The sequence below is a fragment of the Boleophthalmus pectinirostris genome, unplaced genomic scaffold (genome assembly GCF_026225935.1).
Source record: "Boleophthalmus pectinirostris isolate CB_2022bp ecotype Guang Dong unplaced genomic scaffold, ASM2622593v1 HiC_scaffold_13, whole genome shotgun sequence".
In the NCBI taxonomy this organism is placed as follows: Eukaryota; Metazoa; Chordata; class Actinopteri; order Gobiiformes; family Gobiidae; genus Boleophthalmus; species Boleophthalmus pectinirostris.
In genome coordinates this window covers 25206081-25259655 of record NW_026571036.1, presented here as the reverse complement: position 1 = coordinate 25259655, position 53575 = coordinate 25206081, and the positions used below count along the sequence as shown (strand labels likewise).

General features: G+C 41.3%; 2 protein-coding genes across 2 annotated transcripts; one reads left to right on the top strand and one right to left on the bottom strand.

Moving 5' to 3' along the window:
* Positions 1 to 7577: 7577 nt before the first annotated feature.
* Positions 7578 to 25732, top strand: nrbp1 (nuclear receptor binding protein 1). The gene is made up of 18 exons (XM_020939937.2): positions 7578 to 8034; positions 9070 to 9363; positions 10152 to 10274; positions 10920 to 11021; positions 11498 to 11587; positions 12946 to 12986; positions 13095 to 13189; positions 13268 to 13351; positions 17809 to 17867; positions 18076 to 18174; positions 18424 to 18556; positions 19054 to 19144; positions 19243 to 19293; positions 19407 to 19542; positions 23707 to 23760; positions 23828 to 23891; positions 24164 to 24219; positions 24295 to 25732. Exons 2-18 carry the CDS (start codon positions 9097 to 9099, stop codon positions 24388 to 24390), a joined length of 1641 nt encoding a protein of 546 aa, XP_020795596.1. The 5' UTR covers positions 7578 to 8034; positions 9070 to 9096; the 3' UTR covers positions 24391 to 25732.
* A 5860-nt stretch (positions 25733 to 31592) lies between these two features.
* On the bottom strand, positions 31593 to 48783 carry si:dkey-12h9.6 (macoilin-1). The gene is made up of 11 exons (XM_020939970.2): positions 48704 to 48783; positions 45868 to 46009; positions 45596 to 45722; positions 45168 to 45291; positions 43780 to 43944; positions 42808 to 43236; positions 40243 to 40401; positions 38820 to 38984; positions 37644 to 37770; positions 33525 to 33699; positions 31593 to 31819 (listed from the first exon to the last, which is right to left on the bottom strand). The coding sequence occupies exons 1-11, from the start codon at positions 48778 to 48780 to the stop codon at positions 31620 to 31622; spliced, it is 1890 nt and encodes a 629-aa protein (XP_020795629.1). The 5' UTR covers positions 48781 to 48783; the 3' UTR covers positions 31593 to 31619.
* Between the last annotated feature and the right edge of the window lie 4792 nt (positions 48784 to 53575).

The following is a 53575-nucleotide window of genomic DNA, read 5'->3' as shown; positions in this document are numbered from 1 at the left end:
CACAACACTTTGGATCGAGGATTGGCTTCTCCAGGAGGCTGGGCGGTAGCAGAGCGATTGCATCGCTGTATCCCTGAAGCGGTGTCGGAAAGTGATAACTCTGTTTTGATGAAGTTCTCAATTAATCCTATCATATCGTTCCCTTCTGCTCCCTCTTGTATGCCGTGGATTCTTATGTTGTTACGACGGGAGCGCGCTTCTAAATCTACAAGCCCCGTTTGGAGCTGCTCCTGTAGTTCAAGTGTGTAGGATAACGCGTCTCTCATGTCCGCGCTGAATTCCTCCATCTCTGAGACTCGTTGTTCCGCTTCTCCCATTCTGTCGTTCATTTGGTTTACGTTCGTTTCCACGGCACTAAGTCGAGAGTTCATCTCTCCTCTGAAGTCAGAGAGGTCTTTTTTAAGTTGTCCAGTTTTATCGTTGACCTCCTGGACATCCGACCGTACTTTCTGTATTTCAGCGATTATACTGACTCTGATAGCTTCCATGCTATCGTCGCTGGCTAGCTTGTTGGTGACTTGTTGGCTATGTTCCGTTAGCTTGCTGCTATCGCCTGCGTCGCCGTCACTTTCATTCGGTGATAAGGACTCTTCTTCCATATAAACTTGTGCGTTTCCTCTTGTCTTTCTTTTACTTCCCCCTGGCATACTTGTTAAACGTCTTTCTAATAGCTAAATAATCGAAGAAGCATTGGGGAAAGTTAGACCCGCTGGGAGGTGTTAAATTAAGCTGCTGCTAGTCTCTCCGCCATACCGGAAGTATGTCAATAACTCTTAATACTTTGTGTCCTTAAGTCTCTGTGTTTTCAGCAAGTACTTTAAAACAAGGTTTAACTTGCGTGGGCGGAAAGACTGGTTTAGCCAAGTGTGGATGGCTTCCACCATCCCTTACCCTGCTCAGCGGGATGGCACGAGTTGTGGGGTATTTGTGATGGAGGTGAGGCATTTTCTAATATTGTTTTCTGTACTATTTGGCTGCCCACTTCTTAAATACATTAAGTGCCCATTAACTTTATGTTGTTAGCTGTCGTCAAACTCTCACATGCCACCCACAAATCCCAGAGGAGTTCAAGATCAATCTTTCTCGAAGAGCCATCGCACAACTCAAGGAGCAGATGGCGGAGGAGATACTTGAGCAGTAATGTGAAGGTAATGTGAAGATTTAACTTATGAAAAACACTACCATGGAATAAGAGGTACATGTTATGTTGCTTTCATTTTGTTTTTTAGTTTCCAAGGAGGACTTCTGTTCCTTTTGTGGACAGAGGACATTACTGCAGCCTCAGGCAGAAGAAATTCTTTGGGTAAGTACTACACAGAATACTTTCATATCAAGTTATGTGAACAGCATTTCTGTGAAAATCTCATGTCATTCATGTACAGATCCAGTGTGAAATGTGTGAGAGATGGTTTCACACAGCCTGTTTGTTCATGGACACAGAGGACATTTCTCGCATCTCTGTATGGATGTGTGAACTCTGCATATGAAGAAAAGGACAAATATGCTGTTGCTGTCCTTACTGCTGCAGGAGGGGAAACACTGATGCCTGGGAGGACAACATGGCTTTTCTTTAGGAGGATCCGTCACCTACCTGTGTCTAGGCCTGCCATGATTACAATATTGACTTATCGTACAATATATAAAAGCTAGAATAATATATTTTGGATTTCAGTATTATCGTGAGTACTTTTTCTTTTGGCTAGTGAGCAGAGTTCTTTTTTCCATTTTTTAATATAATCTGATAAAATTTTAGCTGCTGAGAGTAGAATAAATAACTATGCTATGGATAATTATACTTCCATTCTGACTTTTATTTGATAATTCTTTGTAGTGGCATAAAGTAGTTTCAATAATATAATTTATTACAATAATTCTCTGTGTCCATAATAGAGTTGTGATTTATTTGTTAGTAATGTTCCACAAGTTGGATTTGTGGTAAGGAGGAGAAGCCAAATTATTTACAATATATTTTTGACTCTGATTGAATAAATACAAGTGTGGTGGAACACTCCAGAAATAAGAAATAACGTGTACGGAGATTAGCAAGTGGTGGACTCTCCACCAGAAAAGTTGCTTAGTGCATCTTTAAATCTATACTTAGGTTTCCATTGCATTTACTGGAATGATAAGGTGCTGTAATGGGATGAACCAACCTCAATTTCAGAGTAACTGCCTTCATTTAGATGTTTACTTTTACTGTTTACTGTTTAGATGTTTTGACTGTTTTGAGATGTAGCTGAAAGCACTTGAAATATATCCATTGAAAATCTTTGCAAAAAGTTATAAATGGAATATAAAACATAATATTGTATGCAAATGATTGTATTATCCCAACAGTTAGCGTTTTATTTCAGATTTTATTTTGAAAAGTTACACAGGCAAGAAAACACTACTTGGTACTTACCCTGAAAGGTTATACCAGATTTTTATCTCTTGAACTCTTGAAAAAAATGAAGGTAGAAATTTACACTTATTGACAAAAAATGTTAAACTTGACAACTACTTGATAAAATGTCACAGCCAAAAAATAAAATAAATAATAATAGTAATTACTGACTTGGTTCTGTGTGTTATTTATTGGCAATTGAGTCAATTTTCTGTTATTTTTTGTTCCCTGTTCTGTTTGTATGGGTAAAATTTAAAAGTATTAAAATTATGAAAATTACAAATCTTTTGTTGGTTTTCCTTGCATTTGTTGTTATCACATATTTCTTCTTTGTTATGTAACATGAGTGAAAGACTATATATCAGGTACAATACCAATGCAACACCAAAAAACGTACTCTGACTGACTCAAGGTGTGGTTGTTACTGTCATCTACAGGTTGATAATTGCCATAGCACCAAAAAAGATTTGGAAAATGTGCTTTGGTTGATATTTGGTGAATTTTTTCATGTATTGTGTCCCTCTTCACAGTAATGTGACCTGAGGGCCAACTGTGACCTGCAGTAAATAAAAACATTTGAGAACTACTACGCCCCAGAGATTTGGAAAAAGTTTTGGTGATTTTTTTTTGTTCAAGTAATTACTGTCTACCCCGGCTCCACTAATGTCAAAGTGACTCCCTCCAACAATATGCTGCCTATTTGTTGACAGTCCCCAACATCGACGGTAGCCACAGTGTTAGCAGAGTCCCTCTACACAGCGTTGTCGTGACCATTAAAACACAGTTCACGTTCTATTCTCTTTTTGCGTCCAGCGAATGGGACAGAGTCTGTTGGGTGGTCCACCTCCTGGATCGGGCTCTGTTTCCTGCGCCTTTTTCACATTTACTTCTACCTGCCAACAGAGAGCTCCAAGAACACAATTAACAGGAACAATGGTCTCAGGATCAGACTGCTCAGAAGGGTCAAACTGGCGAGAGAGTGCATCGGGTTTTATATTCTTGGAACCAGGGCGGTACGTAATGGAAAACTTGAACCTCCCAAAAAACAAAGCCCACCTGGCTTGGCGTGAGTTCAGCCTCTTAGCAGACTGGATGTAGGCCAAATTCTTGTGATCAGTCCATACAATAAAAGGCTGCTCTGCTCCTTCCAGCCAATGTCTCCACTCTTCAAGTGCGAGTTTGATCGCCAAGAGTTTCCTGTTGCCGACATCATAGTTGCGTTCAGCAGGAGCTAGCCGCCTGGAAAAGAAAGCACAAGGGTGGAGTCGAAAATCTGAGTCAGAGCACTGGGAGAGAACAGCTCCGACTCCCACATCTGAGGCATCAACCTCAACAATAAACTGCTTTGATGGGTCAGGTTGAATCAGGACCGGCGCTGTAGTGAATAGCCTCTTAAGCTTACTGAAAGCATAGTCTGCCTCCGGAGTCCATTGGAATGGGTGTTTCGTGGAAGTTAGACAGGTGAGAGGAAGTGCAACCTTGCTGTAATCTCGAATGAATCTCCTGTAAAAGTTGGCAAAGCCAAGAAACCGTTGTAGTTGTTTGCGATTACAGGGAGGGGACCACTCTGAGACTGCTTTGATCTTCATAGGGTTAGCCTTAACTTGTCCATTTTCAATTACAAAACCCAGAAAAGAGACAGAACTGGCATGGAACTCACATTTCTCACTCTTCACAAATTGTTTATTTTCTAGAAGCCTTTGTAGGACTTGGCGGACATGTTGGCGATGTTCCAATGGGTCTCTGGAAAATATTAGAATATCGTCCAGGTAGACAAAAACAAAGCGGTTAAGGAAGTCCCGAAGGACATCATTTACCAGAGCTTGAAACACAGCTGGAGCGTTTGTGAGTCCAAATGGCATGACGCAGTATTCAAAATGCCCCAGAGGTGTGTTGAAGGCTGTCTTCCATTCGTCTCCTCTGATGCGGACAGGGTGGTATATGCATTGCGCAAATCCAGCTTAGTGAAAATGGTGGCACCCTGCAAAGGCTCAAAGGCAAAGGAGATAAGGGGCAAAGGATACTTGTTTTTTACAGTAATATTGTTCAAACCTCTGTAGTCAATGCATGGTCGTAAAGTCTGGTCCTTCTTGGCGACAAAGAAGAAACCAGCCCCCACAGGGGATGAAGACGGACAGATGATACCTGCAGCTAGAGAGTCTCTGATGTACCTCTCTTTCAGGTCGGGATAGGTTGTACAGGCGAGCAGGTGGAAGATGAGCTCCGGGAAGAAGGTCTATGGCACAGTCATAGGGCCAGTGTGGTGGTAAGGATAGTGCTTTCTCCTTACTGAAGACCTCCCCTAAGTCATGGTATTCTGGTGGAACTGAGGTTAAATCTGGAGTAGACATAGGTAGTTTGAATTTAGTCTCTTCTGACGGAGGGAGAGCTGACTGCAAACAAGACTGGTGACAAAATGAGCTCCAGCTGACAATCTTATTGAGAGACCAGTCTATTACAGGATTATGAATCTTTAGCCAAGAGTAGCCCAAAACTAACAGAGTCAGAGGAGCAGAGAAAACAAAGAAACGTATCTCGTCGTGATGGTTGCCAAACAGAATTAAGTGGAGAGGAACAGTGTGGTGAGTAATTTTAGCAAGAACAGTACCATTCAAAGCACTGACCTGGATAGGGTAGCGGGTAACAGGAATCTGGGTTGGTCAGTGGGGATTTTAGAAACCTCGCCCATCAGTACCCCCCATTACTGATGAGCGGGCCCTTTTGGACGGACAGGACAGTGAATGAGAAAATGGCCACCTTGACCGCAGTACAAGCACTCGCCAGCTCGGATTCTCTGTGACCGCTCCTGGACCGACAACTTGGCCCGGCCAATTTGCATAGGAACCTCTGGGGATAGAGGAGCGGGGGGCAGAGCAGGAAAATTACCAGTCTGAATTAGGGCTGGAGGTGAGGAGCGAGGCACGGAGGATGTAGTGCGAGGAATTCTCTCGTTTCCGTTCGCACAGCCTGTTGTCGATACGAATAGAGAGAGAGATTAATTCCTCCAGAGAGACGGGATCATCACGGACTGATAGTTCATCCTTTAAAGTGTCACTTAACCCTCGCCAAAATACTCCCTTTAAGGCAGTTTCATTCCACCCTGATTCCTCAGCCAAGATCCGGAATTGAATGGAGTAGTCTGCCACACTCTTGTTTCCCTGGTGGAGATCTAGAAGCCCCTTGGCAGAATTCACCACACAATCTGGGTGTGCAAAAACTCTTTTAAAGTCCGCAAAAAAATCTGAATAATTGATACTCTCAATGCCCCTGCCACCCAACATAGCCTCGGCCCAGTCAAGGGCTCTTCCACGTAACAACCCCGTAATAAAGGCTACCTTGGAATGGTCAATCGAAAATGTCAAAGGCTGGCAGGTGAAAACAGTCATACACTGCAAGAGAAAGCCCTTACTTTTACCCAGGTCCCCATTGTATGGCTCTGGATGAGGAACTGGAGTTTCACGGGGAGGGTGTACAGCGGAGGCACCGGCAGAGGCACCGGCAGGGGCACCGGCAGGGGCAGGATTACTGGGTTGAGAGATATGCTGGGCAGAGAGTTGATTAGAAAGGTGCTCCACCAACCTGGTCAAATTTGAGACTTGGAGTCCGATATTTAGATTTGATTCTCTCAGATCCTGTAGTGATTTGTGGTGCTGGCCATGTAAATTTCCTTGGGTGGCAACAATCTTTTCCAACTCGTTGGGTTCTGCTGGGTCCATTGTTTTGGCCAGATCGTTCTGTTAAAGAATCACTGGTCGGACCCAAATATGCAGTAACAAAAGTATTTATTAACAAAAATAGTCGTGGACAGGGGGATAGATTCCAGTGGAGGTAGGACGGGTCCAGGTTGGCTGAAGTGCAATGGTGAAGAGGCTGACCAGAGGCTTGCGGAACAGGTGGTAACGGGATGAGGCTGGCTCCAAAACGGTTGAACTGGGGAACGGACAAAAGGTAAGAGTCAAAAACCTTCAAAATGCTCAAAAACACAAAAAGCCTGAGTAGTTCACCACTTGGTTGATGGAACGATCTGGCACTGGAGAGCAGGTCAGCAGGTCTTTTATTGCAGGAGATGATTACTTGACGAGGATCAGGAGTGGAGCTCAGCAGGTGAGTGATTGGGGTCCGCCCAGGAAAAAACAAATAAGGTAAGGAGAGAAGGAGCAGGGAAGGGAAAGGTAGGAGGGGCAGGATGAAACCCTCACACCTAGGTCAAGTATTTAGGCAAAATGCTTATTTGGGTCTTAATGTGGAAAAGTTAAACCCTGAATTTCAAGCGAACTTCAAACGTTAAGCCAACTTCATTATGCTCTAGGCCACAGGTGTCAAACATGCGGCCCGGGGGCCAGATCCGGCCCTCCAAGACCTTTAATCTGACCCTCGGCTGATTTTCTACTAAAATATTTAAATTCTATTTTCTATTAAAATATTGGTAATTTTCTGTGATGCTTAGCATATCTCCAGCGTCTCTGTACTTGGCCCCTCCCACCAGAGAAGCACAAATGAAGACTTGCCTCTTTCCAAACGCTCTTAAAGGACGATCGTTTTGACTGTTGACCGTGACACCCTCATCAGCAAAATGTCCAACATGAGAAAAGTGGAGCCGAGTGCAGAATTTTACAACAAAAATGGACTTATTCCTACTTGCAAACAAGTTCATTTTAAAACATTGTGCTGAAATTACATTTTTCTTAAAGTTTCAGGTTGTTCATAATGTTATAATATTTTGTAAAAGAAAGAGTTAAAAAAGATTTCAGTAATAGATTTGTGTTTCTCTGCACAAATATTTGAACTTATTTTTATTTTTGGGGTTTATATGACATGAGTTTTCTGATCCGGCTCCTTTGGGATCAAAGTAGGTTGGATACGGCCCCTGGACCAAAATTAGTTTGACATTCCAGCTCTAGGCGCTGAAGAGTATTTTCCGGCCATAAACGGTTTAAACCTCTTATTACTCCGGCAAAGAAGCTGATAGAACCACGTTTCAAAATTTATAATATACAGGTCCATAAGTTCTACTTGCACAGCAAAAATGGCATTGATATCTCTTGTAGTTTTTCCACAATGTCACTTTTGAAGGCTAGGCACAATATGTTGAAATGCGTCATAAACTGCGGGTTTTTACCATTTTAACAATGGTAGAGGGCAGCATTGCTCACTGTAGCGTGTAGCCTGCCGGAAACTACTAGAAGAAGAAGACGTCGCGCTAGGGGCGGATCTGAAACGTCGCCATGATTGGGTCTGGTTAGCTCCTGCTCCAGGCTGTGCATCGTTTGCCCTCGAAGTGTGCGTTTATTCACCATAAACCTCACTCTGCGTTTATTCTGCCCACATTTTATCAAGTGTTGAACACGCAAGCTGAACCTCCAGCCCCGGATCGTCCGCTGTCTGTGCTCGTAGTCCCGAGAGCCGCAAGGGGCGGTGGGCTCTTCCAGCTGGGGCCAGTTAGCTGAATACTAGCCTATTAGCTTACGTTTCCGGGGACATATCTTTGAAATAAGAGCGAAACGAGTTCGTGGAGGACACTGTGGGTGCTGGACTGCTAATTTGTGTGTGAGTTTGTGCGGAGGACTTCGAGCCCGTGTGTGGTTCTGCTTCAGCTCTAAATAGGCGCTGAAACGAGCTGGCATCGCCCAAAGTCTTCACGTCTACACGTACGTAGCCGCTACAGACAATGAATTTCACGTGTTTGATTATTTATGTTCTATATTTTATTTGTAAATACACGCTTTTCCTTTCTGAATAATGGCCGTTTATCGCTCAATCTCAGTCTGAGTTACGAGCGTTATTCCATTGTTAAAATAAGGATACGTTTTTACACACACCCTCCAACATGCTTAATGTTACATTAAGTCTGTGTCTTTTAAAGGTTCAGTACGCGACCTTGCTGCTCGTCAGTGTCATAGCTTTACCTGAAATGTATCAAAATATGGCATTGAAATTAAGTAAATATCACTGACATTTAGTCTTAAATGACCCAGTTTGATGCCTGTATTAACCATTAACCATAATGTGTGTAGTGGTGCACAGCGTTGGGTATCTAAAGTATATATTTAGCTACATCATGATAAGCATGTGACTAATGAAACTGAAAGTATTCAGCGTAATATGGATCGTTCCAAGCTAGCTACAGGTTGGAGCCCCCTGCTATAGAGCAGTCCAAACAAACCAATGACATCTCCATTGAAAGAGAAACAAGGTGGGGCTGATGTCCATAATTTTCACTTTAAAATGGCAGATTAAACTCCTGATTGAAACATGGTTCATTAAATAACTGCAAGCCTTGATGAGCTTCATTTGATTGGAGCCAAAAACTGTTATGCGAAGTCACACTCCCTTAGTCCACTTCAGTCTATGGGATATGAAATAAAACATGCATTGCTGTTTGAAAAGAAAAAGCTGAATTGGTGATAAATTTGCACATGTGTCTGTGAATGTGATTACAATTATATTTGTAATTTTCAACAAGTAGGGTAAAATGTACAAAGTGCACACTGTAAACACCTCCAGGAACTTTCACATTTGAGAGAAGAGTAAAATCTGAAATGCATGTGATTCATTTCAGAACATGTTTATAGAAGTCTGCAGAGTTTTCTTTTTAAAAAAATGCATCATCTACATAATTGCAGCTTTTGTGATTTGATCATGGCGCCACTTCCAACATTCAAATCTCTGTTGTGTTGTTGCAGGCTGTGGTTGGGTGAGAGGAAAGCACCATGTCTGAAGGCGAGTCTAAAGTCACTCAGGACCCAGTGCAGGAGGTGAAGGACCCCACCCCAGCAGCAGCAGCAGGTGGAGCAGCAGGGGGAGCAGGGGCCTCCGTCTCTCCCCCTGTGTCTGTGGTGGCTCAGGCCCCTCCCTCCACCTCCTCCACCACAGCCTCCGCTGCTGCTGCCACAGAGGATGAGGAGGAGGAGAGCGAGGACGAGTCGGAGATCCTGGAGGAGAGCCCGTGTGGACGCTGGCAGAAGCGCAGAGAGGAGGTGTGTATAAGTCTGCTTTAAACCACATGTGAGCAGGGAAATGGTGGGAAACAATATCAGCTAAAAAATCTATATTAGACTATGCCTATTAAACATTAACAACCCTTACCAGAAACATGACTGCAAAGTGAACAAAAACAATGTTATGACCTCATAAATGTCTTTAAATGACATTTGAGTTTATTTTGCCAGAGTATTGCCTTGTTTCTTTATCTCTTCCTACCCCTTGGTTTTAAGTGTGCATCTGAATTTGCGTTGTTTTAAGGGGTGTACAGCCCTAAAATCAGTGTGGTGTTTTGTTTAAAAGTGAACTTTTCTGGTGGAGGGTCTGTTACCTACTTGCCTCCACAGAGATGTTATTGCTTTTCCTGGAATGTTCCATGGTATGACATTCAACATATCCATCTAGAATTTATTCAGTACGTTTCTGTTGCCCTAAAATACATGAATTCCTTCTGTGAATAGGGGCGAGACTCCACTGAGCATAGTGCTATAACCTACTTGTCTTGCTTGTGATAAGTTTAATGTATACTGTGGAACATTCTAGTCAAAATAATATTTCCATGGAGACAAGCAGGTGGTGGACCCTCCGCTAAAAATGTTACGCAGTGCACACATACAGCTCTATGTTCAAGAACATACACATCATCAACATACCGCTTAAGTACTGTGTAATAGATACTAAGAAAACATACATTGTGATCAAATCAAAATTGTGATTTGGATCTAAGAGAAATCATTTCACTCACCCCTCGTCTACAGTATTTCAACTTTAGTGCTTCTTTTAGGTGAATCAGCGAAACGTCCCTGGAATAGATAATGCCTACCTGGCCATGGACACAGAGGAGGGGGTGGAGGTGGTGTGGAATGAAGTCATGTTTTCAGAAAGAAAAAACTTCAAGCTACAAGAGGTGAGTGGACCATGTGACTCTCATCTTTAAACACCCTGAACAATCTTTTCAAATATATATTAGTACAGTACAATTAGCTCTTGAGGTCAACATTAGTCCACAGCGTATTGTTTGGTTCAAATTATAAAGTGTTTGATTGTCTGATAATCTGTAAGTGCACATTGGCATGCTAGTTGTCATCATTCCAGTGAGGACAAAACGTGTTAATGTGAATAACTAGGATGCTCAGAATGTATAAGGTAAGTGAGGAATGACTTTGGACCAAACCGTTTTAAAATACACTAGTTTCCTTTTTCACGCCTTTAACACCATAAAAATGTACAATGCCTTTAACACAAGTGTTAGTAAGTTCTGATATGTTTTGAGTTTGAAAACACAACTTATTTGCATTGACTTCCTTACCTTCTATTAATCGTAGTATATCTCAAAACAGTTTTTTTAATATAAAAGTACAGCAGAGGAAAAAAAAAGGGGAGGCTGTTGTTCATATTATCTCTTTGTTTGTTTCTTCATGTAAAGCATCTGAGTCTTTTGAAAAGCACTATACAAGCGTTGTATTATGATTATTATAATTATATTATAGCCTACATCTTGCTTTTTGACATTCTCTTTTGGCTTCATTGTGTTTATGTATTGTTTATGCAGGAAAAGGTGAAAGCTGTCTTTGACAACTTGATCCAGTTGGAGCATTTGAACATTGTCAAGTTTCATAAGTACTGGGCGGACGTCAAGGAGAACCGAGCCAGGGTACAACACAAGCCCCACCACACTGCAAGACTACACAGTTACATGCACAGAATCATATTTGCCCCTAAACCTGATAGACCACTGTTGTACCCACTGTTGTCTACAACAGCTCAAAGAACTCAATAGGTATGAACAGGGAGCTACAAGGCATTCAGGTGCGCCTAGTCATTTAGAAACTTTACAGCTGTAATTAATGTAAACGGCTACTGTACATATAAACACACTGTTGGCTGAAATAGATAAGTGACAACACCAGGTATCAGAGTATGTTTTGGCTTCTCCACATGTGTTATTGGGATCCTAAAGATTCAGTTCATGACACCTCAGTGGTAGTTCCTAGGTTTACATATGTTTTGGTAAATCAGTTTAAATTGGACTAGGTCAGTTACCTGGGTTTCCTGGCATGCATGTCAACGTAGTGATTGTCCTCTTCTTTTCAAATATGTCACCTAATGCTGTCCTGTTTTGTCTACTAGGTCATTTTTATCACAGAGTACATGTCGTCTGGAAGCCTCAAGCAGTTCTTAAAAAAGACAAAGAAAAACCACAAAACAATGAATGAAAAGGTAAATGGCTGCAATATAATGAGGTATTGTTTGTGAGCTTCACCCCTGCCAGGACTTGAGTAGCCTCACACTCCCTTAAAATAGTAAGTAATAGTAGGTAGTGGGCCGTAGCTATGAATAGATTTTTAAAGAGGGGGTATTATGCAAAATCAGCTTTTTGGAGATTTCCACCGTGTTATCATGTTCCCTTACCAAAAACATTCTTGAAGAGGTTTTGGATGTCATCCATGCATGTTGACCCATGCTCCTGCACAGCAGTTTTCCATAAATATACAAGAGCAGGATAGAAAACGATATTTAATTTATGTTTAATTCATGAGACCTATGCTAATGGTGTTGTGATAGTGCTCTGAAGGGGGAGAGCATGGAGTGCAAAGGGAGGTGATCTAAATGTGTGTTAGCAATTAATACATTGTAGAAGGGTAATGCGTCCTCCACTAAGTAACTTTTCAGGTGGAGAGTGCGCAATGAGCTTAGAGATGGATATGTTATTGTTTTGCCAGGATTTTTTTTTAAGCTTATTTATCACCATGGAGACAGGCAGTGATGCCACAATCAGGACATTTTACTGATCAGATCTGTGGTGAGGCAACTCCGCTCACGTTAAGAATGCATGTTTTTTAGGCCTTAAAAACACTGGTTATTGAATAAATGCAAGATGAATACATTAAATGCAAAGCAACAACATCTGCATGGAGGCAAGTAGCGACTGGTCCTCAATCAAAAGGATGCATAGCGCATCTTTAATTCAAATCGACATCCAGACACTTCTGATGGCCAGTGATCAGCTTCGCTCTTTTTAATGGGGAGGTCTATAGCCAATTTACTGTCGATTTACATAGCCTTTAGAAGAATAAAACAGGCTGAAAATGTTGAAATCAATACAGATTTTTTTTTTTTTTTTCAAAAATAGTATCAGGCAAACGTTTGCCTGATGAAGGCCTAGTGCTGAAACGTTGCAAGGTTTGTCCTAATAAATCTCACAATTTGCAAATAAGATGGTGTGCAGGATTTTTCTGTTTTTGGGCTGCTCCTTCTCCTCCAACACCCCTGCCTCAAGTAATTAATGTGCAACGTTCTCACTCTTTTATACTGTTTTTTGAAAAATATAATTCTATCAGAAATGGATATATTATCAATATGAGGAAAAATCTTTTTCTTTTTTGCCATATCCCCCTGGTTTACTAGGTAGTAATATAAGCTCTATTGAGGTCGAAATGGGCTGTGTCATTGCTGAAAAGAATAAAGTTTGTAAACTGTTAAAATAAAAGTATGGAGGGTAGTGTACACTTCTGTTGTTAAAATGATGGGGTAAACCTTGTGTATGAACTTTATCTAACTATTTAGTTTTCCACTAGGCCTGGAAACGCTGGTGCATCCAGATCCTGTCTGCGCTCAGGTCAGACTCATCTCACTATTACTGTTTTAGAGACGCAGTTCTCAATGCTACATATGGACATTTTTCTGCTATGTTTGACATCTGAATCCATTCTATCTGACTGTCCAGTTACCTTCACTCATGTGAGCCTCCCATCATACACGGCAACCTGACATGTGACACTATTTTCATCCAGCACAACGGACTCATCAAGATCGGCTCTGGTAGGATCCACACACATGTATAACATCTGCTGTCAAGAAACATGAAATGCTAATACTCCATATTTACACTTGTCCCAGTTGCCCCAGACACCATAAATAACCATGTGAAGACGTGCAGAGAGGAGCAGAAGAGCCTTCATTTCTTTGCTCCAGAGTATGGAGGTAAGTGCATGCTTTACACCAAAGAAGATGAACCACTGTACACAGATACAGTACAGTATCTGCAAAGTGTTAATAGAACATTTCAAATGTTAACATTTCTTTCTCTTTACTAAAGAAAAACTTTGATACTGATTTTGATGCCAAACTGCTATGGTACTTGTGCTGATATACTGTAGACCAAGCCCGTTCTAAAGCTATTCTGGAAAAGTTTGTCAAAGTTTTCTGAGTGTTTCAAGAGTAAGAGTTCAAGAGAGTTCTTACAAAGGATATATAAAAGAATCATGGATCTATCAAGGGACTTGACCTCATTTGGATTCATTCTGTCATATTTGAATTTAGATGAAACATGACCTGTGTGTCCTTAAATTAAACAAAGGGATGTCAACACATGCGATTAATCAAAACAAACATCATCCACAAATTTATAGACTTAAATTATAGGCAGTTGAGCTTTAAAATAATTATGTTTCATGGAATAATTAGATAACATCATAAAAATGTGATTAATCAGATTATTTTTTATCCTTCCAGAGCACCAATTAAACATGACTAAACTGTAACTGTAACTTTTCTCTGTCTATCTTCACGTTTCCCTAGCCTTTATAACTACAAAGAGCTCACACCCTCCCCTATAATTGTGGTAAATGTGCTGGGTCTGGTGCTAGGACTTGTGCAACTTGGTTTAAAGGGTTAATTATCTATGCTCGTTCCCATGAGTGTCTAGTTAAAGATAGACCAATGTATGGGGCAGATAGTTGCACTTTTTAGCACATCAGCAATCGGCATGAATTTTCTTGCAGAGACTGATGTTTGATTTTGGCTCTATTTTAGGGTTATTTTAGGAATTTTTAGATACCATTACGCTGTAGGGCTGGTCCAGCAATGTTTCTGTAAAATGCACCATAGCCATTCTACAGGACTCTCCTGTCTTTTCACAGCTGAAAGTGTTACCTCATTATGTCCACAGTGCTGTGGTTTAGTACACATCCTTCTGATCAGACCTGATGGTATGCATGTTGGACGTCATAGCTCTTTGAATGCTGCTTCTGAGTAAAGGCCTGTTCAGACTGGGGAGTAAAGGCATTCAGTTTATATGTAAAGTGTATGTGGCATCCTGCATTTTTGGTGCGTGTCTTGAGGCGGCAGCGCGGCACGAGTCTGGTGTTGACATGGCGTGTCTTGAGCATTCAGGCATCAACAGTAGTCTGTGTCAGAAGTTGAAAATGCTGAACTTTTGGCATTGGACGCGCTGCATCAACCAATCAGGGACGACTATCCAGTGACATAGCGATGTTATTATCCGGAATAATGAGAAATATAGCCTCAAGCTCTAAACCAGGACTAGGAGTGGACCGCTGTCATAATGTTCCTCCCTCTACTAATGCTGAGACATACTGCACTCGTGTACTAGCATACTCCAAACAAAGCATCCACAGGCTCTCTTCCTGATTTCTGGAGACTTCAACCATGCATGTCTTGCACCTGTTCTGCCTACATACACCCAATGTGTCACCTGCCCCACAAGAGACAATAAAACATTGGATTTATTTTTTGCCAATGCTAAGGAGGAGTTCATCCTCACTGCCTCCCCTGAGTAGAGCTGACCACAACATAGTCTATCTGCAGCCTGTGTATCAGCCTATTGTGCACAGGCAGCCTGTGGTGGCCCGTGTGGTGAAGAAGTGGACTGCTGAGAGTGAGGAGGCTCTGAGGTGCTTTTTTGACACCACAGTGTGGACAGAGCTCTGTGACCCACATGGAGAGGACATCAATGCAACGACAGAATGCATAACGGACTACATCAACTTTTGTTTGGAAAACATCGTCCCCTTCCAAACGGTGCGGTGTTTTTCAAACAACAAGCCGTGGATTAACCCTGACTTAAAAGCTGTGCTGAAGGAGAAGAAGAGAGCTTTAAGTCAGGGACCAAGGAGGAGCTGAACGCTGCACAGAAGGAACTGAGGAGGAAAATCAGGACGAGCCAAGCCAGCCAAAAGAGAAGGATGGAGCAACAGCTACAGCAGAACAACATCCAGGGGGTGTGGAGAAGTGTCAAGACTGTCTCAGGCTTCAAAGCACCTACTGCCCAGAGGGAGGGGGACCTGCAGTGGGTGAATGACCTCAGTTCTCACTTCCTGAGATTTGATCAATCACCCACTCCTCCCCCCACCCAGCTGCCAGCTCTCACCTCCCCAGCTGGACAATGGGGAAATCCTGCACCTCTTCACACCTCTGCCTCTGCTCTTCAGCCCGTCACTACACATGGACTCACCCATCCCCCCAGCCTGCCACTGTTTTCTACAGCCCAGGTGAGACTGGAGCTCAAGAAAATTAGACCCAGGAAGGAAGCAGGACCAGACAGCATCAGCTCCAGGCTCATTAAGTCCTGTGCAGATGAACTGTGCGGAGTTATGGAGCATGTCTTTAACATGAGCCTTAAGATGAGGGTGGTACCACAACTCTGGAAGACCTCCTGTGCGGTACCATTGCCTAAGACACCGCACGCTAAAGACCTCAGCAGCTTCAGGACGGTGGCTCTAACATCCCATCTGATGAAGACACTGGTGAGCCTGGTCCTTGGCCACCTTCGCTCCACTTTGAGCTCAGTGATGGATCCGCTGCAGTTTGCATACCAGCCTGGCATTGGAGTGGAGGACGCAGTCATCTACCTGCTGCACCACTCACTGTCTCACCTGGAGAACCCCGGCAGCACTGTGAGGATACTCTTCTTTGACTTCTCCAGTGCGTTCAACACCATCCAGCCACTGCTCCTGAGGGACAGACACAGTCCACACTGCTGGTGTGGACTGTGACCTGGCAGACTGGATCCTGAACTACCTCACAAACCGGCCCCAGTGTGTGAGAGTCAAGAACTGCGTGTCTGACCTCCTGACCGGCAGTGTGAGGGCGCCCCAGGGCACTGTCCTCGCGCCCTTTCTTTTCACCCTCTACACTGCAGACCTCAGACACAACACAGACAGCTGCGTCCTGCAGAAGTTCTCTGAGGACTCTGCCATCATTGGATTTATTAAGGATGATGATGATGTGGAGTACAGAGGACTAACACTGGAATTTGTGGACTGGTGTCAGCAGAACCACCTCATCATCAATGCAGGGAAGACCAAGGAGATGGTGGTGGACTTCGAGACGCCAGTAGAGACGCCACTCTACTGCCCCCTCTGTGAACATCCAGGGAAGGGACATTGATAGAGTGGACTCATACAAGTACCTGGGTGTTCATCTGAACAACAAACTGGACTGGACTCACAACACAGATGCACTGTACAGGAAGGGCCAGAGCAGGCTCTACCTCCTGAGGAGACTCTGGTCTTTTGAAGTGAGGGGGCCACTCCTGAAGACCTTCTATGACTCTGTGGTGGCATCAGCCATCCTGTACGGTGTGGTCTGCTGGAGCAGCAGCATCACAGAGAGGGAGAGGAAGAAGCTGGACAAGGTCATCAAGAAGTCCAGCTCTGTCCTGGGCTGTCCTCTGGTCTCAGTACAGGAGGTGGGCGACAGGAGTGTCCTGGCTAAGGTCATCTCTATGCTGGGCCATGAGTCTCACCCCCTGCAGGACGCTCTGTCTGCTCTAGAGAGCAGCTTCAGTGACAAACTGATTCACCCTCGCTGTGTGAAGGAGAGGTTTCGCAGGTCTTTATTTCCTGCTGCTGTCAGACTGTACAACGAACACTGTTAACACTGAACATGTGTCATTCAACTATATGTGCAATACTGAAGACCATGTAGAACATCTGATACAATTCACTTAAGTCACTCTACTGATAATTATCCTGTCTAATGCTGCTGTACATAAACATAGTCATATTACTGTAAATAACATTATAATATACTGAAGTCACTTTACTGAGATTTATTCTGTTCATATGCTGCACTGTTACTTTTATTCTACATAATAGTTTTTTGGTATTTTATATTTTTGCTCCACCGAAACAGTATGTTACATTAGAGTCTATTTTTAAGATAATAGATAATGTCTTAAAAATAATTGGTTTTATTGCATGTTACCATTTTCCTGCTGTTCTTGAATTGTGCTTTGCAACACTGGAATTTCCCCACTGTGGGACTAATAAAGGCATATCTTATCTTATTAGTGGAGTATAAATATATACACGCCGCAGCTGCTGAGCCGATCACTTCCGCTGATGATTTCATGTAATAAATACACTAGTCACTCTCTCAGCCTTGTCTGCCATTGTACTGGGAAATGGCACTTGTTTCCAGGGCAACGGACACCCTTGGATGCGTGTTAAGTATTTTTCTCCCTTTCATCCACGGCATCCAAGACGCACATTGTGGACGTCTAAAATCAAATGCAAAGGTGTCCAGGGTGATTTTTTTTATTTTTTTTTATTTTTTTTATGCCGTGGTCTGAACGAACCTTAAAATTTGCTGCATCATTGCTATAATCTAAGTTTTTAACTTGTGCTTCTTTTCAGCTGTTGCCAATGTGACCACAGCTGTGGACATCTACTCCTTTGGGATGTGTGCCTTAGAGGTGAGCTGCACTTTCACATTAGAATAGATTTACACCCCCCCCTTTATGCCTGCTTACAGGTTTGGAGGATTTTACATGCAGATGCAGATCTTTAGGTAAAGCGGTGGTGTAACTAAATTGAATATATTGTACTGTGACTCCTTAATGTTCATAGGGCACAGCATGAGTTATGGGTTCATATCATTGTTAACTTAAGTGTGTCTTTCAGATGGCCGTGTTGGAGATCCAAAGTAATGGCGACTCGTCCTATGTTTCTCAAGAAGCCATAAACAGTGCCATTCAGAGTCTGGAGGATCCTCTGCAGCGAGTCAGTAACATGTCTACACTGTACAACCATGCACCTACACACCACGCACTAAACCCTCTCCACTTTGTAGGAGCTTTTCTGATCAGTTTCATTGTATATTTTTTATTCCCAATAAACTTGAAAATAAAAACTCACTATTAAAGAGGAGGCAGATGCTTCTCCTTGCCTATTCCCAGTGAGTCCAGTGACTGCAGGACTAACTCGCATGTGTGTTTGTGTGTTTTTGTGTGTCTGTATGTGTTTGTCCAGGAGTTCATCCAGAAGTGTCTAGAGGTGGACCCCAGCAGGAGGCCCACAGCTCGAGAGCTTCTGTTCCATCCAGCTCTGTTTGAAGTGCCCTTATTGAAGCTGCTGGCAGCCCATTGCATCGTCAGCCACCAGCGTAAGCCTCACTACAACCACACAGCAACGCCACAATGTCATGACAGCAAATATTACCCTCACCCAATGACACTTGTGAAGATTCAAATGTCCATAATAAATCTAACATGAGCCAAACCCACTGCATTATATAAAGAGAGGTAAAACAAAATAATGCAGATCAGCCTTATGATTAAAGTTCAGTTGAAGTACATTTTGGATCATATTTTAAAAATATTAGTTATGTAGCAGACCCCCACCAATGAAGCCAGAACCATGCTCACAGCACAGAAACACAGGCTGCCATTAACCCAAACCGTGCCAAAGCACTCTGAGGTGCATCCGTCTGGTACCCGGACAAATCCGTGTCTATAATTTACTTTGATTCACACTGCTATTGCTGCAGTGTGAGAGAAGCTTCATGAAGCACACTTGAATCACATTTGAATACTAGTTAATATGACCTTTTGGAGAGTTTTGCTGTCTGTTTCTAAAGTCACTGCCTCTATCCGTCTTCAGACATTATTGCTGAGAATGCATTGGAGGAGATGACCAAGAACATGGATCCCAACCTGGTGATTGTTGAAGCAAAGGAAGGAGTCCAGATGAAGTCAGTCACTTTTTGTTGCATTTGAATTAGACAAAAATCTTATAATAACCTATTCGGATGTGGCATCTTAAATAACTACTTGCTCTTATCATCTCTAGGCTCTCTCAGTTTCCTGCGCTGGAGCTGGACAAGTTCCTAGAAGATGTCAGGTAAGGACATGCATCCCAGTTGGAAGTTAGTTTAGCCATGTATGCTATCAGTGCATACAGAACCATCTTTAAAACCCAAATGTAAGTGCATTGTTCCACGGGATGTTTTTCAGGAATGGTATCTACCCTCTGACGGCCTTCGGGATGCCCTGTCCACAGCAGCCTCAGCGAGAGGCAGTCAAATCACCCATAGTTCCTCCATCTGTAAAGACCCCTACTCCTGAACCTGCCGAGGTGGAGACCAGGAAGGTGAGACCAAACACAATGGGCCAATCCCATTTCTAATTTTCACTTCTACCCCTTGCCCCTTGAAACTGAGCTGCAAGGGGGTAGGGGTTGTAAGTAAACTCCTATAAACTGGGACAGCCCTTCAACAATCACATAGGTCATCAGTAGTCTCCGCCAGCTTTTATGTAAGCAGACGCGACAAGCTTTTGCCAGAAATCAAACATGCCATCTAATATTTCTTTGGTCTCTGTTGTCGTGGTAGCAGCCATCTTGCCAGTGATTCACAAGGCATTCTGGGAAATTGCTCATACCCTGTCATTTGGAGTGTGCCTCTGAAAAGTCTTCGTTTGGAGGAGTATATTGTAGGGATGGGCATGATTAGTTGATTAATTGAGAATTTTGTCGATTATGTTCATTTTTAATCGACAAACCGAATATAGGCTGCTAGGTGACCAAACGTCCGTTTTCCCCCAGACATGTCCGTTTTTCATGTCCTGTCCTGGTTGTCCGGGTTTTCTTTTATAAATTGATGCAAATGTTTGGGTTTTCGTGATCTTTCATTTGGCCATTAAACTGAGCATCTCTCGTAGCTCTCTGTGCACTCAGAAGGAGCGAGCAGACACAAACAGTCTGTGAGCCTGCAACATCACTTGTACCAGAAATTCCCCGCTTTTCGTCAGGACAAGTGTGAGGCCATGTGCACAGTGTGCAAAGCAGATATATATGTTTCGGTGTCCAGTGAGGGTGTCAGGGACCTCAAAGCTCACCAGGACACCGAAAAACATTAAAAAGCTTTGCCAGGTGAGAGTAGCTCAATGTCGATGACGAGGCCCCACCTCCTACCCCCCGTACAGTGTCCTAGTTTTGACAGATGCAAATATGGCCACCCTAGGTAGTATAAGGAAACAAAGCTACGTCTGACAGCGCAAACACTGGAGTTGCAGCCTCATCAACCATCTCCAACATGATATACGCAAAGAACAGACTCAACATTAGCGTCAACATCCCTCTGTTACAGAAAGAACACCTATATTCCACTGAGTCATGCTCTTTAGTCCAAAAGAAGTTGACCGCATCAGTGCACAAGAGCTGTTTTTTTCTTCGCTTAGTTTATGCAAATTTGCCGTTTTAAGTTTCGTTTCTGGGTTAAATCAGCAGTTTTCAAGGAATCTCCCCTATGAGCCATCTCAGATTTTGCTGAAAAAAATCATAAAAATTTCTAAAATCACCAAATGAAAGAATCTCAGATTTTAGCTCCTTCTCTTCAGTGGTTCCTGAGTTATGGCCTGTTGAAATTTTGGGGCCATGCTCACTTTTTCTGAAGCCTTAAGTTATAAGCTTGTTTGAGAGACCAGAACTTCATATAAAATAGAGCTAGGAAGCTGGAAATTTGTATTATTTTAGATTCTTGCTCTTAGATTCTGAATCTGTTGTCAAATATTGGGTATCTTTATAAATCTCACATTTGGTTGCTGCTCAATTTTTTTTCAATTTTTGAGGTCTAAGATCTATTTACTCCAAGCAGATATTTACAAACTAACTGCTGAACCTGAATATTTGAGAGAATGACCATTTCTGACAACAGTCTCACTTTTCTGAGATTTAATGTGAGTGGTGTAGAGCCCCAAATATGATCACAGACCAAAGGTGACCTTTTTGGGCTCTTCTTTGGACCCTCGGTTCCCCATGTGGGCACAGTTAGATGTTGATAAAATTTTTACCAGAGAAATTTTGGTAAAGTAATAAAAACATTTACCATTAACTTCCTTCATTTCAAACTGAATTTTTGAAAATAAGCTCTTACAGGTCATTTTTGGTGGCGCTTAGTTACTTTTTCACCTGCTAGAGGTTCAATTACCTTTAATAGACTTAAACACTAATTGCTTGTTATAAGGGAAGATAATTGGAGATTATTTGTGGTACATTGCTTGGAAAAGTGTCAATCTTTTGAGAAAATTCAACTATTAACGCTGTACAAAATTATGAAAAAAGATTTATTTTTCATTCTATTTTTATTTGAGGAAGAAAATGTGTTGTCTCACAAAGAAACAGCTTTTCATGGTGTATAAGTAAAGCAACAAAAGTTAAGATGGTATTCATGGAAACTGATTAAAAGGCAAATTACAATTGGAATACTCACTGCCTAAAATCACAAAGTCTCCACTTCTATAACCATGGCTTTCAGTATCGCCGTATGTGTATTTTTTTACACAAAAATATTATAAGGCAGTAACATTAACAAGGAAAAATTTGATACTGACGCAAAAGTTATCTAAATACAATAATCTGGTCTGTTATTTGTTCAACTGCTAGAAATTACATTTTAAAAAATCTGTGTGAAAACAAACCTCAGCGGAAAATACCAACATACTGGAAAAAAGCGCCCATTTTGGTGCCTTTGCGTCCTACATGGAGATCATCTGTATTGGGATCTTGCACACCAAGTGTTTCTAACTACTAATGAACTTCAGATCCTGTTTGGATCCTGTCATAATCTGCAGTGTCAAGGCGATAATTTTGTGCTTAATACAACAGATTCTGTGCTGAAATGGGACCCAACATGGTTCTGTCGATGTTCAGGAGGACACATGAGGGTTCTGTCTTCTCCATTCATGAATCTCACATAGACATCACCATGTTCATCTGAATGCTCTGAAATATTCCCAATGAACCACCTGATGTCATAAATACATGCATGTATTGACCTGCTGGTACAGAGAGAAATCTGACACACTCTCATTTTGTATTTCAGAAACTGACACTTCAGTACATAAATGATCTTGAGATATTCTCCTCATTTCTAATTTACCATTTGACACCGGAATGAAACTGTGGTGTGATCTAGTACCATTCACAGTCTTTGTCTTGCTATAGCGCTCTTCTAGTTTAGAAGTAAGTTCATGGTTTGTAATGTCTTTAGAGCTTGTTAAAAAAAAATTAATAAATAAAAATTCTTTGTTTTGTGAAGCCCACTCAAACATCTGGAGTTCAGTCAGTATTTAATTATTGTCAGTTGTCTGAAGACTGGCCCATGCAGCCAAGTGTTTTACTGTGCCACCAAAACCATCACAAGCATTGTACCACAAATAATCTCCAATTGTCTTCCCTTATAACAAGCAATTAGTGTTAAGTCTATTAAAGTTAATTGAAACTTTATAGCAGGCAGAAAAGTACCGAAGCTCCACCAAAAATGACCCATGAGAGCTCATTTTCAAAAATTCCGTTTGAAATGAAGGAAGTTAATAGTGGATGTTTTTATTACGTTAAACTAAGAATATGCCAATGTTTTCTGGTAAAAATTTGATCAGCATCTAACTGTGCCACATGGGGAACCGAGGGTCCAAAGAAGGGGCCAAAAAGATCACATTTGGTCTGTGACCATATTTGGGACTCTACACCCTCCACATGAAAGCTCAGAAAATTGTGAGATTGTTGTCAGAAATAGTCATTCTCTCAAATATTCAGGTTCAACAGTTAGTTTGTAAATATCTGCTTGGAGTAAATAGATCTTGGACCTCAGAAATTGAATAAAAAATTGAGTGACAACCAAATGTGAGATTTTGGGGGCCCACAGTGCCCCCCTTAAGATACCCAATATTTGACAACAGATTCAGAATTTATGACCAAGAATCTATAATGATAATGAAATGAATAAAAGTGCAAAATGAACGGGTAAGGAAAAGTGGTATGGCCAAGGGGTGTAATGGGATTCAGTCAAAGTATTAGTCCTACATCACATTCAAGAAGCAGGTTTAGTTTGTCCAAACTAAAGAATTTGAATTGAGGTCACCACAGTAACTCACTCTGTGAACCTAACCTAGTACTCCTGAAGGAGACCTCTGATTATTAATTTTCCCATTCAGAAGTATGTGACTTAATACAGTGAATTGTATTTTCTCTTCCATATGTTTTGTTTCAATTTATGATATAACGCAACTCACTGCTTATAACTTTTTAAATGAGTTTGGTCAGGTTTATCTGCTTGATGTCAAGCAAAGAGATTAATGTATTGAGCTCACTGTGTTCTTACTTTGATAAATGAATACAATGTCACATTAAGAACTGTTCATGTAACAACACTTCAAATACTATTATTATTTTGCTCTTGACCTGCTTTGTGAAATATGGCTATATTTTAGGCATTGCTAAAGTGACCCTCATCTTGTATTTGGTTGTCTCTGTCAGGTTCTCCAGATGCAGTGTAACATTGAGCCTGTAGATGAAGGCTCGAAGCATCATGTGAGTGTGATGTGTTTAATGCCAGTCCTTTTCTCCTGTGTCTCTGAACATGTCCTCCTCTCCACAGCTCACACTGTTGTTGAAACTTGAGGATAAACTCAACAGGCATCTAAGCTGTGACTTGTTGCCAAGTGAGTGGAGTGAATGTACCTGTCCTACTAAAATGTACCATAAATGTATCACTGAAATAAAATGAACTGCTCAAAACTATCATATATTATCATATATTACATTTGCTGCTACAATAAAATGTACTGCTAAAGTAAAATGCACCTCCATAATAAAATGTACAGCTAATATAAAATTTACTTCTAAAAAGAACCAATAAAGGTAAATGTACCACTGAAATTAATAAAAGTATACTGTTAAAATAAAATGTACTGCTAAACTATGTTGTTTCCAGATGAGAATGTGCAGGAGTTGGCAGTGGAGCTTTTTCAGTTGGGATTCATCAGTGAGGTACCATCACATTCTTCATTTTGTATGTTTTTCTCTCACTTCATTAAATGTTTTTTTTTTTTTTTTAATTCTCAGGGTGATCAGCCTAAACTGGCATCGGTTCTTGAAGAGGCCTTCTCCAAGTTCTATAGTAGAAACGACAATCTCAATCCAGTCACAGTGTCTTCATAGCGGCAACTGTAAAACAAATTTAAGCATTAACCTCCTCTGTGCTACGCTCAGGGACTGACACTAGTGTTAGCCTCCCTCTGTGCTACGCTCAGGGACTGACACTAGTGTTAGCCTCCCTCTGTGCTACGCTCAGGGACTGACACTAGTGTTAGCCTCCCTCTGTGCTACGCTCAGGGACTGACACTAGTGTTAGCCTCCCTCTGTGCTACGCTCAGGGACAGACTAGCGTTAGCCTCCCTCTGTGCTACGCTCAGGGACTGACACTAGTGTTAGCCTCCCTCTGTGCTACGCTCAGGGACAGACTAGCGTTAGCCTCCCTCTGTGCTACGCTCAGGGACAGACTAGCGTTAGCCTCCCTGTGCTACACAGAGACTGACTCGAGCCTCTCTGTGCTGCATTCAGGGCCAGCCTAGCATTAGCGTCCCTCTGTGCTGGGGAGACGCTGCCACTAAGTGGTTCTCTCTCTTGGTTCAGCCATCTGCTTCTCTTCTGAAGAGAGCTTTAGTGTATATATCAGGACAATGGGCTGCTCTCTGGGCTTATTCTTCTCTCTATAGTGACCGAGTGGATTTGAGCTGGACAGAGCAGTGTTTTTCTTCAGTCAGTATTAAACTTGTAGTATTTTTACTGTGGACTGCTGTGTGGAATGGGCACATGTAAACTGGTGTAGGTTACAGTGGTTTTCTATCGAGTAGAAACTGAAGCATCGTCCACTGCTCTGCTCACAACCATACAGTTACAGAGGAAAGACGAGCTTCTACTCACTTTATATGGGACTGTGGGTGTTTGCATGGCCAGGACAGATCACTAGGAATGTGGTTGTTCGCATTGGTAGGATTGGCCCTCACACATACACGTTAGTGGAACCAAACTTGTATAATGATCCTGTCAGTACTGACTAAGCTATTACTATTTATTGCGAGTCTGTTTCTCTGTCAACACAAATGCCAATGGTTATTTGAATATGTGCATCATATTGTAATTGGAAAAATATGCAACATAAATTGTAAGATTGGATTTACTCAACATTGCAATGCATTCAATGAAGATGTATTTGCTTAACCCAAAGTATTTTCTTCATTATTTCCATGTTACATAAATGGACTGCTCCTTTGCACAAATGATCCGGACTGTGTGGAGGTCACAGCGTAGGATCCATGTGAGGGTGGAAATGTGAAATGATGTTAGACGTTGTATTGTGTTCTAGTTGTGTACACCAGGTTAACAGGATGAGTGTGGGCTGGGCTTCAGTTTGTTTAACACTTTATGCGGGGCACTGTTTCTGCAATGCATTTACTCCTTTTTCCACGTCATAAAAATAAATTAAAAAAAATTCACCCACCATGGTCCCAGTGTGTGGTCTGTAAATATAAAATTATGTCTCTTATGAGATGTATCAGCTGGTGGTTCAGCAGAATGAAAGATTTACCTCATTAAAGAGGGTAGAGACCTTGGTTACACCTGAATTACATTGTGCTTTGTCCACTGTCTGGTTAAGAAGGAATATATCTTAAGCTAAGATCAGAGATTTATGCCGCCTTCGTCTCTCTAGCTGGCTGTTTTCAGGCTGGTCAGAACGGACTCCACAGCATTCCTCTGAGGAATCAGCAGCCTGTGCGTCAGTAAATAAACTTCATTGGTTGAGCAGTCTTAGCGGGATTTGAACAACCAACTTTCTGATCAGAGGGACAAGCACATCAAGTAAGCTACTGATGCCCCAGTAGTAAAAGGACTGAATTAATTTTATATTAACTCTAGCTTGATTCAAAATGATTGAATAAACACACACAAAGTCAGTTGCTTCAATTATTTATACAAAATTCATAAATGGTGGACAGCTGTACTTTGACTCCAAAGCATCAGCGTCTCATTTAGACACATTTTAGCCCTTGTACAAAAGTCCATGTACACACTGTGGCTCACAATCTGTCCATGTACTAAATATGTATTGCAGCTCCAGAGGTGGGGAGTACACACTTATCTTACTTGAGTAAAAGTGGTGGCTACGCTTCCCATTGTGAGTAAGTCTACAAGTGACAACAGTATTTGTGTTTTTTGCAGCACTCCAAAATGATTAGTTTGTCACATACTTGTGCCTATTCTTTGAACCAGATCTTATGCATTACTTATTTTGCCAAATTACATTCACTTCAAATTATAAATCAGGTATTACGTCCTGACAAGTTGCTCTTACTTGAGAAGTACTTTTCCAAAATACTTTTTTACTCTTAGTTCTTATTTTGTACTTCCACTTGAGAAAAAATACCTAGAAGTAACTTTACTCTCTGTTCAGTACAATGTTTGGCTGCTCTCCCACCTCTGTGCAACTCACATGTGCAGAGAAACACGATTCATGCGACACATGGCGCAGTACAAAAATACAGCCAAGTAGGAAACAGTCAAGACTAGAAAAGATGGCATAGAAAAGCATCTAGAAACCGCAGGTCTAAAGAACAGCCACTGAAACGTCACGTCCACAGGGGCCCTTTCAGCCTGGATGGGATTCTGTACAATAGAGACATTCACAGTACATAGCACCAACAACACAGACAACAGGAGGAAGGCATCTACTGTGCTTCTGATCTGCTTCAAGCGCCACTGTAGAACTTTTCTGGAGGAGGGCCAGACAGCTGCAGCGTTATTTAGAGGCAAATCGTCAGAGCTTTTTCTCTTCCTTTGGGTGAATCATGTCAAAACTACCTCATCCATGGTTTACAATGTTAGCCTCTGATTAGGCTTTATAAAGTCCAGGTTTGGATTTGGTGGTACTTGGAAAGTGTAAGATTATCTTAGGTGATACTTTCTGTGAAAGAAGAAGAGAACCACTGGTCTAAAATGTTTCACAGTATTGCATTAAGTGTATCTGTTACCATGGAGACACAGACACCATAAAAACACCTGTAGTTGAAAATAAAAAAGTATAATGCCAGACTGTTGAATACTCCTCCCCATGGCAGCAGTGCACCTTTAAAAAGAATGGCTCAATACCAATTGTCTGTAGCCTAGAATTATTATTGTATGTGATTAGTATTAGTACTGTATGTGTTTTAAATAGGGCTAAATTAGATATGTGATAAAGGCTGAAATTCAATTCTTTAAACTTGTGTCTGCTGATTTCAGGCTACAGATTGAGTTGTGGTGGTCCCTTTGATGATGATACATCATTTTGGGGATAACTTTCTGTTTCTATGGAATCACACAGTTGACTTTCCACTTCCAGAAAGTTGCATACTATCACTTTAAAAGCCCTGTGCCAGATTTTTTCCCATGTATTTGGGCAAAATTCATCTTGCCCCAGTACAGATATATTGTAAAATCAGCTCTTGAGGTCAAAATAAGTCTCCTATGTGCTGTCTCCAGCTAATTAAAAAGTGTTTCATTAGCATTCTGTAGCATTACTGTGTGCTCTGTCCTCAGAGAGCTTATAAAAGCATCATGGTGAATAATTAGAATGCTCACACTGCATAAAGTAAGAGAGGAATAACTTTGGATCACTGCAAACTGTTTCATGTTTTGAACTCTCCAACAAAGCAGTTCTTTAGGCCCAAGAGCCAGAAGCTGGCGAAGGGCCTATTAGTATCACAAAGCGATGCTTCTAGTGGCCAAAAAATGAAATGGCGTGACGTGACTCGCCCGTAGTGACCAGGGACCCTCGCCATGACATAGCAATGCACCAGAGGTTTCCGAAAATGTATAGTTTGTCAGGCACAAAAAAGCAGAACACTGTTCTCGTATCAGAATATTATTCATTCTTTCTTCTTTCTTTCTTTTTTTGTTATTATTATTTTTTTCTTAACCAACTCGCCCATTTTCCACCCACTGAACAATGACGAAAAGCCCCCAAACGACTCAAAAATGCATTAGGGAATTCGAATGAGGGCAAAAAAAATTTGCACGTACAATCATGAAATTTGACACAGAAGTCTATCATGTCAAGACAAGGAAAAAATATTATTACACCAACACCGTGCGCTCCACTAGGGGGCAGCAATATTGGATTAAAGCTTTGTAAAAGCTTGCTAAGCTTTTACAAACTGCTCCGAGGGCGTTCACCCGAACGAGCTCAAATTTGGTCCACATTATCTCAAGACGTGGAACATCAAAAGTTATCCACATTTTTCACACACGTCTAACAGTCTCTGAGCAGAGAAGCAACAAAAATGCACACAATTTTGAAGAAGAGACAAATTGCTCCCATTTGCTCAAACAAACTCCGATTTCAATGAAATTTGAAACAGTTGTTAAACTCTCTGCCCTGAAGCTACTTTAGGTAAAAATTACTAATTTTGTGCATTAGCGCCCCCTATAGATTGTAACAACTTTTAATATGGAAGAAAATCATTTGTTCCCAAATAGTTGTTCAAAATTTTCTGAAATTTTGCACAAAATTCCATTTTGGCATCCTGATCTAAAAGTCAATGACACCCATGTCATAATTTTTATGGCGTTGCCATAGCCATGACATAAACTCTCCATGTTATTCCATTGGTAAAATCTACAAATGAACAGATTCATATAAGAAAACCTCAAATGGGCGCAATAGTGCTCCTAGGGAAATTGCATGGTAGTGCAAAAATTGACTTTGCCGTAGACATATAAAATTTGGTACACAGATTCATGACATGGTCAAACATCTGTCCTCACCAATAGGATGCCCAACAAAAACTTTGGCGTAGCCAAACCAAATTTGGTACACAGATGCATCATGAGAATAGGAACAAAAAAGTATATAACACGGTTGCTAGGCAACCAACAGGAAGTCGGCCATATTGGATTGATCGTGCGACCTGGCGCCGAAGGAGCAATTTCCTGTCCTCGTACTTGAACGAACTTGTCCTAGGGCGTTTGACCCAGACTCACCAGAATCATTCTGTATCATCTAGACAAGTGGGACATTAAAAGTTGTTAAAAGCTTTTTTAAAGGTCAACGTGGCAACAGTGCAAATTTGCAAAACTTCGATGCCTGATAATTTGCACAAACCATGGCCGATTTCACTCAAACTTTAATCGTTGGTGGACACCCCGTCTCTGAATAGATTTATATAATAAAATCTAAAATGGATGCAATAGCACCTCCTAGGGAGATTGTATGAAACAATAAAATTTTACTTTTTCGTTGACATACAAAACTTGGTACACACATTCGTGACCTGGTCTTGATGAAAAAAGTCAATCACGCCCACACTCATATAAAATTGTAGGGTTAGTTTAAGATTAAGGGTTGGATCTATGGTTAGGGTTACGACTAGGGTTAGGTTTAAGTTTAGGGTTATTAGCGGTAGTGCAGGGCATGGCATTTGGAGGGGTGCGGCATTCAGAAGGGTGTGGCGTTTGCAGGGCGAGCGTTTGTGGGGCGCGGTGTTTGCAGGGTGCGTTGTTTGCAGGCGGCGGTATAGGTGCATGCGAGGGCCGATCATCGCTGCTTGAGGCTATATTTTTGTATTATTTTGGCATTTTGCCCACCTTGTGTTTCACTGGATATGAAACTACTAAACTCTCCTGATTTTGTTGAATGGCGTGGTCCTGGTTTTGAACAGTTTGGACCTGGCCAGTCCTGTCAAGTATTCCTGAGGTGGAAACTGTGAGAATGGCTGCTTAAGCAAAAGAACTGAACTGTACAGTCCGGGCAGCTCAGAACCACAGGGCATTCTGCAGAGTAAAGCACAATAGATGACTTTTGGACAATACTTATAAGTCCTTATTTCAGGAGGCACAATTTTCATGTTGGAATAACCCCTTTGGTCTGAGGCTGCCTTCTGTCTTTGTACATTTGAGACAGACCAAAACAACCATTGGAGTTTCAATACAAAAACATGGTTCAGAAACATGGTGTCAGCGCCTTCATTATTTACATGCATCTGGGGATACTGTATGTCCCCAGGTAAAGCCACACGCTGGGATTTTTACTTTCAAGTTATTACCTCATATCATTCAAGTAAAACAGTCATGGATCAGCAGTCATATCAACTGTTTGGGAATGATCTGTGGGTCATCCAGAAACTACTCAAATGTAAAATAGTGTGGGACCAGAGTCACCCTGATGCCTATATCTATGTGTAGCATGCAGAAGAGCCCTCTGAGATAGGGACTTTTCCATTACACGGAAAAAAATCTTAAGGAGGAGTTATTTGACTATAGGGTGTTAACTGCTAACACCTATCATATTTAGATCACCAAGTTAACTTTATTGTGTTGAATATGCTATATTGGCTGAAAACATCATATTGACATGTTTTGTAAGTTTCAGTTTTGTTTTTGACACTCAAGTCTTCCCTCACTTCTGAGCGCAATCGCAACATGTGCATCCCACAAAAGAATCTTCTGCACATCATGTCAGGTTTGAGAAGCTGTAGTGTAATGTTTTGTTTCCTGCATTTTTTAAATATATATATTTGTGGAAAATTGCTTTGCAGCAGCATGACTTAAGATGTGGGCGGAACTGTGGCACAGGCCATCGTGTAAGTAACCGTAAAGAGGGTTTGAGTTGAGAGATCACTAGATTTCTCAAACATGACATCTAAAACCTCTTCAAGCCTGTTTTTATTAGAACTTGAAAACTCCAAAAATTAAATTTTGCTCAATACCCGTTCTTAAACAATGCCAAAAAAAAAAAGAAAATCATTGAATGAATGTTCATTCATACTTTTCTGTGACTCAGAAGATCTCCAATTAAAATTCGATTTAGTTTCCTTTTAGCACTAACATCAGTGGTTTACTCAAAATCTAATTTAGATATCCAAAATCCCCTCTGTAATTAAATTAACATTTTAAGTCTGGCTTTATTGGGTTTTAGTGTAGTGCAAATGTATGCCACTTCTGTTTGGAGCTTTTTATACACCTTATTTTCATATGATTAGAATGAGTTTTTCACCAACATTTTTTCTTGAATTTTTCTTTACTTTTGTTCCATTGTTTTACAATTGTTGTCTTTATGACTCATTTCAGGTTTTTATTTTATTTTATTTTTTACATATAATTGTAAAATCCACCAGAATGACATAATAAATTTTATTTATTTATTTATTTATTTATTTTTTAAATAACTAAGGCCAATGTGACCAGATTTAGACACATTTTACCATCAGCAGCACATCTATGAAATCCTACTATTGTGCTGTAGCTGCAACCATTGAAATGAGACTGAAAATATGAACATTAAAAAGGATAGCACCATGGTCCTGAAGTCTGAGGGGTCACTGGGGACAGTCCTGCTTGAGGTCTGGTCTGGGTCACTTCTTGAAACAGTGGTAGACCAATGATCGGGGGTTGAGGGCATAGCGTTCGGAGGCCAGGAGCTTGTTGAGGTACTGAGGCACAGCAGGGCGGGGCGCGGGGCAATGAGTGGGATGAGGGGCAGGGCTCAGAGCCATCACTTCTGCCATTCGCCGCTTCATCTCATCCACCTCTCTCTCCTGTCGGAACAACTTATCTGCAAACACGCAAAAGACTGTATTTTATCAAGATACACCACACAGAAACAGTTTGACATTCTATTGCCTCACATTTATAGATAGTGCTTCCTAGTGGACTTTGGTATATCTTTAGTTACAAGGCTATGCTTGGACTACAACCTCCCTCTATCTGTACTATATTTGTACAGGAGAGATGCACTGTGCCAGGTTGTAGCACCAGTGCTAATTTCCACTTGTCATCCTTGGGCTAAGTTAATTGATTGATTGTATTTAATTGACCTTAGCTGTCAGCTATTCTTCCTGGAGACCTATGTAGCATGTTTTGGGTTACATGTTGGGTTGTGATCTAATGATCAGCTGATGCCCCTCTGTATCGAAAGCCCGCACACAACTCTGTCTCTGATGCCCACCCAGCTCCTTCTGTTTGGAAAACTGTAATGTGACTGAGCGCTTTTCTCTCTCCTGAAATGCTTTTAAATCTAAGATGAAATCTTCAGTAATATGCACTTGCTTTTCCTAATCTGTGATCATGTCGTTTTACTACTGTTTGTATGTACTGTATATATGTATGTACTGTATATACAGTATGTACTGTATATATGTACTCTATGTATGTATTGTATGTACTGTATGTATGTATGTATGTATGTATGTACTGTATGTATGTATGTATGTATGTATGTATATGTATGTATGTATGTATGTATGTATGTATGTACTGTATGTATGTACTGTATGTATGTATGTATATATGTATGTAGGTACTGTACGTATGTATGTATGTACTGTATGTATGTATGTACTGTATGTATGTATGTACATATGTATGTATGTACATATGTATGTATATATGTATGTATGTACTGTATGTATGTATGTATGTATGTATGTATGTATGTGTATGTATGTACTGTATGTATGTATGTATGTACTGTATGTATGTATGTATGTATGTACATATGTATGTATGTACTGTATGTATGTACTGTATGTACTGTATGTATGTATGTACTGTATGTATGTATGTACTGTATATGTATGTACTGTATGTATGTATGTACTGTATGTATGTATGTACTGTATATATGTATGTACTGTATGTATGTATGTATGTATATATGTATGTAGGTACTGTAGGTATGTATGTATGTATGTACTGTATGTATGTATGTATGTATGTACTGTATGTATGTATGTATGTACTGTATGTATGTATGTATGTATGTATGTACTGTATGTATGTATGTATATGTATGTATGTATGTATGTACGTATGTATGTATGTATGTATGTATGTATGTACTGTATGTATGTATGTATGTATGTATGTATGTATGTATGTATGTATGTACATATGTATGTATGTACTGTATGTATGTATGTATGTACATATGTATGTATGTACTGTATGTATGAATGTATGTATATATGTATGTAGGTACTGTACGTATGTATGTATGTATGTACTGTATGTATGTATGTATGTATGTATGTATGTATGTACTGTATGTATGTATCATATATGTATGTAGGTACTGTACGTATGTACTGTACATATGTATGAATGTATGTATTGTATGTATGTATGTACATATGTATGTATGTACTGTATGTATGTATGTATATATGTATGTATGTACTGTATGTACTGTATGTGTTGCTGTAACTTTGTAAGTGGCCAGAACTTTCTTGAAGGTCTAGTCCTGATGTCTGTGGTGTTACCGTGGGCGATCTGTAGCTGTCTCCGTGCATCCCCCAGGGCAGAGAACAGGTCCAGTTTGATGCGTGTCTCTGCGCTCAGACTGAGCTCCAGCTGGTGGGCCTTGTCCTGGAGAGCGGAGAGCGAGGAGAGGAGCAGCTCTGTGCCCTGCTCCACAGCGCCACACTGGCCCAGAGACTGCACAACACCAGACACATTTAACACAATATGCACTAGTGATGAAAATACTCTACAAATGGGCCTCATTCATGAAACGTTCTTACGCACAAATTTGTTCTTAAGGCCTTCTTATGAACATTGTTGGCATTCACAAACTTTTTTCTTAACTCAGAATGTTCTTCTGGAAGAACAAATCCTACAAACAGTCAGGAGGACTTGTAAGAACAAAAATTCTACTGTTTTAGAATATTATTACTCTGATAATGCAACAAAAAATGTGAATTCCTCCATGATTGTAAGTTATATATTTTCTTAAATTATTTCCTAAAAACATATTACTGTGATCCAAAAACAACCTGTCAATAGACATTATTCATAAATCACAAAATTATAATTTTGCGCATTAATGAGGATATTTTATTGTTGACTGAGCTCTCTAAACAATTAGTATTACTCAAGTTTTAAATAATGAAAAGCAAAGATTGAACCAGCAAAAAAGGTATGGATAATTAAAAAGTAAAAAAAATAATGTAATGTGCATAAGTAGCCTATTTGGACATTAAATCTAGCCTTGTATGTTGCAGACCTACGTGCAGACGGTGACAAGGCGACCCAAAAAAAAATCTCTTCTGACACAGGGTCGCGACCCAGTCTTTGGGAAACACTAATGTAGTCCTTTGAGTCTAACAGACTTTCTCCAGGCTGCAGTGAGCCTCAGTCTGTCCCAGCTCCAGAGCCTCAATATGAGCCTCTGTTACAGCCCTGGGCCTGGTCACCACACTGGACTCAACACCCCCATAAGCCCCACCACCCCCCTCACCCCCGTGATCGGAGCACATTTTTATGTGCCTCTACCCCAGCCCCCTTCCCTCCCTATTTACCGTGCATCCATGATAAATACAATTAAAAATGCCACTTATTTCAAAAAAGTTTATGACCTAAATCTTCCTCCCTGAGTGTGTTCATGTGAGCTGGACATTTTAAATTGCCGTTGAAGCTATAAAACAGTTGTAGTCTGTAGACGTGCTCCACCTGACCTCCTCTACAAAACCTCATCCACCTGCCCTCCTCATTCACTCTCTCCTCATGCTTTCATGTGTCATAATGCCAAAACCATACTGGCAATATTTGCAAGTTCAGAGGGCGTTTCTAACCAAATACATATTCATTTTCTATGTAAATTAATTGTAAATGAGCATGGAGGTGTTTGTAGCTGAGCGTTGGTGAATTCAGCACAACTGTCACTTACGAAGGAATTCAGCTGTTTAAGAACACTTTGTGAATCGGGCGCAGAGTTCTCTCAGCATCTTTTTAAAGTGGAAATTACAAACATTTTTTAAGAAAGGATTCATGAATGAGGCCCATTGTTCTCAAAGTCATGGTCTAATGTTGTTCAAAAACATACCTGCATTAAAGAGGGGGTATTACACAATTACTAACACATAACTATGCAATGGATGGAGTGTGCAATGATGGGAATGGTGTAATGAGTAGAGTGTGCAATATTTTACTGTTTGACCCCCTATAACCCCAGCTCTTTGGGACAACGGATGAAAATTAGCCATAGTCTACAATCCGGTGTGTTTACATTCATGTTGTGTCATATTTGTCCATTAACATGCTCTGTCCCAATCAAATAAATAAATATAATTTTTAGATCACCATGTAACCTTTTATTGTTTTGAAAATGCTAAAATTGGTCAAACTCCAAGTCCCTTCTCCCTTTGCCCTCCTCAAGAAGTCACTCCACCTTCAGAGCACCATTCTGCTAATGAAACTAGCATATCATATTAGCTTTCATGCTGTAATGTATTGTTTTGTATCACGCTTTTGTATCTTTATGGAGAATTATCATGTGGGAGCATGGGTGATGTAGGCTTATGGGCTGAGCCTTGTACAGAATCATATTTCTAATCATAAGGACGGTTTGAATAGGCCGCAGGTGAAATCACTAAATTACTCAAACATGCATGCACCTAAAACATCTTCAGGCATGTTTTTGATGAGGGAATAGCATTATAATATGGTAGAAAGCTCCAAAAGATGATTTGGCATAACACTCCCTCTTTAAGTTATTTTACATGTTTCAACTATCTCCCTCTGCAGAGCTCAAAACACTGCACCTTCTTCCATCTTGTTACATCATCTTGTTATCTAGAATTAAAGTGAAGTGCCCCTCTGTATTTTTAAAGTTCATGTGACTACAATTACAACTTGACATGATTAAGCACATGTATAAAGTGTATTTGATAACACAATTATTCTTATACAGAGTAGAGAGGACAGGGAGGACGTGTGAGTCTGTCTCACCGGAGCACAGTGCAACGTGCTGATTCGGGCTCAGGGTTCAGCATGCGTCATGAACAACAGCACACACACATCTGCAAGACCACAAGAGACATTTCAGCACCGCAAACACAACACACACGTGCAAGACCACAAGAGATGTTCCAGCACCACAAACACAACACAAACACACATCTACAAGATACTGTGGACAGACACAAAGGCAAGACCACAGGATCTCAGGGCTCCGAGACTGTGAAACTACACACCACCAGAGAAGCTAGGAAAGAACCAGGAATAAACCGGCATCAGTCAGATCTAAATCATATCTAAAGTAGGCATGGGATGATATTCAAATTTGGTGTTTAATTATCATGACCAAATAATTGCAATGAACAAATATATATCACTACAACTATATAAGTTTTCAGAAATATTTGTGTGGATAGGATAGAAATCCATGCATATTTGGGAAATCTGTGCATATTTGTCTGTAGTTGAGCATAAAATAAATATTCATGAGCTCTCAAATTCTTGATGTCGTACATAAAATATATTGAGTGTATTTTATGCATCAGAATATGAATTGAAAAGTTACGATTATGCTTTCTTCAGTACGAATCCGAATTCACAGACGCAACTCAACTGTCAAAAATACATCATCACTTCACAGGCACCTTTATCTTAGTAGATAACATAGTGGTAGCCAGTGGGCTAACATCAGATGTAACGTTATCCCAGAGCAAATGTGCCATTTCCCATTCAGAGTAGGTATTTCTAGGCAATATCACACAGAAGCGTTTGGTTCCCGAATTCAATGTGACAAGACAAGTGTATTTTTACAATAAATTATAATTAACACCATCTGTTCTTCAGCTGTGTAGCTCGTTGTACAATTACTTAGTTTTTTTCCTCCACTTTTACCTGTCTGCAGCAGTGAACCATGTGCACTCTCGATCTATGTTTCTTCTTCTCATTAAATAATCCCTGTGAAGTATTTTTGACAGCAGAGTCGCATCTGTGAATTTGTATTTGTACTGAAGAAAGCATAATTGTAAATTTTCATTGTGTGTTTGTAATTCTTGATGTTGTAATGTTTCATTTCATATTCTGATGGATAAAATACACACAATACATTTTATGTACGACTGGACTCATTTGAGAGTTTACAAAAATGTATTTTATGCTCAACTATGCTGACAGTTTAAAAATGTTATGGATATGAATAATTATAAATATTGCACTTTGTTATAAATGAAAACAACAATGATCTAGAAGAGCTCATCATGGATAAGGATCTTTTTCTGCACATTCTGTTGATACAATGAAGATGATCTTGTTTGTGATTATCAAGATGATATAAAATGTCCCTGAATGATTATTGTCTGCTGTTTATATCACGATAAACAATATTATTGTTTATTGTTCTGTCCCGAGTCTAAACAAGGTCTAAACCAGGGTTAAACTAGGGCTACACTAGATCTGCATGAAGGTTCACCCAGAAAAGGATCAAAGGATGTATAAAACTGATCCACTTTGTTACTAAGCATCTATAATCCCTGATGCCCAGGAGAAGCCCTTCTGTGGGGCCAGTACCACAGTCTGAGAAACCCTGCATCAGTACAAGCACAGAAACACAGTGTTCTACAGACGGTCCCTCAGGCGTATGGGCCTACCTCCAGGTCCCTGTGCAGCTCTGACAGGTGTGTATCTGTGAGGTGGCCCTCTCTCTGCAGCTGTTGGTACTGCACCTCCAGCTCGCTCACTCTCCTCCTCAGCATGTGGATGTCAGGGTGCTCCTGTCTGCTGCAAGGACATAGCACTTACCACACCACTACTATGGCACATTTATGCTAACATTTTATTTCACTTTATAATTTAAAACCACAGTGTATAATTGTTTAGCCAGAAAATAGACAAAATAAAATGAAAGCATGGTTGAAAGTGAAAGTTACATCCTGTGAAAATCTTTTTTTGAAATAGTGATGCCAATAACTTTAGTTTCATTTTCAACAGTTCTGCACCTTTGCCTTCTGTTGGAAACAGTGGGTACTTCAAATGCACATCAAATGTGGCTCAAAATCGGTTTTACTGAAATGTGACGTAAACTGCGAAAGCTAAATAAAATAATCTGACCTAAGAATTGGTTACTCCATGGAAAACAATGTTGTTTAGATGTATGTGGAGAACATGTGTGTGGAGAACATGTGTGTGGAGAACATGTGTGTGGAGAACATGTGTGTGGAGAACATGTGTGTGGAGAACATGTATGTGGAGAACATGTATGTGGAGAACATGTGTGTGGAGAACATGTGTGTGGAGAACATGTATGTGTGGAGAACATGTGTGTGGAGAACATGTGTGTGGAGAACATGTGTGTGGAGAACATGTGTGTGGAGAACATGTATGTGTGGAGAACATGAGTGTGGAGAACATGTGTGTGGAGAACATGTATGTGGAGAACATGTATGTGGAGAACATGTGTGGAGAACATGTGTGTGGAGAACATGTGTGTGGAGAACATGTGTGGAGAAACATGTGTGTGAGAACATGTGTGGAGAACATGTGTGTGGAGAACATGTGTGTGGAGAACATGTGTGTGGAGAACATGTGTGTGGAGAACATGTGTGTGGAGAACATGTGTGTGGAGAACATGTATGTGGAGAACATGTGTGTGGAGAACATGTATGTGGAGAACATGTGTGTGGAGAACATGTGTGTGGAGAACATGTGTGTGGAGAACATGTGTGGAGAACATGTGTGTGGAGAACATGTGTGTGGAGAACATGTGTGTGGAGAACATGTGTGTGGAGAACGTGTGTGGAGAACATGTGGTTGGGTGGAGGACTTACGTGCTGCTCAGGCTTCTAGCTGCTGCCTCCTCTTGCATCTGGACGTGTAGCTCATTGAGCTGTCTCTCCACAGACAGTCTGGCCTCTGTCTCAGCTCTCGTCTTCTTCTCCAGGAGAGCACTGGTCTGTTTGTCCCTCTGCTTCGTCTTACCCAGACACAACAGCCTGCGGACATCACATATGTATGCTATTCTACATGACTGTTACACTATATGAAGTTTTCTGCATTCTCACTATGTGATCATACCGGCTTGTCAAAGCCTGATCCTGTCAGATCTCAGAAGCTAAGCAGGCCGGGATGGGAGACCGCTGGGAATTCCAGGTGCCACAGTGGGGCAAGACAGGCAAGACACTTCATCCACATTGCCTAGTATGAAAGTGGTGTGTGCGTGAGTAATGGTTGGAGGGGCCAATGGTGCAGATTGGCCGCCTCGCTTCTGTCAGTCTGCCCCAGGGCAGCTGTGGCTACAGTAGTAGTTTACCACCACTGAGTGTTGAGTGAATGAATAATGAACTGTAAAGCACTTTGGGTATCTTGAAAGGTGCTATATAAATGCAATGATGAATCATTTAATTAATTAATTAATCACTTGTGTGTGTTGTTTCATAACAGTAAAGCATAATGTGGCCTGATGTGAAGCAGTGTGGGTGTTCATTGTTTGAGCAGAAACACTTCCATGGTTCTTTCACATGTGGGTGGTGTGAAAGGAGGTGTTTATTCTCATTATGTAAAGTAATAACTGTATAAACAATGACATGATACTATGTTGTGCTGTGAGAAGCAGAGCAGAGGGAGTCCTTCTCTGTGAGATCCTCTCTTTGGTCACTCCAGATGCTTCTCAACTCTAGTGTGCACCGGGTATTTTTAGACCTGTGAAAGAGTGAGAGCCTAGTCTGCTCATGGAAGAGCAGAAGACCAGAGAGGAGCAGAGGAGGAGCAGAGGTCTAAGGGGGAACAGAGGAGCAGGGGAGGAGCAGGGGAGGAGCAGGGGAGGAGCAGGGGAGGAGCGGGGGAGGAGCGGGAGGAGCAGGGGAGGAGCAGGGGAGGAGCAGAGGAGGAGCAGAGGAGCAGAAGATGATAGTCTATCATCCAGATATTCTTTTCCAGCTTTGGTGCTCCCCATACTGGAATCCAGTGTAGGGCTCCAGCTACTGGCAGCAGAGGGAATTACCATGGGGAAAAAAATGTCTTAGCTAATAAACAACAAGCCCTGACATGTTAATATAAGAATGCAGTTGTAATAAATGCTTTCTAATAGGTTGAGCCCCAGTGGTGGCTGCTGGTTTAATTTTTTGGGGAGGCACCTAGGCCTAAATTATGAATATATATTATAAATATATAACCATATGAATATAGGTTTCACAGACTCTTTATGTTGGCCCCTGGTTCTTGGGTAGTGACCCCTGGTCTTATGTGACTTACTTGGTGTGCAGCAGCATGTTGGCCTCCCGGAGCAGGTCCAGCTCTGGGCGTAGGCTCCTCTCACTGTTGCTAAGGTTACACAGGTGGCTCTTTAGCTCCTGCTCCGTCTGTCGGCTGGACTGAAGCTCAGCCTTTAGCCTCCTCACATCCTGCTCCAGCCTGGAACATACAGAGACAGAGACCTTTAAATGGGTCATTCGAATGCTGCTCTAATTGTGGTATACACAGTCAAGTTCAGTTTGTGTCAGCTATGAGGAACAAGGCATGCTGGGTTAAAAAATAAAAAAATAAATCAGAATAAGAAAAAAATCTGAGTTCAAGTTTTATTTATATATTTATGCTTGCCTTCTTTCATTGAAGTCAGTGGTAAGTTTTTCAGTTTGTTTCAAAGACGTCATGTTGTGCTTGTGCCTGCTATATATTTGACACTACATGACATTTTAAACCTCAATATTGTTCCAAAATGATTTAATAAAAGAAACATGTTTGCTGACTACTGTGATAGATAGTTGCAGATCACACAAGCAGTAACTGCTTATTTTCATTTGTACCAAAACGACTACACAATACTGCCAAATCCTAGATATGTCACTGATTAAGAAAGTAAAACTGGAGAACAAAGTACAGAGAAGTGGGTGTATATCAGGGATAGTAAAATGGTGTCTTGAAAAAGAGCAATAAAAGATAGCTCAAACATGCACAAATGACTCCAAATACAAGAGAGTGTCAATGATGAGGGGAAACAACTATAACATGGTTTAAAGCAGGGGTTCTTAACCTTTTTGACAGAGGCCCAATTTTTCCAGTGCAAAGTGGCCTGAGGCCCATTAAATAATAACACTCTATAGCAAGGGTATTCAACTAAAATTTGAGGAGGTCCAGATAGAGAAAATCTCCTCAAGCAGACGTCCGGGACATCATAATGTCTAACTTGTGTTATGATTGTGATACAGAAGTAGTAGTTTTATCAGTGTTTGAATGTATGAACAACAGACGAATCAAAGAAAATACAAGTTAAAAACATTTCAACAAAATGTATTGTTAACACTGAAACCACAATAGGCCTACATTAGATATAGGGCTGCAGTTTAAAATTAATTAGAGAAAATAAATAAAATTGCTAAATTGTGCATCTTAAAACAAAGTGCCTAATTTCAGAAAAAAAGCAGCTTTAGTTTCCCTTTTTCTTTAGCTTTCACATCTCAACTTAACAGTCTCAGTACATTTTTCAACAGATCTCAAAACCGCTTTCCTCTGTATCTGCATTCAGAGCTGTGATCGTCTTGAATGCTCAGATTTGATTGGCTCAGTAGCGTCACGATTGGTTTGTATGTTCCTTGGTCCATTAATACAGTTGTGTAAAGTTTAGAGTCTAAACTAAATAGGCCCTATTCAGTTGAGCCAACTTATAAAATGAACTGCATTTAGCCTAGTGTGAGAAATACTACAGTTGGACTAGATCCAAATCCAGAGTCCTGAACCAGTGGGAACAGCTCTGGATCAGGCTGGGTTCAGATGAGCTGGAGCGGGGAGCGGTTCTTCCCCGGCAGAACCACGTTCACAGACGGACCGCTCAGAACAGCATATAATGAACCAAATGGGATTCACGCTTATGTCCGGATGCTTTGAACCACCTCGAAACCAGCCGTAGTCCTCGAACGTGGAGGACAGGAGCAGCCCCCCCGGACCTGTGGTCCACAGTGCATTCTCGCTTTCCCCACATGGAACATGGAATGGGGATGGGCACGGAACCGCTTGGACCCAGTCCACTGCACACTGGTTTTACTCGCCCCTGTCTGGAACCAGGACATGGAGGACGGAACCTCCGGACCCATCTGACCAATGCGCTCGGAGGACGGCACAAGACCAAGGACCGGACCCCCAGCCTCATCCCGAGGGGCTGTGAGCTACGGCGAGTGCTCCTCTTTAGTGCTGTTGGCTGCTGCTCTTACCTAAACTCAGAGCTTCTGCTCCGGGCTGATGTGCGGTGAGGTGCGTACAAAGTTCTACATGCTGCTGTTTTATGAGTTCATGGTGATAACTTGAGATGAGGATGGCCCGCGGTGTCGACACCTTTCACAATTGGAGGTCCCTCTGTCCCCCCAGGGAACAATGGTATGGCGTATATCGGGCTGACCACGGTCCGCCAGTTAGCAATCCTGATGCAGTCCCACTGCCCTTGCAACCCACTAGTGCAAAACTGAAAGTTTTTGCGTCCCTCTAGGTGGTGCCCTATGGTTAAGAATCACTGGTTTAAAGGACTATAGAATAATAGGTATATTTTAACAAATATAAAAAAAAACTGTAAGAGGGGAAAATGTAGAAAATCAGTCCAAATGCATGAATGAATGTTTTCCATCACTCAGTGATGGTATGTTTTTGACAGGTATGTCCAATGGTATGTCCTACAGTTATACAACATCATACTGTGATCATTCTTATTCGTGAAGGGTTTTCATTGACATGATTTTGCAGTTGAGGACATGGTGGATGCATTTATTTATGACATGCTTATAAGAAATGTACTGAGTGTTTCAGTTTGTTAACCCAAACCCTAGCTCTTACTTGTTCATCTGGTCCGCGTGTAAACTGTGAGCTACTGCAGTGTTGCGATTGGGGCTGATGGTTTTGGCTCTCTGTTTCTTGTCCACTCTTCCCCCTGGTGGTGACGGCGTGTGGTGACTGCTTCTGCGGGCTTTGGGAGAGGTGTTCTTGGACGCTTTGTGTCCTTTGCCCCCCTGCTCCTCCTGAGGTAGGCTCTCGGGGCAGTTCTCAGTGGGTCTGTGGAGAGCTTCACTGGATTTGGGTAGACAGGAGGAAATGGAAGAAGAAGATACACGGCGGGTTGAATCAGTTTTAACAGCTTCCTGTAGGGGGCGCTCTGTGCGTTCCTCTGAGCGGATCTGCAGACAGTCCACCACATGGGCCTGGTCACTGGACACCACTAAGCCGGTGGGACACTGGTACTGTCCACAGTCGGGCTTCCCCTTCCACCTGAAATCTGCACAGAACATGAATAACACTGAACAATCACAACCTGGACACAGCTGTTATGCTGCAGAGCACAGAAGAAACATAATGTATATTAGACAACCCAGAAGGGCCAAAAGTGTCCCTCCATTTGTGTCCCTTCTACAGGATCGGCTGACCCAACCTGACCAGTCCTCTTGTTAAACTGCACTGAGACCATTGACTGAGACACAAATGCCACTGAGAAGCAGTCTAAATGTTGCAGCAACATCAGTTCAAACTGTTTGCTGCAGCAAAATGTGAATTTCCCTCAGGATTAAAAAAGTCTAATAAAATCTCTCACTTTCTAAAGCTATTGGGAAACAATAATTTAACTTTTGTTTAATCTAAATTTGACAAAATAATAAAAACCACAATTCACGCACATGCCACTTTTATACTATGCAATGTGGGTGAAGTGTTTTACCTAAAGAAACAACGACACATCACATCAACCAGTAGGTCTTATTTAGAATAAAACATTAGAAGGCTTGATATACAGTAACAGTGTAGACAGGGAGTAGGGACTTACTGGAGGCGTCGGGGGGGCCTTTGGGGCAGAGCTGCAGGCCGGAGGTCAGGGTCAGGTGGAGGTTGGGGTCACTCTGCACAGTCCTCTGAACTCGCAGCTTAAACGCACTGGAGAAGTAACAGGTGGCATCGAAGCCCAAGTACACCACCGGGTACCCAATACTACACCAGCACAAACAGAGGAGGGGTAAAAAAAATGTATGATGTGGTATTATGCTGGAGGAAATTAAACAGAAAACACGTACTAACCCTGTAGTTAAGATCTGTACATGTTTGGAAATGCATAGGATTTTTGTATTAGTAGCTCCGATTTCAGTCTCAAATATGGACGGGTTTAAAATGACATATCGTAACCCGTAAGGTTTAACATTTGGTGATTATTTAGTTAATACTCACCCAAATTCAAACTAACTTAAATTTTTGAGAACATATTTATGAAAAAATCAATACTGAATTGATCAAAAATAATATGAAATGAACCTTTCCTAAATAATTTAATGGTCAAGAGTAGGAGTGTGCAAAAATATCAAAATATCGATATACTGTATCGTTTAATGTGATGATACAGTATCCACATCAGGGAATACTGTATCAATATATTGCCAAGAGTATTTTTTTTTATATTTTACTAAATTATTTTGTTACAGCTACAGTTTTGTTGCTTGTTTAGAGGAAGGAAACTTGCTTATGTGACACATTTGACATTTTCACTGTTTTGATGAGTAAAATGTTTGTGTTTCATATTAACTGCACAAGCAGTGGTTTGACAAAGACTTTTAGTATGACAGCCCTGATTTAGCCACTATTTTTAGTGAACTCTATCAAATTGATTTGAAATATAATATAACTGAAAGTGCACTGTATAAGATATGCATCGTATTGTGGCCTATGTATTGAGGTATTGGCAGCTTCGTAATGATACCCAGCCCTAGTCACAAGTCTTATCAGACATAGAGCAAGACCATGAAGTTAAATTACTTCACTATTTTGTGTTAAAACTTACATAGACCTATGTATTCATGAAAATACTTTTTGGTGGTATTATCAATATTAATATTGATACTTTGCAGTAACATCATGCTGGGAGTGTTATACATTTATCTCTATTGGTGGAATGTAACACAATGTACGCATTAGCAAGCACAGACAAAAAAAAAAAAAAGTTTAAGATCATCTAAAAATTCAAGAAAAAAAATATTAAAATAAAACTCAGATTAAAGTCTAATTTCAGTCCCAGAGCTTCAGAAAGCGCAGCACTATTAGCATCACACCCCCAGAGAATGTTGATGACATCAGCTGCAAAGTATCAATAGATAATGGAGCCTTTTTCTTAATATGTAAACAGGCTGGTTGTGGTAGAACAGTGAACATGCTTGTGTCCGTACCAGTGCGCGGCAAACAGGTGAGACAGGTTGGCGTGAGATGACTTGAGGTCTCGGAGACGCAGAGACGCCTCAGTGTAGAGCAGGAGCACCCACAGCCACAGGGAGGACACACACAGGCCCCTCTCTGCTCCAAAATAACACAACAACAACCACACAAGAGCTGTCACCATGGTAACACAGTCTCCTCTCTGCTCTAAAACAACACAACACTCAAAAGTCATCATCGTGCTAACACATGCCTCTCTCTGCTACAAAACGGCACAACAACAACCACACATGGGTAGTTGTCATGGTAACACTCACAGCCCCCTCTCTACTTAATAACCACACAGAAGTCAAGAGTTATCGTCATGGTAACACACAATCATTTCCAATCTATATCAAATGCTTCCTTTTGATTGATTACTACCACTAGTTGGGTGTCTCACCTGTGTGCCAGATGTAGTTGAACAAAACATAGGTGCTGGCCACAAAGAAGAGCCAGTGCAGAGGAACAAACACCAGGCAGAAGATGTCCAGAGTGAAGGCAGCGCAAATGAACGCGACACACAGGACCTTCAGGGACAGAACCAGAGATTAGGCTATAACCCATGTGTGCGTGACCTGCAGCAGACCCTTCGTCTAGGCAGTTTGAGGAGTGTAACGGCCCTCAGGAAAAAAAGTACAACAGGATTTAGACTAGACCCATTTGCTGACTCACCGGGCCATGACAGTGGAATGTGCTGTAGACACTGCAGAAGAAAAGCCAGCAGGGCCACAGATACTCCAGTCTGAAGTCCAGCAAGAAGTCCACCAGGAGGACCAGGCACCAGAGGAGCACCAGGCGCACCAGAGTGTAGGCACTGAAGGAGAGACAGCAAAATTAGGCTTACAACACAACACTTCTACACTCCTGTTTCATATGCTCTGGTCTAATGTGTGCTGCACAGAGGTACTTTACTTAAACATTAAAACAGTTCACAGGTGCACTGTGTAACTTTTCTGGTGGCGTGTGGACCTGCCACCAGCCTTTATCCATGGAGATGATATTACTTTACCTGTAATGTTCCACAGTAGAACATTCGTTTATCTCTTTGGTGATATCACAAAGCCAATTTACAGGTCAGATCTGTGGAGAGGCAAGTCTGCTCACAGTGTTGAGAAACATGCATGTTTTGTGTCCAAACTATGGCTTGTGGATTAAATACAGCCCTCAGACCCACTTTCTTTTAGCCTGATGAAAAACAACACAATATCTCAAGAATGTTTGAAAAAAGGAAGTCTATATCGTCATGACACTGGCTTCATGAGATTTTGTCCTGTTATGATTCTAATATTGGGTTTATTAGATTAATATGAACGTAAAGGGCTTGTGTCTGATTTTTAACCACAAGTGAAGAACAAGTTTCAGACTGAACAGTTAGCCGCATCCACTCAGTCCCTCTTCTCACGCTGATGCTGTACTATGACAGACACATAACCATGGAGCTATAATAAAAACTGGATAAGGCATTCCCCCTCTGTCCTGGCTCGAGGCCGACTAGTGGCCGCTCCAGGTACTGCAGCTCCCAGGAGCTTGGGCCCAGAAAGAATTTTCCCATAGAAGCACAATGCATTTTTGGGAATTCAAACTGTCCGTGCTCGGCTGACAGGGCATCCACAACTCTCCCAAACTTCAGGTTTTGTAGGATTTTTTTCTATTTTCACAACATAAACTAAATTTTTTTAAATCCTCAAAGCGTCTTTCTTTCAAAATCTTTGTAAGAGTTACCCTCTTTCTCCTCTGAGCCTGCGCTCACTCTGCTCTAGCAGCTCTTGCCCTGATTGGTTACCTGTGTCACACGGGTGGGATTCACTAGCCCCTATTGAGGAAGTAAATGCGGAAGTGAAAATTTTTCTGGTACAGCGCCATCTTGGGTTCATCTTTCAGATTTGATTATAGTTCTGTGCACATAACTGTCTGAGACAGTTACCACATGTGTACACCCTCTAACCTCTCGGACTGGAAAAAACTGTCTGCCCCTTACAGTTGCATCCTTTTGGTTCTCATACAACAAAAATATCCATTAAAAAAAATTCATAAAATACACACACACACACATTACTGGTTTATTACATATCACTGCTTTTTCAATGCACTGTATATTGCTGAACTGGGTAAAAAAGTCAGGGAGCCTACTAACCCTAATATTATTATTTGAAAAGAATTCCAATTTGATCTGATTCTGATTTCTATTTTGGCATGGATCTGTCCGTCAGTGAACTGCTCTGATGGACCAACAACAGTGTGGGCTCAAACAGGCTTATTATTATTGTTACTACACATACTCATCCCTTTAAGAATGCCCTGCTCCCTGTGTGCCCTGCCCCTTTAAGAGCACGGCCCTTTGTTCTATCCAGCGGCCGTGCACATCTCAGGCTCTTTGTTTGGTTTCCATGGCGATACCTCATCCGGAGACAGAGGGGGGCGCCGTGGCATCCCTGCACCAGCACTACTCAGGCTTTAACATGCTAGCTCACACAGAGGCTAGCTCACACAGACAGTAACACACACAGAGGCAAACACACACACACACGCACGCACACACATTGGAGGTTCAGGGCAGTTTCCAGTATGATGGAGAGAGACTGGGAGGACACAAAGAGCAGTTCCACATGGACAGAGGAGTCCTGGAACAGTAAGCCCATCCAAATCACTGCCTTCATATAAACTTCTTATGTAAGACTATTTATGTAGTTTGTCCTTTTTTACACATTTGTCCACAGTAAAAAATAGCTTCTTATTCTAACAATGTTAAATCCACATTTTGCTATTAATTTCAACCAGGCTGGTTTTGAACATTATATGAACAGGCCTGATGTTTATGTTGAACTGACAAATCAAAGTCATCATCAGTCACTGCCATTCATTGAGTTTCTAACAGGCCTAAGCTGCACTATATTTGGACTATTTAAGGATATTTCAGCTGTTTATTTATATGTTATCATATGTTATGATATGTCAATAGTTTTTTTGTTTGTTTTTTTGCCTACTAAGTACTAAGTTGTTTTACATTTGAGCCATTTTCAACCCAGCTTTAATTTGAGGATACAGGCCAATTGTCAGGGCTCACGTTGTGTTTTGTAGCAGCAGCAGAGACGCGCACAGAGCCTAACAAGTGGTTTCCATCGCCTCCATTAGGTTTGTGTTTATGTCACATATGTTACGCACGTTTGTTACGTTTGGGCCGTGCAGACACGAGTTTAGGACTGTGCATGGGTCTGGATGTGAAAAAAGGAAATAAAGCCTTTGCAGGTGAGCTAACACGAGGGACATTTCAGTGATACTGTAAACAATGAACACGCAGAGACGCACGGCATGTTTACGCGCTGTCTCTGCTGTAAAACAGCAGGATTCGCGCTCTACAGGGATCCTTCCGTGTGGAATTGTCTTCACTAAATGTGTGATCCAAGCATGGATGAGGTCATGCGCTCACAGAGCAGACAGGTAATGCTGGATGGACAACTGTACACAAAGACGCTGCGTAACAAAAGCGTGCTCTCCGCGGCGCTGTTACCTCTCCGATAATTTGTCGGTGAGTCGGAGTTTCTTCATCCTGCGCAGCCTGCTCGCGTCCATGGCGCGTTTCTTCATGGTATGGCTTGGTTTCCTTGGCGCTGTGTCCGTGTGGACTGCAGCGGGGCGGGGAGAGCGCTCAGCGGGCTCTCGGTGAGAATGGAGCGGAGATGCTGATGACGGACGGGGCTGGTAGTGTGTCTGTGGTGTGTCTACGCGTCTGGAACGCGGGGTGCTGATGGAGCCGCGCACGCGCATTGGAAGGCGCACCTCCAAGAGAAGCGCTGGGAAGCAGAGCGCGGGATGAACCGAGGGGTTCTGTTCTACCTAATGTCAGTAATCGTGCCGTGACTTTTATGGGAAGGCAAACAGGGCTGGGGTGGACTTCAGTATTTAGTCGAAAACAATTTAATAACGCCAATTTTTGTGCAAATTACATTGGAAATTAGTATATTTCTTTTCACTCACATTCATTTCATGTCTACTGAACCATTCTGGAATCAAATTAGAGAGACCTAGACCATATAGTTTATTAATATTTGAATATGGGACTGTATTTGACACCATCTTCATACAAACAGAGCTGTTTGTTTCTACTACACCTTATTTATGCAGCTGAGCCTTCAGGACTGTTGTTATGTATTGTTATTACAATGCATCAAGAAACCATATGACAGCTCTACACATGTGTAATGCACTGACACCACAACATGTACATTCATGAAGATCATGAAGAGATACTAACAACAACCGTGCACTGGTCAGACACGTGCACTTATAACACAACCTTATGTGTCACAAACACCCCCTTAAACACAGCCCTGCGTTACAACAGCTCATTATCACTCAGCTCTCACAGCACAGCTGCAAAACTACGTCTTTCCTGAAGAAACATCCAGTATTTCCTTGAAGTGGATCAGGTCCAGAGCACACCCATGTCCCTCCACACATGTGTAATAGTGCTGTTATTCCACTGACACTGTTGCTCCTTCGTAAAAACACAGATAAGACAGGCTCTTCTCCAGCCGCTCACTCCACTGCTCCAACTGGATCCTCCGTTTCACACAAACTAGCTCTGAAACTCGCCCACAGTTTTATTAAACGACTGTATTTCTAAATAACATCTAATCATTATAAATGCAAGACTTCAAACAATGACTTGTTGCTAAAAGTGAGTTATTTTTAGACACTTGTGTTGAAAGTTAGGCTGTGGATGTCATCTCCTGCTGCACATGCACGCACTAGAAACCACTGTGGTTCCCGTGGATGATGAGGTTTATTCAGCACTGTCAAATTGAGCTACCCACACTCCTGCGCATGCGTACGCGCCCAAACGCTGTTACAATTTAAATTACATCAATTTGAGCTCCGGAGGCACAGGTGGGACAAATTTCCCTCCCTGGATTGTGTGTATAAATTTTTGAAATAAATGTTTGTTATAATGTTTTTTCTGTTGTCCGTTTGTCTGTCCTCATCCATCATGACTACGAGACAAGTCCATTGTTATTGGCACTAAATAAATAAAATTGAACTGAATGGACTTGTCCCCTTTTCAATGTCCCCAGTTCCACAAAGGTGAGTTGTGCACCCTCTACTAGAGCATTATTTGGGAGAAGATATAGTCAGGATTTACTTCCTCTACCCATATTCATCTAAATGAGTGAATAATGGTGATTCTGCAGTATATGGAATTACCTAGCAAAGTATATAAAAAATAAATAAATAAAAAAAAATAAAAATCCTGTGGTTCTGTTATGGTGGACCTGTAATGGACCAGTAGGGGGCAGTAAAGGTTAACTCCTCCTGAGACTGACCCCGCTCTTCCCTACAATGAGTGCACCTGATTGACTTTTCTGTGCTGTGGAGTCAAGGTGAGGTGGTGAGGCTTTCATGTTGCAAACTCAGTCATACAGCAGACACAGCAGGGCATACAAAACCAAGTGTTTATGAGTAATAGTCATATTTTGGTAAAACTTTATAATAACTACACCTTATTTAGCCTTAATAAAGCATGAACAAAGACTTAATAATGATTCATGCTTAGTAACTTAATTACTACCTGAATTAGCACTTAACTTGCACTTAATTCGCCTGTGCTGTAAATAGTAACTCAATACTTCTTAATTACTCATAGTGTTGAGGAGTAACAGATTACATGTACCAGAGTTACGTAATCAGAGTACAAATTATGAGTAACTGTATTCGGTTACAGTTACTGTTTGAATGAGTGGTAATTAGATTACAATTACTTGGTTGAAATAAATGGATTACACAGAGGTATTTTCCTGTTTTATATCCTTTTGTCGGTAATTCCACTCATTGCTGGACACTAAACCAGGTCTAAACCAGGTCTAAACTAGGACTAAACCAGGACTAAAACCAGGTCTAAACCAGGTCTAAACCAGGTCTAAAACCAGGTCTAAAACCAGGTCTAAAACCAGGACTAAAACCAGGACTAAAACCAGGTCTAAAACCAGTTCTAAACTAGAACTAAATCAGGACTAAACCAGGTCTAAACTAGAACTAAACCAGGACTAAAACCAGGTCTAAACCAGGACTAAAACCAGGTCTAAAACCAGGTCTAAAACCAGGTCTAAACCAGGACTAAAACCAGGTCTAAAACCAGGTCTAAACCAGGACTAAACCAGGTTTAAACCAGGACTAAAACCAGGTCTAAAACCAGGTCTAAAACAGGTCTAAACTATGTCTCAAACAGGATTTAACAGGACTAAATCCTGCTGCGTGGACGTGTCTCTTCTTCTTCTATCAATAATATTTTTAATTTGGTTCAGTAAAGTCTTGTCTTTTTATTTTCTTTTAGCAGACAAAATATCTTATGTTATGATTTCCTCGTCTTTGCTGCTCAAGTAATCCAAAGTATTCAGATTACATTACTCACCTTAAGTAATTAATGGATTACTTTACAAACTACATTTTGGGGTATGTAATCTGTAATCTGTAGGGGAATACATTTTAAAAGTCACCTTCCCAACACTGATTACTCATGAACTAACCATTTGTATATTTACAAATGTATATTTAAGTACACATTTGAGCATTTATTAATGATTAATAAGCTATGAGAGAATGATTTGCTAATAATACAATGCAATGATCATTCAGGCAGCTGTTATCTGTTAGTTAAGTCTTTCTGAGAGCTTTTCTAAAGTGAAGACTAATTATGTTTATTAAGCATTTGTTAAGGTTGGTCAAATTCCAGAGAAACAATAATGCATTACTAGTAAATCATTCTCTCATGGCTTACTAATCATTAATAAATGCTCAAATTTGGACTTAAATATACATTTACAAATGCACACACAAATGGTTAGTTCGTGAGTAATTAAGTAAGAAATACTTATGAGTAACTATTTACAGCACAGGTGAATTAAGTGCAAGTTAAGTGCTAATTCAGGTACTAATTAAGTAGTTACTAAGCATGAATCATTATTAATTAAGTCTTTGTTCATGCTTTATTAAGGCTAAATAAGGTGAAGTTATTATAAAGTGTTACCCATATTTTTTGTCAAAACAAAAGTAGTATTGTTAGTATTATTATATAGATAACACATTTTTTGGGGGATGGTTTATGTGTATTTAGTTTTCTTTTGTCTGTTCTGTTCTTAGTACATAGTTAATTAGTTAGATTTATATGTAGTTAGATTAGTTAAGTAATTGTAGTTAGATGCAGGCTAATCTTGAATATGGGTTTCTTTTTGTTTTGTTTATTCTGTGTTTGTCAATTTGTGTGTCAGTGTTTGTGCTCCTCTCCTCTCTCGTCCTGCTCTGTCATTTATATCAGTGCTTCTTAAACAATAGAGACAAAGAGGGGTTTAAAGATTATTCACCTTAATATAGAATTATCTAAAAAAATATCTTCTTAGAACATGTTTCTCACTATAAGCCTAATGTGATTACAATCTCAGAAACCTGGCTACATAACAGTATTTCAGATGATGAAGTAAAAATGAATGGTTTTGTTTTATATCAAGTAGATCAAGGTTCCATTCTATTCCATTCCATTTTTTTCCGTTTATCCGGGGCTGGGTCGCGGAGGCAGCAGTCTAAGCAGGGACTCCAGACTTCCCTTTCCATGCACACTTCCTCCAGCTCTTCTGGGGGGATCCCGAGACGTTCCCAGTCCAGCCCAGAGACATAGTCCCTCCAGCGTGTCCTGGGTCTTCCCCGGGGCCTCCTCCCGCTGGGACATGCCCGGAACACCTCCCGAGGGAGGCGCCCAGGAGCCATCCGGAACAGATGCCTGAGCCACCTCAACTGGCTCCTCTCGACGTGGAGGAGCAGCGGCTCTACTCCGAGCTCCTCCCGTGTGACTGAGCTCCTCACTCTATCTCCAAAGGAGCGCCCAGACACCCTGCGGAGGAAACTCATTTCGAACGCTTGTATCTGTGATCTCGTCCTTTTACCCAGAGCTCATGACCAGAGATGAGGGTGGGAAAGTAGACTGACCAGTAAATCGAGAGCTTCGCCTTTAGGCTCAGCTCCCTCTTCACCACAACAGTCCGATACAGTGACTGCATCACTGCACCGATCCGCCTGTCAATCTCATGCTCCGTCCTCCCCTCCTCACTCGTGAACAAAACCCCGAGATACTTGAACTCCTCCACTTGAGGCAAGGACTCTCCACCCACCTGGAGAGGGCAAGCCACCTTTTTACTGGTCAAGAACCATGGCCTCGGATTTGGAGGAGCTGCTCTTCATCCCAGCCGCTTCACACTTGGTTGCAAACCGCCACAGTGCATGTTGTAGGTCCTGGTTCGATGAAGCCAACAGGACAACATCATCAAGGTGCCACACTTCTAAAATCTGTGCGTATCTTTCCAACTGTTGAGCCAGTTCATTTTGAGTGCCTATC

Excerpts from the sequence above, each read along its gene's own strand:
- nrbp1 (XM_020939937.2), top strand. The coding sequence starts at position 9,097 with ATGTCTGAAGGCGAGTCTAAAGTCACTCAGGACCCAGTGCAGGAGGTG. Across the intron at positions 10,275-10,919 it reads AAAACTTCAAGCTACAAGAG|GAAAAGGTGAAAGCTGTCTT; the intron begins GTGAGTGGACCA and ends TTGTTTATGCAG. Across the intron at positions 23,892-24,163 it reads AAGCTGTGACTTGTTGCCAA|ATGAGAATGTGCAGGAGTTG; the intron begins GTGAGTGGAGTG and ends TGTTGTTTCCAG.
- si:dkey-12h9.6 (XM_020939970.2), bottom strand. The coding sequence starts at position 48,780 with ATGAAGAAACGCGCCATGGACGCGAGCAGGCTGCGCAGGATGAAGAAA. Across the intron at positions 43,237-43,779 it reads CCCCCCGACGCCTCCAGTAA|GTGGAAGGGGAAGCCCGACT; the intron begins GTCCCTACTCCC and ends TGCAGATTTCAG. Across the intron at positions 31,820-33,524 it reads ACAGCTACAGATCGCCCACG|ATAAGTTGTTCCGACAGGAG; the intron begins GTAACACCACAG and ends GCGTGTTTGCAG.